Source organism: Mustela lutreola, chromosome 4 (assembly GCF_030435805.1).
Source record: "Mustela lutreola isolate mMusLut2 chromosome 4, mMusLut2.pri, whole genome shotgun sequence".
Taxonomy (NCBI): domain Eukaryota; kingdom Metazoa; phylum Chordata; class Mammalia; order Carnivora; family Mustelidae; genus Mustela; species Mustela lutreola.
Genome location: NC_081293.1, coordinates 132,798,530 through 132,870,618, shown reverse-complemented (window position 1 = coordinate 132,870,618; position 72,089 = coordinate 132,798,530). Strand labels below are relative to the sequence as shown.

The 72,089-nt window shown below is 40.9% G+C and overlaps 1 protein-coding gene across 1 annotated transcript; it reads right to left on the bottom strand.

The window, feature by feature from the left end:
• Positions 1-22,820: 22,820 nt before the first annotated feature.
• On the bottom strand, positions 22,821-58,502 carry COL1A2 (collagen type I alpha 2 chain). Its single transcript, XM_059171147.1, has 52 exons — positions 58,065-58,502; positions 55,536-55,546; positions 54,928-54,942; positions 54,265-54,300; positions 53,021-53,113; positions 51,465-51,521; positions 48,423-48,467; positions 48,282-48,335; positions 48,133-48,186; positions 47,769-47,822; positions 47,316-47,369; positions 46,760-46,813; positions 44,959-45,003; positions 44,613-44,666; positions 44,470-44,514; positions 44,054-44,107; positions 43,444-43,542; positions 43,280-43,324; positions 43,074-43,172; positions 42,603-42,656; positions 42,337-42,444; positions 41,919-41,972; positions 41,719-41,817; positions 40,701-40,754; positions 40,136-40,234; positions 39,712-39,765; positions 39,197-39,250; positions 38,992-39,045; positions 38,649-38,702; positions 37,620-37,664; positions 36,250-36,348; positions 34,979-35,086; positions 34,235-34,288; positions 33,255-33,308; positions 32,522-32,575; positions 32,369-32,422; positions 32,165-32,272; positions 31,725-31,778; positions 30,801-30,854; positions 29,660-29,821; positions 28,953-29,060; positions 28,183-28,290; positions 27,774-27,827; positions 27,579-27,686; positions 27,367-27,420; positions 26,876-26,983; positions 26,364-26,417; positions 26,133-26,240; positions 25,564-25,822; positions 24,972-25,156; positions 24,034-24,276; positions 22,821-23,308 (listed from the first exon to the last, which is right to left on the bottom strand). The coding sequence occupies exons 1-52, from the start codon at positions 58,132-58,134 to the stop codon at positions 23,162-23,164; spliced, it is 4,104 nt and encodes a 1,367-aa protein (XP_059027130.1). The 5' UTR covers positions 58,135-58,502; the 3' UTR covers positions 22,821-23,161.
• Between the last annotated feature and the right edge of the window lie 13,587 nt (positions 58,503-72,089).

Sequence of the window (72,089 nt, the reverse complement as noted above, 5' to 3'; positions counted from 1 at the left end):
CTCCAAATAGCTTAAGAAGAAGAATGTTATTTGCTCCTGGAACGGAGAATCTTGGGGTTTGATACAGGACTCAAATGATATCATCAGGGCCTAGTTTTGCCATTTCTCTGAAATCTGCTATCTCCTGGGCTTGCTTTTTTAGCTCTAGACCTAACTTCTCCAGCATTCAAGTCCAGAGGAGAAGCGAGAGTATCTCTTCTCTGGCAGTTTCCTCACAAATCCCTGGAACCATTGTAATGGGACCAACTTGGGTCATGGGATCCCCACCCAATTTCCTGGGGGATCTATTGCCCTGATTGGCCAGGGACCAGGTATGCCACCCTAAATATACAGACTGATTGTTGAGAGGTAGATAGTTTGCCACGGAAAACTGTGCAGTTTACTTGAGGAAGTAGGATATGAATATTGGGTAGTAAAGACCAACAACAAAGTATCTTAGAGACATGGGTGGATATGAAGACACAGAGAATAGGCTAAAAGCTCCCAGTTGTAGAGTCTGAAGGTGGCTCTCAGTTTCTGTTTGATAACTGAATTTATCAAGTTATGAAAATTTTTAAAGATCCCTCATTAGTTCTCTATTATCAATCTTACATAACATCCCTCTTCTCATATATACACTAAAGACAGTTTATTTAGGATCAAACTAAAAAAAAAAGGGCAAGGGGGTAGAATATGCAACTCTTGATCTCAGGGTTGTTGGTTTAATCCCCACCCTGTGGGAAGAGATTACTAAATAAGAGATTATTATTTTATTTTAAAATAAAATCTTAAATAAAAGAAAAAAATTATATAGGGATAAAACAGAAAAAAGTGAATGTTTCCTTAATTGATCCAGGAGCACTTATGACTCATTATTTAACACGATGATCTGGAGGACTAACTGTATTGCTCCAGTTGTCTCTGGGGAGTAGGGAAATCATAGCAAAAATTCTGTTGGCTAGCCATCTAGAGGAAAAACCACACTGTGTTTTTTGTTTTTCTCATAAATCCCAAATACAGTATGCTGCTTCTGGTCAGAACGCGATTATTGTTGTTTACTGACCCATTCAGTAGCATAAATATATGTAAAATATGATTGTAATGTGGTATTCCAGCCCCAAAGCTGATCTACTGCACCTTCCTCTTGAGATCTTAATGCAGACAAGCAGAACAGCCAGAAAATAAGCAGCTACTCCCTTTCATAACCAACAACACTCTTGGCCTTTCCTTGTCACTCTGCCTCTCCTGCTGCACACCAGTGGGACCAGATAAACACGTGAAACTGAAATGTTCTCTTCTCCTATCATAAGATCGCAAGTGTGCTGGAGTGGTATCTTTCAGTGTCCTAAGGCTTTGTGCTGATAGGTAGAAGGTGTGTGGTCTCTCTTAAGGGTATTTGCATTATAAAAGGAAATTCTCAAGGACTGTAAAGAAGCCATAGGAGCAGTAACTGGAATTGTGGAAGGAGAGGTTCTTTGGGGGAGATGCTCCAGCCCCACATTTTCAGTGGAGCAACAAACATAGGCCAGGTGTTTTTCATAGAGTTTCTGCCTATAGATTTAACCTCACTGCTTCAAAGTGCATCCACTTCTGGGCCTGTGTGTGTGAATGACCTAAAGATACTAGAGTCCTTCCCTCTTCCAGTTCGTGAGAGAGTGAATAAATAAAGACTTGGCAGCCATTTCACAGAGGCTGCTGACACCTGCTCCGGACAAATCCCAGGGCAGTGTGCTTTCCATCTTCATTGCATGTTGTGCACGAAGAAGTAAACTTTGTTTATCCTCCATCCAGCTAGAGATTATATTTCATGGCCAGCTGGTTCCCTGTGAGGCAGAATTTGGCTCCTTAAATATAGTACTTGTCTAGGTAAATGTTTAAGTTGTTAAAGAACATAAGATCGCTTTTCATTTTCATTACTCTAATAGGGATTATTCATATGTTTATTGACAAATTTGTTTTGTTTTGTTTTGCTCCCTGCCCTCGGAACAGTATAAAAAGTCCAAACATTTTATTACTGTGGAAGGAATTCTTTCTACTTTATCATTATTCACAGCACTGTCCTCCTGAGGCTGAGAATACAATCATAATAGGCCTGGAGTTGTTGGCATTCGACTAATATAAATATTCTCAGTTAATGTTGGGGAAAGGCTTTTTACTTTTTGGTGTATTTCTCCTTGGTGTTATGTAGTATTTTTCATACTCACGTCTGTCGTGATAGCCTTGCATGCTTAGGATTAGAAACTTAAGTCCCAAGGGAAAAAACCTTAAGAAGTGTATCGGCTTCCAGAGATCCATAAACATCTCCCAGAGCCCTGCCGTGAATACCCATAGTATCTCTTGCAACACCTGGCACACATGATGCAGCCTGTCATGCTTGTTATTTGAGTGAAAAAGATGTAAATAGTTTTGAATTATCTACGTTACTATCCCCAAATCAAAAATAGATCATAATATTAGCTCTTCTCATACATCTTCTGTTGTGGGTTATTTTGATGTTTATGCTGCTCATTTTCACGGAGCGCTAACCTGCCAGCGTGGGCCGGATCCTCATGAATGCGGTGGACTCAGATGTGACAAAGCTTCAGACTGTTTCATTATGTCCAGTGTGCCTGGTTTCACATAAAAAAGGGAGCCTAGAAGTGTCAGTCCCTGAAGATCAGAAAGCAGCCACCATGAACTAAGCTAAATGAGACACCTCTGATTTTTCGGGCATGACTGAGAAACCGACGGCGCCGCAGCTGCGGAGGGAGAAGGCGCAGCAGAACGGAGTCAGGCTATCTAGGTTCAAGAACCAGCTCTTCCCAATTATGAATGTGTACTCTTGGATCAATTATTTAACATCTCTAAGGCTCAGTTTCCTTACTTGTGAAATGGAGATAATAATAGTGTCTAACTCACAGGGTTGATGTGAGGATTAAATGAGATCATGCTACTGAGAGAACACGGGACAGAGCCTGGCACCGAGTAGACGCTCAGTGAATGTTAGCTGTTAAGTCCTGTCTGCTGTAACTGCTTCTGGACTCTGAACTACTAAAGCTCTTGGAATCTGCCATGCTCCTTGTGGCACTTGATCTTGCATTAATTCATCTATCACCATCTATTGAGGTGACCTGAATCCCTGCCAGAGTGCTGAATATGCTTCACATAGTGTTTAAGTTAGCAGATTGCCTATTTTAGCTCTGTCCCCATCAAACTGACCTCTGATAAATATTTATTCAGAGCTCTAAGTCAATACGAAAAAAGCTAAAGGAATATTGTGTTTTATTAATGCAGGAAAAGGATCCGGTTTATAGAAGCCCTGCTTTATTCCACATTGGTAGGATATTGGGTTTGATTATGGTAAGCTGTACCCTGAGAGTGACATTGGTAATCAGAAGCAAGTTGGGGGGGGTGGTGCGGGGAGGCATCTGGCAACCTTACATTGTATGCGAAGTGGTGGAAAAGACTGGATAAGGCAGGGAATAAAAATGTCTCTTTTTTGCTGTTTGATACTAGTGGAGAGGTTTGCAGTTTTTAGATTTCTATTTATAGTCACTTTTTAATAGAAATCCCCGAGGCTGGGTTGGGGGTAGTTACCATCAAGAAGTCACCACACTTTAGGGGTGTCTGGGTGGCTCAGTGGGTTAAAGCCTCTGACTTTGGCTCAGGTCATGATCCCAGGATCCTGGGATCGAGTCCCTCATTGGGCTCTCTGTATAGCGGAGAGCCTGCTTCCCCCTTCTTTCTCTGCCTGCCTCTCTGCCTACTTGTGATCTCTGTCTGTCAAATAAATAAATAAAATCTTAAAAAAAAAAAAAAGTCACCACACTTTAGAAGCCCTTACTTTTGGGGCACCTGGGTGGTTCAGTCAGTTAAGCATCTGCCTTCGGCTCAGGTCATGATCCTGCATTCCTGGGATCCAGTGCTGCATCGGGCTCCCTGCTTAGGCAAGAGTCTGCTTCTCCCTTTCTCACTCTCCCTCTGCACGCGCTCTCTCTCTCATAAATAAATAAAAATCTTAAAAAAAAAAAAAAGAAAAAGAAATCCTTACTCTTGCAGCCACTATGGATTTATGTCTAGCTAGGTCTAGGTCAGCTTCATTGTCCTTCCCTTCCCCGCCCCCCAGAGTGCTCCCTAGAGGCTCTTCAGTCTTTGCCCAGGGAGCACCTAACAGGTTTGCCAGAGGGGCCCTCAGCATTGCTGAATCCTGAGTCAGACTCCTGCTGTGCCCTGCTTTTCCCCCCAGCTCAGTAGGTTCTAAAGCACTGGAGTCGAAACTAGAGGGAAATTAGAACTAACAGACTGTAGATAGCCAACGGGCCTGGATTCCTGGTCAGGAAGCCAGAACTGGGTTGGACAGAGTGGATTCAGAGCTCTGTCTTTTTGAGTTTGGAGACACACCCTTCGGCTTTGCCACAGAGCCCTGTCCTCAATCTCAGACTGCCCAGCACCTTGAAGATCACCCCCACCCCCACCCCACCTCAAGTGATTGTGCTATATAGGTCTGTTTGCTGTTTTATTTTTTTAATCATTAATGCAAAAAAGAATATTTTTTTCTACGAAATCAAAAAAATTTGCCATATTTATGCTGTATTTGGCTTGGAGACTAAGTATCTAAATGTGTTGGTCAAAACTATCAATGAAAGTACCAAGAACTGCTTTCTTTTGTGATCTGATGTTTGGGATCATTGAATCTTGCACCTGAAAAACCAAGTACTTTGATTTTTCTGCTCATCTTTGTTTCTGAAATCAGAGGTAAGTGTAGTTTCTGGCTATTACTTCCAAGTCCATCCCCATGTGGATTCTTCTGCCCTTATAAGCCTTCTACCTTCCTGACTACCTCTCATGGTGGCTCAACTGTGTATTTGGATGTTTCGCCAATAACTCAGATTTGCTGTTTTCCCATCACGCTAATATTCTCCATTACTTTTTGTTTTGTTCTGGTTTTTTTCAGCAAGAGTTGTAATTCGTGTAATTGTAGGATGTTTGTTCGATGTAAACTCTTAGTCCTATCTGGGAATATTTAAAACACTGTGTTCTTTGGAAGCGCCTAAGGAATAATATTTTAACACATAGCTTTTATTTTCGCCGAGCCCTCCTTAAGCCAAGGTAATTTTGTTCAATGTTGTGTAATGTTCTCACTTGTGATTATTTCTGCAGGTTTCTTGTTTTCTTTTCTGAATCACAACAACTGAAGGGCAACAACAGCTGCTGGAGTTATGTTTGTCAGACATTTTAGGTTAGTTTTCCCCTTTGCATGAACAGGTTCCATTACCATCACCAAAGCGGGTATATGTTGAGATTGCCACCCACTGGTGAAACACAGAATTTCCATTTTCACCAAATAAGAAAACATACTTGTTTTGTTTTTAAGAGTATGGGCTTATACATATAGATTCTTTAAAAAATGTATTTCATACTCCATTAAAAGAATAAAGAATTTCATTATTATGAAACAATTGAAAGCCTTATGGAAAGAACAAAAAAGCCATTGTTATAAAACCATTTAGAAACCTTTATTTACATCTCTCATAGCCTCTACAAAGTGGTGAAGTGGGTAAAAAAAAAAAAAAAGCTTAGAATTAATTATGTCAAAGTGTTATCCGTGGTTGCTGTTGAATACTAAGATTAAGAGGGATTAAACTAATTTTTTGTTGCTTCTTTATACTTTTGTTTAGTTTTTTTTTTTTCTGCAGAAAGCTTGTATTGATTTAACAGAAAATATAAATCTGAAGAGGAAAAATAACTTTATGTGTGTATATAAATCGAAATGTAAGTCTTCAATAACAGCACTTCATAGAGTGTTAAAAAAAAAAAAGCACCACCCTAAATCAATGCCACATTTAACTAAACAGATACAAAAGGAACAAAAGCTCTGAGATTGAACTGCGGCTTTCATCACTCCACTAGCAGAAATTTTAAATTCAAATGCATACATAAGAATTTATTATGTGATAAAGATGCCATTTCAACTTCATGTGCAAGGATGCTTGGTTACCTCACATCATTTACTAAATATATTCCACATGTGAAAATTAAAAACATGAAATAAATTTTAAAATACAGAAATGAATATTTAAACTAAGCAAAAATCCAAAGGAAAAATTATAAAGGAAAATATTGAAAACTTCTGTATAAGAATATTACCATAAAAACAAAGGAGAAGCTGGGAAAAAATATTTATAGCATATAGAACTGACAAAATAAATATTTTTTTAAAGGCATATGAGCATTTGAAAAAAAATGTAAACTTCATTACTAATCAAAGGATTGTACATTTTTTTGAGATGAAAAATTTAGCTATAAATTGGCCAAGATTTAAAAAATACCAATGATGTCAACTATAGAGCTATTTTCTATTTAAAATTATTCCTTAAAAAGGTATTTAATGACATGAAAAAAAACCCATATCAAATATAGTTTATAAATAATAATTAAATAATAATGCAGTTTATAGCTCTCCAGAAAAACACTATTCCAAAGTTTTAATTTAAGTAATTTTTTGTAATACTTGAGTTACTGGTGATAGTATCTTTCTTTGTGCGTTTCTGTATTTTTTGACCTTTGGCAGCACAAATTACAAATATACAATATGCTCATTAAAATTCACTTGAGTACAAAATAATACAGATAGTTTGATTACTAATTAATAAAAATAAGAGCATATGTATATATATACACACATCTATATTTGTAATTCATCTATGTAGATTAAAATTGTTTTAGAGTTTAATAGTGATTATTTGTATGGTTATTTGTTTATATATGCAGGTTATAGGTGATTATTTCCTTCATCATTCATTTTGTAATTATTTTACTACTGATAAAAATATACATTGTATTACTGAAGATCATCTTTAGGACGATCAGGAAAGACATGGAAAATATTCATGAAAACTTAACAGTTAAACAAGGGAACGTATATGCAGTATAGTGGTTTGGTAGAAGTAGAAGCATATATCTATTTTATTCAAACATATATATGAATAGATTTTTTAAACTTGGAAGGGCAGTGTTTTAAAGGTTTAATGGTGATTGTATTACTATGAATATAGTCGATTGTTTTCTTATCTTTCTGACTTCTTAACTAGAAATAAAATCTCTCCACATATATCAAATATATACATTGAATTTTATACTTTAAGTATGTTCAGTTTATTGTGTTGATGATACTTCAGTAAAGTTGTTAAAATATGTAGTTTAAACTGCTCAGTAACAGAACAGAAACAGCTCTCATCTTTTCTTTCTGAAAAGAAAATTAAATGTTCAAAAAATGTAGCGTTACTTTTAACTAGCCCAATGTTTATTTCATCCCATTTGTAGATATTTGGAATACTCAAGACATTTAGAACTATTTCTTTGCTGGCATTTGGCACAGTAATGAATCAGCATTTTAGAAACCAGTTTACACAAATTTGGATCTGCAGATTCTTTTCTAGGGTAGGGGGTGTGGGGTGGAATATCTCTACTTATCAAGATAATGTTAATCCCTATCATGTGCAAGGAGCCAAGTACCTTGTGGAATCAGTTAGCTGTTTTTCCATTGAAAGAAGGTGATTTCCTATAATTAACAAACTTGCACAAGCAAACAAACATGATTTGACTTTTCAGAAGCAAACAACTTACTCAGATATTAGAGTCTCGTTAACACATCCTGTGATTCAGCAGTAATTTTATTGATTATGTGAACTGTTAAATAGTCCATCTGCAATGCAAATGTAACTTTAAAATTAAAAACCTGACATCAATTTATTTTCCTCCAGCAACTTCAGAGCTAAATTAAATAAAACCCTTGATTTGAGGCAGCCAGCCTTTTCTGATAAAGCTTTCAAATATCCGGCATGTTAAAAGTGTGTTGCTAGGTATGTGAAAGATGATACTAGACAAAGAACGACGCTGTTTCAATCATTTTTTAATAAAGGAAAATATATAACTCTCCTGTGTAGCTGCACACTGCTCGACTGGTGGGCAATACTAATATGTGTCCGGAGATACGATGATGTATCTGCTAGTCTTTCCGAGCTCTGCTGAGACCTCTTGTTCTGACGCTCTTGTGTGACAGCTGGCAGTGTTGTCGTCCATTCCTCCTTACTTGTAAGGCTTGCACTTGAAAACCCAAGCAGCTAATTTTAAAATAGTAATGCATGGCACAGGCATAAAGAATGAATGAAAATACTCATCCCTGAGGCATGTCATGGGTTGATTATAATAAAAATTCCTTAATTATTTATTAGTAGTTGCTTTATAAATCACTCTGGTTTTGCTGAAGGGTATAAACTGTGAGATGGGAGAGCAGAGCTAGAGAGGTGAAATTGTCAGGGGACACCGTAGTGAAGGGTTTCATATACCACACAGATGCCTTTTGACTTTATCCTGTAAGTGATGTGGAAACAGAAATCTCTTAACAGGAGATTGAAAGGTCAGATTTGTGTTTTCTCTGTTTGATAGCAGATGGATTTGAGGGAGACAGAAAGAGAGGCAGGTAGCACTTAAGGTGAAAGACCATGAAAGCCTCAAGTTGCAATATGGGGGGGAAAATGAGAGGTAGCACCAAAATATTTGAAAAGGAAAGCATGTCGGAAAAACATTCAGAAGGATTTGGTAGTTGAGTGAATATGGGGGCCAGAGGTAAAGTCGAGGAAAGAATTGAATTTTCTTCTCTGTATATCTGGGTGATGGTTAACTCCCTTATCTGATATTGAAATCACAGGTGCTGATGGTGATTAGAAGGGGGAAACATAAGTAGCTGGTTGACCTACTTTCCTAATGGAGACATGCAGTCACTCAGAAATTTTACAAGAGCAAATTGTATAGACAGACATACAATAAACAATGACAGTAAAATTACAGACAAAACCCTCCAACTAAATCACAAAAGGCCAGGAAAGCATAAGAACCTTTTTATGAAGCTGATGTCAGAGACATGAACAAAGATGGAACAATCAGGTTGCATTAATTGTATTTGTTATGTTGCAACGGCAATGATTTTACTCCAGCAATAATGAGGTCTGTTATAATGGGCATTCACCTTGTATCCCACCTATTCATTCATTAGAATGAGTTCCCCCCCCCCTTTGACAAAGTAAATACACAATAAGATCAAATAAATTTTGATGATTGCCAACAGATGGTGAGGGGCTCAACCTCAGACCATCTGATCGTTCGCTTTTCAGTTCTTTCCGGCTGTTCTTTCTACTTAATTACCTTCCCCTCACTTCCTAATCCCTTCCATGTAATTCTACACCAAGATTGGGTCTAGCACTCTCTATTAATTTTCCACAGCCTACACTCCTTTCTGATAAGATATTCTTTCTTTATAGCTGTGTTGCTAATGGATCTAAACAGTCTGGTTTTAGCAGAACCTTTCAATCCTACTTGAACCATGTCTTTGCTCAATTTATTAATTCAGTTTAATGCTGAGAATTTAAAACCGACTCTTACAGTTTAATCTCATTTCACATCTGACACAATGGATCAATGACCAGTAATTTTACACAATCAAAGAACTATTTTAACTGACCTGTCTTTTAAATCCTTCTCCTATGAGACATTTATTTTTTCCAATCACTAAAACAGACTTACCAGAGTGATATATGTGTTTCAGTGAGAAATTTCCTTTATTACATGAATGCATCTATGCATTTTTTATGAATGGAGCAGAGAGTATATTGCTATAATAGGTATTTTAATGAAATTTTAGGCAAGTGCATAAAGGATAGGAATTCAGGGGAGCTCAGAAGGCATCTACTAACATAATTTACTATAGACTCTGCATATTTACACAATCCATATCTAGATAGAACCTTCTTTCTTCTTTTGACAAGTACATTTTAATGTCCAGTTCAATATTAGGAGGTTGCTTCTGTGTCCTGTTCAATAGTCCCTAATAACACTGCTTTCCTGAGGTAGACTAGTAGAATTCTGTTGATTGAGACTTCCTGCACTCCACGTATGTTCTCGTGTTTCTGTCATGTTTAGCAGTAGCTTGTTCTTTTGATACAGAGATTGTGCATCAAATGCTATATACTGCTAAGGATTTGTAATAGAATAAGGCTTGGTTTTAAGGATAGCATCTATGTTTTGTGAGTGCCAGTTAAAAACAGTCACTATTATTTTCTGATAATGAAAGCAATAAATGTTCATTTAAATTTTTTTTAAATACAGAAAAATAAGAGAAGAACACTTCGACAATACTCATCATCTCTTTAGAGATGATGGTTATTCAATTTTTGCATATACTCTTTCTGGATCATGTATGCATATCTGTATAAAATGAAAATTCTAAAGCAGTCTTGGACTTGTAGATAGTGATTTTATACAAATAACCATTACACACATTTAATTTACGTGAATTTTACTCTGTGTGCATATGAGAGGACAACAATTTAAATAGATTTTTAAAAATTTCCCCTTCATTTTGTTCACAAGTATATGCCCCAGAATAAGCACGAGATGGGTGATAGGAACTTACTGTTTCCTTAGTCTCTGTGTCTCAATTCCTGTGTATCTTTTATGGTATGTGCATCTTGCTATAGTAACCATGACTCCAGTGGTTAAAAATACATACTTTTTCCTATAACAGGGTCTAACCTCAGACCAGCTGCTTTGATGCTCAATCACAGACACAATGACCTATTCTAATGCTAAAAAGAAAAGCTATGATGCAGTTATGTATTTGCTCTCCAACCTGGAGATTTTCAAGGGTAATGTTAACTATATCAGATTTTTTTTTTTCATCGTGATTTAAAAACCTATCTCCTGCCTGAGAGGCAACTTCACTGTAATCTACTTGTTTATTTTAGTATATAGTTATTAATTCACCCCATATCACTAAGTATTCCTGGAGAACATTCTTCATAACCGTATTGCAATCCATCATCTGGATGTGCCATATCTACTCTAACCAATCCACTATTATTAGACATTTGGTTAATTTCCAATCTTTTGCTATAATAAGGCTATGACAACTGTTGCGCCTAAGATGTGATACAAGAGTCGATCATTATTTTTGTGCAAGTACTTATGCTGCTGTAGTGTCTTTCCCTTAGGCCCTTCTATTATGTTCATGCGGATAGGATATAGGAGGCAGAGAATGTGATTTCACCGTAGCCAACTGGGGATCAACTTCAGTGGAAGAGGAGGTAGTCAGACATACATTTATGAGTACAACCTTTTGGTGTTTCTTGGAGACTCCTTACCAGGACACCTTCTGTTCAGATGACTGGATTGGCACTTAGGCATGCGAGCCAGTTCAAAGAGTGGATTTGCTGTGGCTTTTTTGAGAGCTCCCGGGTTCTGGTTCCTTCTGTCAGCTTCATGCTGCAAATAGCCATGGCATTTCTCAAAGTTTGAAGACTTCTGTGATTCATGGGCTTGTCTCTCACACGAGTATAGTGCTCCCTCTCCAAGCTTAGGTTGCTCTGGGCAGCTGCATGAGAGGACAGCTATGTGCTTAGATTTGGACAAGGGAAGAAAACTAGAGTCTCACTCTTCATACAAACTCTGCTTGCTCAAAAGTCTTTAGAAAAATTAAGGATTCATTTCCTAGGATACATTCCAGGGTATGGAATAATAACTGCTCAAAAGTATAAAAATATTTTTAAGGCTTTTGGTACATACTGATAAATTGCTCCCCAGAAATTTTGTACTGATTTATACTCATGCCAGCTGTACATAAGACTGATATTTTGGCTAAAGCACTATTATTTTTAAAAGAAGGATAGTCATTGACCAGTTAAGATTGTACTTTTTGTTTCTTTATTAGACAAGTTGAACATTTGTTTTGTATATTTAATGACATTTTGTTTTTGTTTTTGTTTTTCAGAATTCATGTTCTTTGCCCCCACCACCCAAGTTTTTTTGGTATAGGTATGTGTTTTTTTAATGTCTAAGAACTTTTTGTGTTTTACATTCTTATCTGAAGACAAAGTACTCAAACCACATGAAATAAGGTACATATTTTTCAGGAGGAAGAAGTGACAGGGAAAGAGTGAGAGGATAGAGAGGCTGCATACCTCCAAATAGAGATGTTGTTTATGGCCTTTCATACCCTTGGCCTCTTGAAAAATCACCCCACCTATGGCTTCTGATGCCTAGGTGGCCAGGTGGTATACCACATGACATTAATGATCACCGTTGATGGGATGTCTACTCAAAGGTCATCAGTTAGTAGGCTGCCAGGGGATTTATGAACTGCACTGAAATCTCTTCCTAAGGAATTAGGACAGCAAGGGGAAAAAAAAAGCTGCTAATTAATAGTAGATCTAAAAAGACAAACATGTGGAATATGAATGAACCAGATTAGTGGGAGAGCTGCAGAGAAAAGAGTCACAAATTCCTGCTCCTGAGATCTCTAAAACCCCCTTAAAAAAAGAGGCACTTTCCAGCTCCAGTTTCAGCAAAGCTGTTTGCCTTTCCCACTCTATGTCCCTGCTGCATGAGCTTCCCTGAGTCATCTCTATTATTCACAATTAAGTGAACTTGAAGAAACAGAATGATTCCGAGGCAAAGTACCTGTGCTACAGATTTAATACTATCTCAGTTAGAATTCCATACATATCTCAGCAGAGTCATTTTTTAGTTAATTCTTTGATTTAATAATTTGTTCAGCATAAAATCATTGAGCATACAGTCTATATTAGATTTTGGGCTAGGTGATAAAGGAGATATGGAGACGAATCAAACAATCTCTGTGATCTTGAAGTATACGGTTCCATCATACTTTTCTACATAGTGTGGTCTTTCATTACTGCAGAGTGTCAGATCAATGGTGGCCAACTAGTTGCTAGGCAACTTGAAAGATAGGAATACAGATCTGAGGCAGCTCCATTCTGATATGTATTTTTCTTCAAAATGTTTGTCAAGAACTGTGGAGGGTCTGAAATTTTCTCTGCTTTAAAGATGAGATGTTAGCCAGCTACAGTTTAACAAATGCTGGCAGAAGACATGCAACTTCTAGGTCAGAGACAAAGGAGATGTTACTCACAGCAAGGCAAGCAGCAGAAGCTTTATGTTTGCTTCCAGTTCCCTTGCCCCCAGGGCCTGTGGGGGCAGTGCAGAGCAACCCAGCTGGACCCACTTCAACAGAGGAACACAAAACATAGGGAACCCGAATGTTTTACAGTGGACTGCAAGCAAACCTGCCAGACATTTGCCCTGTAGGGAGACATTATCTTTATTACATTGACAGTAACCTGTTCTCCACTCTGGAAGGAGACACTGAATCCTTCTTTCAGGGCTGTTCATTATCACTCTATGAACATCCTTGAGAAGATAGTCCAGAACAAATGTTATCAGTACCTTTGTCTGCAAGATATTTTGTGGCATTGTCTCCCTACAATATTTTTTCTCTGGTGAATGTTTTCGGGCCATTTAAATTTCTGGTTCTTGTTTCTACTAACTCTAAGTATCTCTTTACTCTAAGATAGCCTTACAGTCCTCTGTTTTTGCTGTTCACTCTATATCTGTTTACTAGGTGCATGAGTTAAAGGTTTTTGTTTTATGTAATAGAAATCAATTTTCCTCTAACTTAAGTGAAATAGATAGTGAAAGGATACTGGGTTATTTCATAATTCAAAGCACAACCCAAAACCTGCTATGGTTCTATGATCTCATCAGCAGAAGTTTATGGCCACCCCTAGAGTGCTGTCATTAGCATGCCTCAACTTCAAGGGCTCCCAATCTCTGTCATTCTCCACTCCAAGTTTTACATTCTCAGGGAAAAGGAGTCAAATGGCCCAGGTGGCTACGTATCTGCCTCTTCTATTTTTTCAGTTATGGAAGAGGAAAGGGCCATAAAATCATAGGCCTACTAAATCTTAGCTGTTCCCAAATTAGGAGAGATCATTTTTCTGGGAGCTTTGGAAGCCTTCCCAATTGCTTTCTGCTCTGTCTGGATTTGTTTTGATTGTTATTCCATTGCTTGTAAGAGAAATATGGTTATTGTATGCAACTTCTTTTTTTAAAATCAATTAAATACAGTTTTGCTTTGCCTATTATTTTCTTGGCCATCTCCTGCCATTTCTCAAAAAAAAATTTTTTTTTGAGTCATTTTCTAATATGATCTAAACCATTTTAGTGATTCAGGAGTTTTAGACAAATATAGGTAGCTTCTAGTGGTTGGAGACCAATTGGACTATCTGTCTTTTCTTGTCAATCTTATTATTAAGTGGCAGGCTGCTAGTAGAGCAAGGCTTAGCTCAAATTTTGTTAATATTAAATATTAAGTAGTCATTTATCTTAACAACCATTATTTCAACAGTAAAAATTTACTTTTCACATCTTTTATGCTAATTAATATATCCCCGATGTAGCTTTCAGCGATGCCCATTTGAAATGGCACAGCAGCCGCCTCTAAAGCTTGGGTTTTCCTAAGTAGGGTATCTCCAAGTTCACTCATCAGCCCTGGAGTGTGAACTAATATTACCTTATGCCCACACACACATACATACATGAGTTGTCCTGTGGAAGTATTTTTTATTTTTATTTTTTATTTTTTTAAAAGATTTTATTTATTTATTTGACAGAGAGAAATCACAAGTAGATGGAGAGGCAGGCAGAGAGAGAGAGAGGGAAGCAGGCTCCCTGCTGAGCAGAGAGCCCGATGCGGGACTCGATCCCAGGAACCTGAGATCATGACCTGAGCCGAAGGCAGCGGCTTAACCCACTGAGCCACCCAGGCGCCCCGGAAGTATTTTTTAAAGTAAGTTACCAGACCACAATATAATAGGTCAGAATTTAGGCATTTAGTCATGCACTCATGCTAATTTCCATACTCCTTTGTAATTAACATTCCTCCTGACTGGATTAATTGGGTTTGCAATAAGTAATCACATTTATAATACTGCAACTGTTCCCAAATTAATTGCTCACGAGTTCAATGAGCCATTACATGTTCTCATTTAAAGCAGCTTAGAGCCCATGATTTTAGAGCTGTGGCCCTAAACATTTCGGGGAAAGGGTCACAGAATCATCTTAGAATATGTCAGTAATACAGTGACACAACTAAACCAGTGGTTCCCAAACTTTGAGAATACATGGGAATCACCTCAGTGATAGTCATTAAAAATGAAGATCCCTTGATTCCCCCCAGCAATTCTGGTTAGGTAGATACTGTACGGGCTCTGGAAAACCTTTAAATTGCATACCATCTTCCTAGAAAGAGGCACATTTGCACCCACTTCCAACTTCACCAGTGATCTTAAGGGAGCATTTCAGAACCCTGTGGCATTAGTCAAGTACAGTTTTCCTTACCGCGCTGGCTGCATATTACAATCACAAAGGGAGTTTTAAAACAATATTTCAGACCAATTAAATTATAATATGAGTGGTGTAGAGTGACTAAACTGTCTTCATGGTTTTCTCCCCCAACCCAGAATGGAGATTAGAGGTTTTCCCCAATGGATCAATCTATTTTACTGAATTAGATTCACTTGACAGATACCTAGCAAAAGTGATAATAAAAAGAAGCCCACCTACCCTGTAAATCTTACAAAATACACAGTTTAATTTGTGTATTGGTGAGAAGGCCCATCATTTTTGGCATTGATTTGTCTTTCTCTCTTCAAAGGTTCAAAGGATTTAGTGGACTTTGTACTCTGTTTGATAGATAGCCCTCCCAAGCTTGGGAGAAGAAAAGCAAGACTCTTTTTATAATTTATGGTGACAAGGTGAGTGTTTATTGTGACATTTTAGTTGAGGATAATCTAAGAATACATACGGAGCTTCACATTAGCCAATGTGAATATACTATATTGTAATATTTAACGAGAAATAAATATTCATTATGAATAAACCCAGAGAAAGGGTTATATAGACAATTTTCTAGATGTTATCTGAGTAAAGTCTTTTTTTACTCTTTTGATTAGGAGCATATTTTATGATGAGCAAAGTAGTTGATGGAAACTTTAATTTAGTGACATTGATAAGGCTTAAATTTTTTTAGACTTTTGTGTTATAAGGAAGAGGAGACCTATAATCAGGGATAGAAAAACCATGTTGGAAATGACTATAATCCAACTTCTTTGAAGGATCCACTTATAATAATACTCATATAGACATTCAAAGCACTGGCTATAATAGGTGATTTAATGATGTTTAAAGCCCTTGAGTAAATTCATATAGGCCAAGAAATTTCCCCAAGGGCATGGATTTAGTAATTACGATCATCGCTTGTGCTGATAACTCTTGAGTTAGAATTTCTGCTGCCAGAGACAAAGTTTTAGAAACTCGAATTGTGAAAATTAAGTGTCAGGAGTTTGGCTAATTCAACATGTATGTATGAGTTGTAGTCCATTGGTGTACAAGAACGGGCTTCCAAGCAAGCAAAGTGCCGTTGTCTCTGCTCAGAAAGCTTTGTCTCCCAAATCGGAGGAACCTATTAGCATACAGCAGAGCCTAGTTGAATTAGAAAAAAAAATTTTTTCCAGAAGTTTTACTTTGTGTTTTTACTGTTGAGGTGGGATTGTTTTTTCTTCATAAAAAATTGAGAAGATTTTCAGGCTTCTAATAAAAGCTCAGTACTTTTTTTTTATTATGTTATGTTAGTCACAATACAGTACATCATTAGTTTTTGATGTAGTGTTCCATGATTCATTGTTTGCTTTTTTATTGGATTGTGGAGATGGATTCACCAGAACTGTGAGGGATTGGAAGTTTGCTGGAATCCATTTGTCGTGGGAGAAATGGAAGTGTCACCGAACTGTAGATGTGCTCGCGGTTTAGGCCACTGTCCTCAGAGAAGCGGGCGCTTCTGGAAGGGTGAGGGTGGTGCTCCAGGCTGCAGGGAAGATGCAGTCTTGCGGGGACTGGGGCTGAGGCCACAGTGGTGCTGCCTGCTCACTGCCCACCCACCCCCCACGCCGCTGTGCCTTCCTGTTTCCAATCCCAGCCATCCGGTGGGCAGTTAGTTCATCGTTATCCCCATCTTACAGAAGAGGAGATGGTGGAGACAGGGCTCATAGGCAGAAAGCCCTGCCACCCAAGCCCCTGTTCTTTCCATCACATCCTGTAGTGTCCATTCTGTGTAATCCCCAGACTCCTTGCTTCACTCCCGGAGTTACGCACTGCCTTGTGGGGCAACGTTAGTAGCACTGGACAGCTCTACTCACACAGAAGGCTATTCTCCCGTTCTCCCCTTGAGCTTACATTTGCCTACTTGTGACTTCCATTTTACCAGCTCCATGGGAGAGAGATTAAGGATGGATTTAAAAGGGTAAAAAAGGCGGGAGCATTGAGGACATGAAGGTAGGCTGCTACAGAAGCTGGAGGGAAGGCTGTGTGTCTGGGCAGACAGGAAATAAGCACAGGAGGCCATTCTATTTTCAACTCTGAAATCTGAGTTTTCTTTCTTGGATGGTGTGCATGTGGCTGCAGTCGAAGACTGGGGTGTTCTATTATCCAGTCAGCAGGGGGAGCAGTGAACTCAAAGTGACATCCTGTAGGGAGAGAAAGGCCATCTACTCAGCTCGGTGGTGTATGAGTAGGTGTTCTTATTCTGCCTAGCATTAATAGAGTCCATGAGAAAAATTGTTTCTGCTTCTCCCCAACCCCCATGCTGTTGATGATTAATTAAGTCATTGGGCACCAAGAGCAGTGCTACACTAGAAAAATTTTATTTTAGTGGCATTTTGTATTTGTGAATTTCTTTAAATATGTAATGAATTACAATTTTAAGGATGCCTTCTAGAGTCCATGAGGATTGTTAATTCTGGCAAAAATTCTTATAGCTTGGGGAAATAATAGCTCTGTTTAGAAAGAGCCAGATGAGGAGACATTTGGTTCTGGGGGGATTTGAAGGTCCCTGAAGAACATGTTCTAGTTGTCCTTACAGTCTTTTATCGTACCAGGAATTACAGTTTCTTTGTGGTTAAACTTCGTTTAAAAAAATTAACATATGCATATTTTACCTAAAAAGAATAACTCATTAATTAGTCTCCATTATTGAATTTGTTTGTTCTTATTTGTTTGTGGACAGGTGCACTTTGATATTGGAAAGTCCAACTCTGGGTCGTAAAACATCTGTCAGGCCTGTTAAAACGTGGGAGAGAGGGCCCATGGCAGGGAAGTGGGAGAATGAAAGACAAACCTCAATTTTAGTTTTTTAAATTTTTTTCAAAGATTATTTATTTATTTGACAGAGAGACACAGAGAGAGAGGGAACACAAGCACGGGGAGTGGGAGAGGTAGAAGCAGGCTTCCCGCCGTCCAGTAGGGAGCCCAATGTGGGGCTCAACCCCAGGACTCTGGGATCATGACCTGAGCTGAAGGCAGACGCTTAACAACTGACCCACCCAGGCGCCCAAACCTCGATTTTAATGTGGGTCGGGGCTGGTTGGTTCTCCCAGGCCTTAGAACAGGAGAAGCAGCATTTTCCAGGTGTGAGATCCAAAATGAGATATGAAAGTCATAGTTCAGGAAAGCCCAGGGTTTATTAAATAAGTAATCTGCCTTTGTGCGGTAGTTCATAAATGATTTTTGGTTATGAACCCTTTTGAGGCATCTGAAAAAAGTTGAGGATCCTTCCCCAAGAAAAATACACATACACAAAATTTAACACCCTATTTCAGGACTTCACTGATGTTCTGCTTCCCCCGAATCCCATCGTGAATCCTTGTTTAGGGCACTAGTCTCTCTAATAGAGGGTAGGGATAGGCATGCCAGTGGTGTGTAAAATGATCTATTAGAGTATGGAATTTCCTGTTTGTATTTATTTTCTCTCTTTTAAAGGCTTTTTTACCCCATATAGGTTTTACACTGCACATCGTATATTAGCACTGTAGTACCTAGTATGTGCATAACATTTATATATAAATAGAGTAACAAAATTAATTATAAGGGCTCACATTTTTTACTGATGGGGAGGCATGCTCAAAATTGATTGATTACCAATTTGAAGAGTGGTGCTAATTGAATTTAAATTTTCGACTCTGTTCTCCCTACATTGGAGGGCCAAGGATAGGAGATTAACTCAAGAGGTGACTGGAAATTCTGGACCTAATGATGGTACGTAACATTTGCCCCCACTTCACGAAGCACAATCGCATCTGCCCTGTTCAGTCCTCCCGGTGGTTCCGTGGGCTAGAGGTAGAGCAGACGCGCTACTGGAAATCTCTGAGAGCAGGCATGTTCACCAAATTCTTACAGAACTTAAGAGACTTTCCCACGTGCCCTCGGCCAGTCGGTGGTAGAGGTGGTGCACATAAACTCAGCTGCTGACCACAAATTATGTGCTTATTTGGCCCAACAGCAGGGATAAGTCAATCGTTATGGGCTGTCGATGGCCTCAAAGCTACTGTTACCACCGCTCCCTGTGGACACCGAGTTGTTGAGTCCCTGGCTGATCCAGGCACGGGGACAGAAAGCACATTTTAGCTACTTGATCAGAGGGCCAGGAAGCCGAGCTAACAATTCAGCATTAGCTCTCTCCTGTTGGTACTGTAATACCAACATATTTCAAAACAGATAGAGGGCTCTGGAAGGGTTTAGATACATCAATGTACAAAAAAGATTTACAATGGGTTATTAAATGGGAGTTTTGAGGCTGGTTTCTCAGGAAGTGCCAACCACTCTTTCTCCCAAATTTCCCTTGGTGCCACTGTCAAAGGCGAAGTACTCATCCAGATGAACTGTTGTTCTGACCCAAAGTGACATTTCCAACTTTTCTTATATATAATCCAATTTCTGAACTTCTTTTTCAGTGATATTAAGTGGAATAGCAGAAAACAGTATTTTGGCATTAAAGATAATAAATGGGTTCTGCATTGGTCAGGTGTCCTTGCTCTTTGCCAATGCATTAGCTGTATTGATTTTAGAATTTTAAATGACCCTTTTTACCAGACTTGATTAATGTCTCATCCTCCAGTCTTGGCTACCTGCTCCTTCCTTCTCTCATACGCAAGCTTCTTTCCTCTCAGACTGGCACAAGTTAGAGGTGGCCGACCTTCATGGGACCAGGGGTCAGGAAATGTCGTGAGCAGGGTCCCTCGGGCCTGGTGATTAGCCTCTACAGACAGGGGGCTGGTCGTGCAAGGGTCAAGCCTTCAGTGCTCAGCCCAGGTCCCGGGAACACTCACAGTGGACCTCCTGGCTTGGTAAGTACCAGATGGTTCTAATATGTGGCTTCCAGAGAAGAAACCTCTGGCCAGATAGAGGCTTTGGAAGTAAAATGAGCTCTCTGGCAAAAGCTACCCAGCAAAACCCAAATGTTACTGTTGCTGTATGAAGCTAGGTTCATTTTCTGTGATTCCTTCTCATTAATTGTGTCCTCTGCTATCCTCAGAGGACACTTTGTTTAATACTGTGTTCACACATTATTTTATTCTCTCCCTACAGCCGCACTATGGAACCCCCTTAGGGTACTGCCGCCTGGAATGTATAGCTTTGTGCACCCCTCCCTGGGGCCCCACATGTGGCCGGGTCACAGTAAGTGATGACTCAGGGGCTGGGTTTTTCCTTCTCTTACAGAAGGAAAGTGGGTGGGAGTTGGACCACACTTGCCCTGGAGATGTCCACTCCTCAGCCACGGTTGTTTTCACTTATTTGCTGCTTATTTCTTTTCATTATATCTTAAGGGTTAATTTGTTGTAAATGATGGTGATATTAGAGCATTAGAGCAAATTTGGAAAATTTGGGCATAAAAGTCGTTCCTATCATTCCTCCATGAATGCACCTACTCTTAGCATTTTGATCTGCATGTTTGATAGATTTCTAATGACAGTGTACTTGAATGTGATATTTTAAAGATTATAACATTCCATTCTAAGCGTGTTTTTTGTTTAATCATCCTCATAAATTTTATTGAGATATCAAGATAGATTTCACTCTTTTCCTATTGCTGTCTATTGGACATACCATTATTTATTCCTTTTTAATATTGATTGGATATACCATCATTTATTTCCTCATTGTTATTTATCAGATATGCAGGTATATACTTATCAGATATACAATATATATTGTTTTTTGAACTATTTTCCTGTAATCCCACACTCAGGATTAAGTGATTATTAATGCATGTTGGCTTAAGAAGTCTGCCTGTTTGGATTCAGTTGGCAAAGCATTATTAACATCTAGTGTAGTGTTTGGCTCTCAGCTTGTACTCAGGAAATTATTTCTTCCTTCTTCACTTTAGCCTTCTTTAAGCTAGCTTTCTTGGACTGTGGACCTGAGGGCATAACAGACTGAAGAAACCCAGAGATTTCTAACTGGTTATCATATAAGTTTGCTCTGGCCATTTCAGTTCTTTTGTTGGGAGCACTCATATTCTGATTATTTGTGTCATTTGGTCAGGAATATTGCTTAATTCTTGCCAGATACAAACTGTTAGAACTTTGAAGGGCTGTGGAAATCATTGTGTCTAGTGGTTTCCCAGTGGATGGATGTACAACACAATTTTGCAAGGTGCATAAGAATATGGATTCCTTACTAAATCGTAATGTGTTGGTTGAGAACTGGGAATCTGCATGTTTAAAAGCATCCCTGTGTTCCGATTCACAGACCATAATCTGAAGTTACCATTTGGTTAGTAGACCTTGCTGGCTTTTTAGAGCTGATGTTAGGTTTTCACTATGTTCAGTCTTTTGCTTTTGAAATTAATTGAATCTTGAGATGACTTACTTCAGGAGGCAAATATTATAATCACAATTATGTTCTGCAACAGGAAATAAGCTCTAAATGAATCTTAACATTTTACTTGACACATTACTATGTTTAAGTGTATTAAAGATGTCATTGAAAGGTGCAGGGGAGGAAAATGAACTTGATTTGGCAGGTAGGTGTTCATGGTACTATTATCCACAGCTGTCTCTGCTGATTGACGGCACACACATTACCTCCTCACAGGCATTGTACTCACTTGCATCAGATTTAAGTGTATGGCATTGTTACTGAATATTTGAAACTGTTTTAGTTAATAGTATTAATTGTACATAGACCAACTTTCAGCCACTGTTTCAAAGGGCTTAACAGATAACAAACCAGAAGGTTCTGTGGATCTCCACATGAAATAAACTTAGGTCTGCAATACCATTTGCTTAAGTCTTAGTATTTTGAGTAAGGCAAATGTTTTATAGTTCAGAGAGGGAATCTCCCCCCATTTTATAGGTAGGGAACTGAGACACAGAAAGGTGAAGTGGTTGAAGTCACTCAGCCACAATTGTAGTCACAACTGAAGTTCAGATCTCCTGGGTCCGTCTTCTCTGCTCTTTCTACTGTACCAAATTGCCTTTTTTGCATAGTTTCTACCTAATGAGAAATAGTCTAATGGCTGGTAGAGATGCTATAATCCATTATTTATATTACAAAGAGCATTGAAGCAAGGAATTCTACTCAGTATTTTCTTTTGGAAAACCAAACATGCTTTATTTCATTTTTTTCACAATTTATTTAAACATCTCACATATACAAAATAGTGTGTACAATTTAATTTTTCTGCTTGTCTGAGAAACAAGGCTTCTTTTTGGTACCACGGGAGAGGATGAAAATGAGACTGGCAAAGAACAAATGCTGAATTTAAAGAAGAGGACAAGGTTGGGCAAGTAATCTGCATACTTTTATTTGGGAGCAAGATGTAAAATACTGATGCTAAATCAGATGAAAAAAGAATACACAATACAACTCATTACAGAGGATTATTTCTTCTCAAATTCTTCTAGCACCATCAACGGTCTTCAAGTATCTGAAATACTATTAGCACCTTTGTATTCTGAACAAAACAAAACAAGTACCTCAGCTCATCTCCGTCTAGGTCAGCACCTAATGATGTGGATCACACTCACAGGACAGTGTTTTGAGGTAGTTTCAAACCTTTGGAAGTTTGGGTTTTTAACTTCCCTCTGTGGAAGATATTCAAAAGCCACAAGTGGTGCAAATGTTCATGGTTTTTATTTTTCAGTTTTTATTTTGGTTTTCTTACAAAGGTTGACATTTTCCACAACAGGTTGTAAGAGTGTTGAAAAAAAAATTCCAAATCTTTTTTTTGGGGTGGGGTGGGGTGGGGTGGGGTGGGGGAGGGAATGAATGAAATCATATTGCACTATGCTCTGATCGATCCTCCTCCTTCTCTTTTGCCCACAATTTAAGCAAGTAGATGTGCAGAGGAAATGGAAGGACTCAGTTCTCAGTTAAGAAAAGAAGAAAAAGAAATGGCAAAGAGAGAAAGTTTTTTCAGATTTCTTTTCTTTTTTTTAATTTAGGTTGAGTTCATTTATTTGAAACAGACTGGGCCAACGTCCACCCTGAATTCTTGGTCGGCATCACCGATGTCCAAAGGTGCAATATCAAGGATAGGCAGACGGGATGGCTTATTTGTTTTGTATTCAAAGATTGTCTTTCCCCATTCATTCGTCTTTTTCTGTTTGAAAAGGAAAAAAACATGTGTATGAATATATAAAAAAATATGTATATATATGTAGATGTGTTTATGTAACATATATTTTTATATATACACATGTGTATATATATAAATATGTGTGTGTGTATTTATATAAATAATGTAGCACTACAGAGATAGTTAAAAACCACTTTGGGGCGTGTTCATTATGAAGTGTGTCCCAGATCACCATGTTCATCTTTGAAACAGAAGCATCAGGGGTGTCTTTACATATTCCAAGTAGGTTTATTGCTACAGTATCATTTTTGAGGGGTGTGTGTCTCGGTAGGGAGAGCTGGGTGGGTGTGTTGTGAGTAAATTTTCATTTTTCTTCAATGTATAGCATAGTATAGAAACAAATTATATGCAGACAATACTATTAACTCAAATAACGTGCATATCACTATAAATTATACCTTGGGACCTTTTAACCTCAAGTAATTTTAAGTTCCAGGAAGCCCTCATCATTTAACCAACTCATGTTTAAAGAAAAACTGCTAATGCACAGCCATGGTATGTAGTTCAGCTTTTCAGAGAATTTCCGAAGGCAAGATCCGATAAGAATTCCCCTGGAATTGCCATCTGAATTTAAATAAATACACTTATGAAAATGGATTGAATAAGGTAGGTCTCTCATTCACCTGTTCATGCAGTGGTCTGAGCTAGAACTGCAGCCCCCCCTTTCCCCAGATGTTGCTATGACTTACAGAGCAGCCGTCCACAAGCACAGTGTAGGTGAACCTGCTGTTGCCCTGGGCAACCAGTTCAACGTCATTGGAGCCTTGCAGAACAACAGCCTTTTTCAGGTCGCCAGTCTCCGCATCCATGTAGGCAATGCTGTTCTTGCAGTGGTAGGTGATGTTCTGAGAGGCATGGTTGGCCAGGAGGCGCATGAAGGCGAGTTGAGTGGCCATTTCCTTGGTGGTTACTCCTTCAGTGTTATACTCAAACTACAGATAATAAGAAATGCTAGTTAAGTGGAGAGGGACTCAGCTACTAAGAGTCAAAAAAGAGATGGGGGAGAAAAAGGCTGCTGTAGGGAGAAATGATGGACTCAGATCTGAACCTTGGGGAAAGGATGCTTCTACAAAGGAAACTCAATTCCCTTGTCTGTGCAATATTAGTTCCCTAGAAGGCACACAGCAACTACCAGGCTGAGGCAAGATGATCTCAAAAAGGCACCTGTTTTAGATAAGCCTTTAGCCTTTATGTGTATGTTTCTTCTTTAGAATAAGGGAGCAAGGAGATAGAGTCAGACCTCTTTCTTTTTCTGATTCCCACCAGTAGGCATTCAATAAAGTTAGTGAAGACATTTGACTAAAAATTCAGAAGAGCACATGTCCTGAGACTACACAGGCATGGGCATATGTAGTGTGCGGGCTGGCACTGCCTCATGCTGAATGGCATTAGTTTCTCCAGTGTTTATCAGGTAAGTCCAATTTAAATAATAACTCTAGATTGTCTGGGATATGTCCAGTCACTCCATCTTTAGTGTGCAGTCCAGCACAGAACCAAAACCCAAGAAGAGAGCAGGTTCTTTTTAATAACCCCATTTTAGTAAAGGATTAAAGTGCAGATCATTAAACAATGAACAACTTTAATATTCTTTAGTTAGGAGAGAAGGAGTGTTTGTAAGTTTCCTCACCTGGGTACCACCATTGATAGTTTCTCCTAACCAGGTATGCTTCCTGACCTTGGAATTTCTGTACCAGTTCTTGACTGGGATGTTTTCAGGTTGAGCCTGGATGCAGGTTTCACCAGTAGAGAAATCACAGTATACTTTGATAGCATCCATAGTGCATCCTTGGTTAGGGTCAATCCAGTAGTAACCTTTAAAAAAAAAAAAAACCAAAAACCCAGCTCAGAAAGCCTCTCCTTGACTAGAGCATAGGTTCTAATGATTAGTAGAGAAAGATTTTAATTCCCATAAGTAACACTGTGTACCCCACATTTAAGAGGAAGAGAATGGCTATTTTTAGGATTAGATAGTTCCTCCTCTCCTCTCCTCCATGAAAAATCAAATCAGAGTGTATTATCACAAAAAAGGCAAAAATATATATGAAGAGGAGCCTGGGACTAGATGCTGGCTGGGAGAGGAAAAGGCCTTATTAATTAGGTATGATTCCAGATAATGCAATTTTTACCCCCAAATTTTTCACTGTAAATGTCCATGGGAATGGACTTCGCAAAGCCCAGCTTGTGAGAAGGGCTGGTCCGGCTTGGACATCCTGACTTACCGCTGCTCCACTCTGGGTGGCTGAGTCTCAAGTCACGGCATGTGCGAGCTGGGTTCTTCCTTGAGCCTTCAGGGGTAAGAAGGGTCTCGATCTGGTTGTTGAGGGATTTCAGAGTAGCATCAACTTCATAATCCTTGGGTCTGAGAGAAGGTGGTGAGCGAGGCTGGTCAGCCCTGTAGAAGTCCCCTTCGTAACCAAAGTCATAGCCACCACCGCTTGGGCCGGGAGGGCCAGGAGGACCGGGGGGACCAGGAGGGCCCTGCAAAGGTGAGAGCAAGAAAGAGGAGGTTTCATATTTGGTCACAATGAGAGATATCAGTGACAGCAAATTTTCAGCTGAGTATTACACACAAGCACATTCTAATAAGTAAAAAAGAGTAACTTGATCCCAGGCATACTTGCAGGGACTGTACAGCTCCTTCTGTATGATCTTTACACAGTTTAGAACTAAACATATGGAAGAGGGGGGGAATTACTTCAATGTGTGGTCACAGCCGTCTTGGGCTAGTCTGAAGAGAATATTTCTCAGGCCCGTGATGCTCTTTATTATTTCATGGAACAGTACTTACAGCAGGACCTTGGCTCCCCTGAGAGCCACGGATGCCAGCAGGTCCGACTGTACCAGGATGTCCAGTGCGGCCGTCTTTGCCAGCGGGGCCGGAAGGACCAGCAGGGCCCTAGGGAAGAAGGACACCAAGTCTGAGTGAGTCAGTAAAAACCCCACAAGGAAGGAGAAGCCTGGGCCTCCCTCCCTGCCATAAGCTCCTTTTCAGAGACCAAGGTCTTTTAGGTTGACCTACCCTAGGACCGGCAGGACCCACAGAACCAGGTGCACCTTGATCGCCATGTTGACCCTTGAAAGAGAGGACAGGAAAAATCACACTTTCAGAACACTTGCCGACAAACAGATTTTTTTTTTTTTAATTGAATGGAAAACTTTAGTTTCAATGGACTCTGAATTGAGAAAATTGAAAATGTAAAATGGGGCTCTTTTCTCCCATTATGTCTATTATATTCAATTATATTTTTTCTACAAGCTATTTCAGCTGTGCCATATTAGTCATTCCTCTAATTATATTTATTTTAAGTGGGGTTGAAGGACATTGTTGCCAGGAGATTTTAATATATGTATATTTCAATCTCCCTTAACCCGCACCTTTCTGTGTTGGGATGAAATAGCATTATCTCTGTGAGATGAAGTCAGCCAGAGAATGGGAAGTGAATAGGAGTTCATTTCAGAGCAAGAGCAGTGAAAATTTGAGGAAGATCATCTAAGACCCGTATACATGCAGGAAGGGCGCACTTTACTTACAGCAAGACCAGGAAGACCTTGCAGTCCATTGTGTCCCTTTAAGCCAGGAAGACCTCTGGGCCCCTTGTCACCAGGCTCTCCCTTATCACCTCGAACGCCTTGTGGGCCCTGCAAAGAAAAAGGCGCACAGAGACAATTTACCTTCCTTTGAAAATGACACTTTCCCACAAACATTGCTTAATCTGTTTACAGAGCGAACTCAAAACATGCGGAGGGTTGAGAACCACATGGGTGTTTAGAGCCATCCATTCCCCTGATCTGCTTTAGTTGAGCCCTCCCTTAAGTGGCTGGATTTTTGTGATTATTTAATACAAACAGGCAGAGGAGATCTGGAATAGAAGAGACTTAGAAGCTAGTTGTAGCAATTCTCTACATGGACTGAATTTTTTGAAAAATATGAAGTCTAGCCTATACATTATTTTTTTCATGGACAGTCTGGACTGAGTTTCCTTAAATGTTAATCTGTGAAGAAATCTTCACCATGTACTTACACTAGGACCTCTTGGACCAGCAGCACCGACAGGACCCACAGAACCAGCAGGACCCTGCAAATTGGAGAAGCAAAACCAAACGGGTCAGCCAAGCCCAATCCCACCCACCACCCTCCTCCCCCGGCTAAAGCCCCACAGTTCCCGAGTGTGGGGAGGTCAGAGTGAAGCCTCCAAGGAGGAGAGCACAAAGGGACTGGTATTTACAAACTTACAGGTTCACCACGGTTTCCATGTTTGCCAGTGGGACCCACAGGGCCATGAGGACCAGGTGCGCCCACAGCGCCAACGGGACCAATGTTGCCAGGGTAACCGCGCTCTCCCTACCAGAGGCAAAGTGAAGTTTAGTATCCAGCTGGCCTGGATTCTAGTCACTTTTAAATTGGAGAAAGACAAAGAGGTGTGCTGACCTTGTGTCCAGGTTGACCGTCGCGGCCTGGGGGACCATCGTTCCCAGGGTTGCCCTGTGAAGATACCACACCAGTTAAGGTGCTCAGAGAGGCTCTTTACCTCACCAGCCCCTAGAGTTCAGCTCCCCTGTCTTCATCCCTCCCAGCCTGTCAGACCGACAGTTGGGACTGCCAGTTAGAACTTGCCAGGCTCGTTTTCTGAGACGTGTTTTAAAGAGCCATCCCCCACCCCCCGGCCCAAGTAATTTTTCATATTTTCAATAGCAGGAATGGTCAGGACACAGATATCATGGAGAAACAGACCGTCTTGTTCAGAGACTTGGAACAAGAGGAACTCAGCTGAGGACATGAAGCTGTGCACAGTGGAACACAGCTGGGTTTGATTGTCCAGACCACGTGTTAGACTCACATCACGACCAGCTTCACCAGGAGCGCCGTTGACTCCAGGTGCGCCCACAGCCCCAGGGGGACCACGAGCCCCAGGTGGACCAGCGATGCCGAGAGGTCCAGGTTCACCCTAGAGGCAAAGAAGACGAAACATTCCTCTTGTTGGACTGAGTGCAAATCTCACCCTCCCAGCACAATCCCGGCTAGGAGATACCAGCCGGAAAAGAGAAAGTGCAGTGAGGGAATGGGCCACAGAATGGCAAGAAGCATCATTCGTGTTCTCCTCGCCCTCCACACTCAGATGGCCAGCTTTGTGTAATTTTGGAATGTTGTCCCATACTAGGTGAGCCTGGTTGCATCTGATATCGCCAAAGAAATGAATTCACAAAGTTGAGAGAGTTTATGGAGATGAGAGGATTCCTAGTTGCTGTCATGTATCAGATTTAATGGAATGATTCAGAACTTCAGAGTTTCAGTCTTCCTACAGGATAAATGATGCCAGCATTTCATGCTGCAGAGGAGTAAATGCAATTAGAGCTTATATAGTTCTTAAGCATGTAAAAAGAAGAAAAATCATTCTGCATAATGTTAAGCTGTATCTTTATAGTGTGTGTCGAAGGAAGGTGGTATTAAAGCTTCTCAGATAAGTGACATGTGATCTGTATAAAGAAAATGCCATGAATAAAAAATCTTAAGTGGAGTTATTCAGTGATCAATCTGTCACATCTGAAGTGGCAGCTTTTAAAATCTTTTATTATGTTAATGAGAAGAAGAATGGTGTCAAACACTCACCACAGATCCAGAAACACCTGGTAGACCACGTTCACCTCGAGAGCCTGGGAGACCCAGAATGCCAGGAGCACCAAGGAGCCCTTGAGGACCTGGGGTGCCAGGAGGGCCCTGAAAAAGAGGAAAGATACTATCACTGGGGAGCCATGAGGTGGTAATACAGTTTGGCTTGGCAAGTATATTTCTTTGTACCTGGTTCCTCCCTGAGACCAATGGGACAAGAGTGAAAAATGTGACCGAGATTAACGAAGCCACCCGGGGTAGAGCAATGGACTTTTTACAGAATCTATGCCAAGAAGCAAGTTTTGACCTTGGCCTCTAACTGAACCCAGTCTCGTAAAGGCACATTTCCGAGTAACGATAATACCAGACGTGGCGTGTTTAAGACATCAGTAGCTTACGGAGATTGATTCGTTTACAATAGGATGGCCATGGCAGTGGGATTCTGCTCTAATCCCAGGACCAGTGAGGTGCCATTCTGATCAAACAGTGAGTTCCTTCATTTATCGTCATCCCCGTCTAGTGCCTTCTAAGCAACTGCCAGAGCTCTGACAGCTCAGTATGTGCTGGACAGATTTCCTGGCTCGACTGAGCTCTCCATGAAAGCCTACCGTACTCATCAACAGATATACGCCACCTGAAGATCTGTGTAAAGGCTTTACTGCAATTCAGTACGAGGTATTACCAGAGAAGAGCTTAAAATCACTTACAGCGGTACCAGGCTCTCCAGAGGGACCCTTCTCGCCGGCAAAGCCGGGGGGACCATGTGCACCGGTTTCTCCCGTTCGGCCTACTGGACCTTGGTCACCCCGAGGCCCACGGAGTCCTTCTTTACCAGCAGCACCAGGGGGACCAGGAGGGCCAGTGATACCCTGTGAGCAAATGACTGAGTCATTTATTCTGTTAATGGTTGCCGACCCAGGAGAGAGATGCTGAGGTTCTAGAGAGGAAGATGCAAATAGATGAAAGCAACAAAATGATATCCTGGCCATTCCGGGGCCCTGCTGAGGCTCTGTCACATTCCCTCTAATGGAGAGAGGCAACTCCCTGTCCTCCTCCTCCCAAGGCTGTGAGAAGGTGACTAATTGCGTTCGAGGCTGCGGTAGATGTCTGTGAGGAGAAGAAATGCTGTGCTACCAGGCCCCTGGCACCTTGGAATGAGAACTCTGGAGAGTGAGATGAGTGGGTCCTAAATGAATGGGACTTTGGGTTTGGGAGGACTCTGCTCATTTCTTTTTGAAGAAAACCAATACTGGCATTTTGTTCATAATTGAGGAATCAGATATGCTCTCAACTAGGTTTAATTAAATGCCTACAGGGAATGAAGATTTTTCTGTTATGAACCTGTAAAAGGATTCCAAGAAATCAACATCTTTGCTATTTTTTTTCCCTGAAACCTTAACCGGAAGACTTAATCCTTGGTAATTAATTAAATTCTCTTGAGTCCTGACAGGAGAGTCTGAATCAGAATTAAATTAGAGGCCAAACCACCTTTAAATTCAGGAACAATTATACCTTAACAACGGAGGCAGAATGTTGGCCATAAAGGGTAATTAGATATAGAAATATCTGATATGTGACTAAAACTGTTCTGTTTTTTTAATTTTTAACGAAGAGACCATGCCCCTAAAAGGGGACTTGTGTTCACATGAATAAAAGCCTCTTAAGCTAATCTTATAAAATATAATCTGTGATGGTTTTGCCTTAATGTTTCAGGAAAATTGATTTCAGACCAGAAAAGTAATAGCAAAATATTAGTAGCAGGTTTCCAGAGAGTTTCTTGTCAGTTTCTTACTAGAAACAAGGCCTTTTGGCTAGAGTATATGACATATTTTGAAGTGATTTACTTACAGAGGGCCCAGGAGGACCAGTCCGTCCAGCAGCACCAGGGAAGCCAGTAGCGCCCTAAGAAGCAAGCACATTCAAGTTCTACAATCAACACCAACTCTAGGGATCTGGGTAAGATGGAAATCTCTCCTCTGGCCAAGCCTTAATACATGTGACCGAGGACGGACCAAGGAGCACGTAGGGCAGCCTCATACAGGGTATTATTTAACAAGGACTCCGAAGACATCCATGTCTGCACCTCCCTCCAGCAACACGCCCCTGTCGCAACACCCATATTTTGCATTAAGGCTCTGATGGTCCTTTTTGAAATGCTACCATATAACCTGACGCTTCTAAGAACAAGAAGACAAGACACCATGCCATTATTACACATTGATGTGTAATGTCTGATACCACGCTATCTTAACCACCTGGCTGGGTACGAAAGAAATGAACACTGGAGAAGTACTTTTGTTTCCAGAGGAAGGTACAAGAACAGACCCAAGAGTATTAACTATGGTCCAGTGAGAGCAGGAAAGAGTGAGTGCGGCTCATTCCTAGGGAGGTTCGGGTCCTGAAGGAGTCAGTGTAACAGCACTGGGCAGGTCAGAGAAAGGGCATGGTCAGGCAGGAGAAGGGGGGGCATCAGCAAAAGGACAGGGGGTACCAGAGAAATTATTTTTAACCATTTCACAATTCAACAACCTGGGGTTAACTTTGGTTATCACCTTAGGTGAGGCGGTAGCAACATGCACTACATGAGTTCCAGTTGGGATTAGTAACCCACGATCTAACTTCAGTATCAGAATTCCTCTGAAAAAAAGTGAACCTGGATTTCAAGAGTCTCCTGAGTATAGTTCAGAATTAACCAAAAATCTCCAAACTTTCAAGTTGTTTTTAATAGATTCTAAAGAAAGACATGTTATCAGAGTCCCTTGAAATACTCACAGGGGGACCACCATCACCACGACTTCCAGCAGGACCAGGGGGACCATTTGGACCCTAAATGGAAACAAACCAGAAAGACATGGGGTGTGGTCACAAGACATTTCCTATAAATGTTGCTTTTTTTCTTCAAAGGTAATAATTCCCATGTCTATTAGAGACCAATTCAGAAATTAAAAATGATGATCATCTGTGTCATGAAATAAATGTCCTTGCTTCAGTTCGACCACCCTCATGGGTTATACTAAAGAAGTAAGAGGAGATGATGTTTATGAAACTTCACAAAGTATAAAGTGGAATGCCAACATTAGTTCTTATTTTTTAAATCATCTTCTATCCAGTATGTCCCTGGTACACAGCAGGGACTTGATTGACCTATGCTGAATTGTAAGAGTTCACGGGTAATGACACAGGCCATGTCGACTACAGTGAACTCAACTTACAGAGGGGCCAGCGGATCCGACAGGGCCTGTGGGACCAACAGGACCGTTTTCACCCTTGGGCCCTTTGGTTCCTCGCTCTCCTTTAGCTCCAGGTTGACCAGCAGCACCCTGTGAGAGAGGAAGAGTTGTGTCCAGGCGTCCCAGCTCACTCTACTCGCCAGCTTGAGGAGGTTTTCAGATTAAGTTGCGTCCTAGCATACTCACAGCAGGACCGGCAAATCCATTGGGGCCAGCGGGACCGACCTCACCACGTTCACCCTGGGTGGGGGGAAGGGAGATTAAGAATGGTGCAGCAGTCTTAGGTTCATTAGGGTCGAAAAGTTATGAGTGTCCCGGATGACCCAGGTTTCCACTTACAGGGCTGCCTCGGGGACCAGCAGGACCAGCAGGACCAGCAGGACCGGCTTCACCCTATAATGGGACCAAAGAGGAGTTTGTCACATCTGTGCTCCCAGAGGCGGTAAGGAGAGGGACCGGTGGTGGAGAGCAGAACTTGCAGTTGTGTCCGAAGAGAAAACCAATGCGCATCTCAGGGAGTAAAATAAAATGGATTCTTACTGTGCTTCATATTGTATTCATTTTGGGGGGGAAGTGGTATTGGTCATAAAAACACTATAAATCAGTGCCCACAATATGAGGAGGAGGACATTTTAATTTTTAGATGGACACAGAGCTGATCTATTTGCTGCAATCTGTGCAGTACAATAAATAAGGTCTATTTTAAGTGGACCGTTCGATGTGAAATGGGCACACTATGTATTTTATTGATTTTTTACAATTGAAGGCTTTGAGGAGGCTCAGCGCATTAGGATATTGTTAATAGGCAATGGGGAAAGTCTTTAAAACAAATGATAGGGATTAAAGTATAGATCAGATAGCTGGCACATGTAGAGGAAGGGAAAGAGAACTTTAAACACACAGCATTTGTTTCCTGCGGCCCCATCACAACAGATAGGTTTTTAAATAAGTAGGCTCTACACCAAGCCTTAAAAATGAGTTGCGGGGGCTCTCTAGGGTGGGGGCAGGCAGCAAACCTGCCGAAGCTGCTAGTGGCTCCCAGAGCCGTGACTCCATGAGAATGCATGCTTACCCGGTCACCAGTGGCTCCCGCGGGACCAGGGGCACCTACAGCACCAGGAGCACCCTAGCACCGAAAAGAAACATATCTTATTAATTACACCCCTAGGCCATCAAAGGTGACCCCTGCCATTTCCCCTCGCTGTGCTCAGACCGTGACCGAATGCTGTCACTGCACACTCGGGATGGACATGGAGAAAGCTTTTGATGCACTTCAGTTCTAATTATCAAAACCATTAGAAGCAGCTCTCGGGAGGAAAGCACCCCAGTGATCAAGGTGACAGGAATGTGGAAGTCAAGGGCATGTTAGGAATTGGAGAGATCTGAACTCGCTGCTCTTGGCAGGCTTCCTGGAGAGCAGCCAATGAGCAGCCTTGTTTGAAACCACCAGGGCTAGGGGATTCAGAGAAAGGACGACTTTCAGTGTGCCAGAGGGAGGTGTCAGCTCTGAGGGAGTGAGGTGAAGAACCACAGCCAGTGGCCTGGAAGAGCCACGTTGCCAACTCTCCAGGGAGGGTTATTATCCCTCCATGGCATGATCTTTGGCCTCTCCATGGCATTAACAGCTAATCACGGGGGCTGCTCTTGGAGGGATAAATTCTTAGGACACATATTTGAATAAACGGCACCTTGGGTGAGGTTCTGGCTTCTTAAAATGCAGGTGTTACTGGTCTTTTTCCAAAGTCCTATAATAATCACTTAACGTTCTATTAAACCTAGAGCTTCTGGTGTATAGTTTGTACTCAGTAGAGTTAACACTGAGGAAGGTAGAAAGTTATTCAGGTTATGCTTTTCAAAGGGATAACTTCTGTTCAGTCTTTCTTTTGGAATATGTTAAATGATCCTACTGTACATAGACCCAGGAAGGAAAGGAAGATTCTAACTAAACCCGGATCCTCCTTTTGTAAGTTCTGGCTTGGAAAGCTGCTCAACTCAAACCGAATGAAGTGGAAACACAACAACAGTCTGAGTACAAACAACAACACTACTCACACGGGCACCATCTCGGCCTGGGTTACCAACTTCACCTCTGAGACCAGTTTCACCCTGAAAGTATAAAGCAAGAGCAACTTTTGGTTTTCCGGCCCAATTTTTGGATCAAAACGAATCCGCAGTGCTTTTACAGAAAATCCCACACACCTCTAGTCCTGTAACATTTAGTCACGTCTTGAGACCCTACCCTTCTTTAGGTTGTGGAATGAGGGGGAAAAAAAAAGTAAGGGAAAAATAATTCAGGGCCCTCTCCAGATTATCGTGAAATATATTCTTTTCTAATTTCCATACTCTCCCCTGCAGCATAATCAAGCAAGGTACACATTCACGTGGACAGAATTCTAAGGCGACATCACAATGGGCCTCGGTGCCCGATCGCTCTTACGGCGTAACTAATGCAGCAGCACGGCTGACAGCTGTTCAATATAGCGTCTTCCCATTAATTAGGGCAGGATGAGGCATTATTGTTAGTGGCATTAAAATGAGCCTCATGTATTACTCAACACCATCTGTTTGCGTGAAATTCCATGGTAGCAAGGAATTTTGCCAGATTAGTGAGTTTAGAAATGCGTAGGTGCTAGGTGGCAGAGGGAAATGTGTAGAGAGAGGTCTCAAAACTCTAGCAGACCACCTCCCAGGAACTGTTTAAAAAAAAAAACTAACAAAATACCAGGCAGCCCTGGGCGGCCTGCTTGGCTCGAGTTCCTCAACAGCACGAGTTAAGGTGCAACAGAGAGAGGGTACCTTTTCTCCCTTGCCTCCGGGGACGCCGGCAGCGCCCCTCTCTCCTGGGAGCCCGCCAGGACCAGACGGACCCGCCGTGCCCGGAGCACCCAGCACACCAGGCTCGCCCTGGAATCAAACACACGTGAAATCAATTATGTCAGCGGCAAGAAAAGAAAATGAAACTCGAACTCTTGAAGGATTCCAATTTCAACATTTAATAGGTCGCATTCTTGCCTGCTTAGAGACACAAAGGAGGGCCATTGAAAAGCAGGGAGGCTGTAACCGCGGGAGACGCGATTAATGACGGGGTGGCTGAAGAGAAGTGGGAGTGGGTGGCCGTGAGCTTTCTGTAACCTGCTCCCGGTCCTCTTCAGGCAGGCAGGCAGCCATGGAAAAGGGGAGGCCCGGACAATAGGACGCGCAGAGTGAAAAATGTTGGCCCACAAACCTTTCTCAAGGATAAGTCGCTCAGCCCACGCAGGCGATATGGAGAGAAACCTCGTCAGCTGGGGAGATGTTTACATTTCAATCTCCTTAAGAGCGGGGAGTACAAGCTCCCACTTTATATAAAGACCCTACAATTCCATGTACTTCAGACCTATTGACTAACTTCTAAGAGAAAACCAAGAGTACTGTCCTCTGGACCAGGTTTTCTTTCCCGTTTCCTCTCTCCCTCTTAGCTTTTTTTCTAATATCCTTCCACCTCTCCAAATAGCTTTTTTAATAATCTTTGCCCCCCCCCCCCCATAAGTGTCACTCCATCAGGAGTCACAGGAATTGCCTTCTCTTTACTGTGGTCAAAGTAATCCATTTTTTAGAAACGTGTCATTCCACCTATTTTAAAATGCAAACCAGATTCCGGTTTGAAACCCAGCTTGTCAAGCTTCTGTCTGGGAGATGAACGTATTGTCCAATACGTTCCTCATGAAAACTTAGACTACCTCTGGAAATTTTTCTCTCTGAAGTAGGAGAAGGTGAAACTTTGTTCTTAAAAATAGGGTCCAATTGTTTGCGATGTTTCTAGATTAAAATCCAAGTGTTCGGAGCACAATGATGTGAGAGTAAGAACCATACTAACTCATTCATGGCTGTAGAAGACTGGGACTTCCCTTCCTCTACACTAATTCAGGTCCACTGGAATCAGATTGTCATTTACTGAGATGGAAATCCTTACGGAGTAGGAAATTAGAAAAAAAAAAACTGAAAAACAATTCATTTCCTGTTGTAAATGATCTCGTTACTCTAGAGCATACTGGGCCAAAGCAGCAATAGAGAACAGAAAATTTTACCTTATTTCCATCGGGCCCAGGAGGTCCAGAAGGACCTCGGCTTCCAATAGGACCAGAAGGACCAGCAGCACCACTTTCTCCAGGGGGACCACGCTCCCCCTGCGAGAGAGAAAGAGAGAAAGAGAGAGAGAGAGAGAGAAATTAAACTGTTGCACTCTTCATCGCTTTCAGAGATTCCATTTTACACATCAGAGTTCTTACTTTTTAAGCCGTTGAATCCTGTTTCTGCCATTATAAAATTATAACTACTTTTCCTTAATTTCTCTACTAGCAAAATGAATGGATCTGAGGGTTGTGAAGGGGTGGGGGGGGGTGGTGGGAGGTTGGGGTACCAGGTGGTGGGTATTGGAGAGGGCACAGATTGCATGGAGCACTGGGTGTGGTGCAAAAATAATGAATACTGTTATGCTGAAAATAAAAAATAAATAAAAAAAAATGAATGGAGGGGATGAGATAATCTCTAAAGTTTCATTCAGCTTTAATATTCGGGGGCTACAACTCCTAAATGTTTTTCTTCTAGAATATTCAAACTTGGAACTCTTTTTTTTGTTTGTTTTTTTGTTTTGTTTTTTTGTAATAGATCCATAGGTAAAAATAAATGCCAGTTATGCATGGTAGTCATAGGGAAAGACTGTGTCATTTTAGAAGAGCAATGCTAGGTGTAGATAGGATTAGATATACTCATACCCACCCTCCCTTTTGTAATCTTATGCATTAGCAGTGTAACAAAATATTTAACAGGATATACATGTGTATGTGTGTCTGCATGTGTATATCAATCTCTCTACCTGTCAATCTACATTTGTCCCAATTGCATGTCAGCCTCACCATGACAGGGTACTCCACGGGCCAGAATATTTAACATGTATGTAGTCCACATTGCAACTGTTTCAAAGGCCCTTGTTATAATTATGGTTGGGGCAGACTCATCATTCCAGTTATTCTAATGACCACACACAAATTAAATCTATTTTTTAAAAATAAGAGCTGATTCATGATTTCTGCTTTAGACTTTGAACATCAATGCACATTGCAAAAGTGACTTAAAATCTTAGTAAGATATTACTTTTCCTTGGCTCAGTTTGAGCCACTTTCATAAATATAACTTATCTATATAAATTACTGAATAGAATACATATATTAGCTCATTTATGTTTCTTAGAACTGTGTGGTTTGGGGCTGCAAAATAGGAGTAATTAAATTAAAAAATCTACTTTTAATTTAGAAATCAAATGTTCTCTACAGATTATGTTGGAGTACAGAAGAGTGTCAGGAACTCGTTGCAAGATCAGTAGCTTTTAAGAGAAAGCACTACTTATTTTAAAAATACCTTGACTGAAGTTTATGAAAGTAAATTAAATAATACTTACTCTTGGGCCAGCAGGACCAGGGAGACCAAATTCACCAGGGAGACCCTAGGCAGAATATGATATAGAAATAAATCATGAAATGTATCTATGTTCTTGAAATCCATTTAGGATTAAGATATTTAGATAGCTTTTGAAATAGCTAAACAAAGCCAGCTAGGCTCTAGCTCCCTGAGTGTGTAAAAGTACAGCGCTATTAGGAACAAGAGAATTTTCAGTTGTATACGGACAGATACAAAAAGTGAGAATTCCACTGATATCAAGGATATTTCTATGCAAGAACCTGGTATCAGAAAATTTAAGTTTCCATTACTTAGCTTATTACTTTAAAACAATTTATCTCATTTTATAATATGATAAATAATGATGAACAATATCAGACATTGCCTATTTTTAGTTATATAACAGACTGCTTTCTTAATAGAAATGATCATATTCTGCACATTACCTAGTTAATCGTATACCCAAGTGTATCTCCTTTATTACTGACCAGCTGTCTCCTTAATGTGCCCCACTGTTGACAAAGGAGACCAGGCCACAGAATGTAACTGAATTGAGGCACATTCATCACAATTACCAGAGAAAATGACTCAGAACTCCTGCCCTGATTGTGGCTAGAAGTGTCATGTCTGAATGCCAAGAAAAACATTAAATGCAATTTTTCAGGGTCTAGTTTGGTGGAAAAGCAGTGCATTTACTTTTTCACTATGGGAAAGGAAATAATTTGCATGTTAACATTACCAAGAACAAGACAAAAAGTAAGGCTATTAAGCGGAATATTCATTGATATATTTTCCTTTCATAATGCAGTGTTTCATTCAGTCTTTAAAACAAAGGAGTTGTTATTCCAAGACAGTGCAAGTAACCGGGTTTATTCTCTCCAAAGTACCAATGTAAGTAGAACACTATCATTAACATATGAAATACGAAGTTTCTTTTTGCATATTATAATTGCAGTGCAGTCCTAGGTTCCCTGGGGTGGGGGTGGGGGGGGAAGTCCCAAATTTCCGTGAGCCTGCTTGTTCTACTCACCCTTTCTCCTGGTTTGCCAACTTCACCAGCTGTACCTGCGGGGCCAGGCAGACCCTAGATGAAAAAGACCACAAATCTCAATCTTGTGCCTCTATTCAGAGGATTTGCGAATAATTGTTTTTTTTTTTTTTTCTGGACGCTATCTGATATCGACACGATCACGAACTATTCTAGGTTATTAAGGAGTTACACAAAAGTTTGCCTTGAAAAGGTGGACCCTTCCTTACTTCAGTTCTGAAATCGTGCTCTGTGCTGGAGGTGGGGGGCGCAGAGGAGTGCTCTGGGGATTTACAACCAGCTAGTATGAGCAAAGGCAATATTCTGTTTGTCTCTGTTGACTTACCTGGAAGCCTGGAGGACCAGCGGGACCTTGTTCACCTTTTCCACCTTGGACACCCTGAAAGTAATAGTAAAGAGGGCCTAAGTAGAGATGTACGCCACCATTGCTGTCTGGCCAGACAACTTTTGCACAGGAAAAAGGAGACGGTCATTTGGGAGGACAAGCTTCGTTTGGGGCAGCAAAGGACGAGAATGGGAGAAATACTCACTTGTGGCCCAGGAGGCCCCTGAGCACCATTGTTTCCATCAGGACCTGGAGCCCCCTACAACAGGTCACAGAGAGGTACAGCATTACCTGTGAGTTTAAGAAGACTCGAAACCTCATGCATTACTTTCTCAACACGTCCCATCTTAGCATGACTCACTGTGGGTCCCCTGCCCAAATGCCAACTTTTGGTATGGCTTGTGGGAAGTTCACGGATGGAGGGCAATTTATGAAGGCCAGAGAATGCTACTAGCATCTGCATAGCTTTTTAATCATAGATTAAATAAAAATTAAATGCGCCCATAAATAATTTTTACCTACTATACATTCTGATTTGTTGGCGCTCCACTGCCTTATAAGTGTGGTCGAAAAAGAAAAAAGATATTCTGGGACTATAAAAGGGTCTTTGGGGATGCCATTTTGCAAAGACAAGGACAGAATTCTATCAGATGGCCTCAGAGGACAGGTGTTTCCAGAGGGAAAGCTACGTGTGGGCAGATATGCAAAGTCAGCACCTACCCGTGCACCAGCAAGGCCAGCGTGACCTTTCTCACCGGGTTTGCCAGGATCACCCTAGAATAAACATTTAAAAAAAAGGACACAATGTCAATTTCACCACGACAATTCTGAAAGGTCAATTTCTTGCTTGCTTTGCTTTTCTTAAGGTCCTACTCTTTGAATTCTGTCCACTAGGGCACGTCCCACCATCTCACAACTCCAAGTGCAATGAGGCGCACCTACGTCCCCAGGGGCGCAAGCTCCGGAGGCAGATCCCCATCAGGTGTGCAGTGGTAGCCTGGAGAGCGGCTGCCACTGCGCTAAGGGGCTTGCAGTGTTCTTGTGCTGAAAGGGATGCCCCGCCCTTGAGGTGGAGTGGACTGACGGCAGCCGGGAACCCAGGATTTGGTGAACGTGCGGAGGAAAGAGGGTGTGGTGTGCTTACGGTGGGGCCTTTGGGTCCAGGGAATCCGATGTTGCCAGGCTCTCCTCTTGCTCCAGCTGGGCCGATCGGTCCCGGCCTGCCATCAATACCAGGGAGGCCCTGAAAGCAGAGTTTATTTAAAGTTCACTCAGCATCGACTGGAGTCTCCCGACCTCAAGCCGGGGATGCTCCCGTAGGAAGAAACAGAATCATCCTCGGAACACACAGAGCTTCCTGGTATAAAGTGTCAATGAATTATGAATCCATTTTCCTTTTCTAAATAGGATGTCAGTACACACACAGCCAAGTCAATCTCAGATGTACCCAATTCCCTCCTTCCCTCCCTTTCCAGACCCTCGTCACCCTCTTCAATTTTCCCTGCCATGTTTTTTTCTTTCCCTTCCCTCCTTCCCGTCCGGCGTTCATCTGGACTCCATAATTACAATCTATTACTTTGCGTTCCCAGATGATGTATGTGGCTGATATTTATTTTCAGTGTGTTCATGTATAAATAAGCCGCAGAATAGACTTGATAAGAGTGCAAGAAGTGTCCTTGAAAATATAATGGAAAATGAGCAGTTCTTACCATGGGACCTTCTTTACCAGCTGGGCCAATATTTCCAGGGGCACCAGGAAAACCCTATAAAGTAAATGAGGATGCTTTCATGTCGGCACTTCAACTTACATACTCGAGGCTCCAATTTATGAAAAGCTCACAAAAGCGCTTCCCCTCACCCCACCCCCGACTTTTCGTTTGTTGCCTAGGGTAAACCATTAGGGGTATTAGCCACTAGCTGGGAGGTATGAAAAGAGCTCTGAATCTTTCTTCTCTCTGTTTTTTTTTTTTTTTTTTATATATATATATATATATACCTTTCCTTTCATTGGAGTTTAGTGCAACGGATTCATTTATGGAGATCTCAAGAAACTGGGAAGCAACATACTATACAGGCAAAGTGTATCATGTTCTTTACCCCATAGTAGAAAAACAAATACTTTCAGCAAGCAATTTTCAAAGTGGATTTTTTTATTGCTACATTTGGTGTCTTTATTACTTGTTTATGGTACCATTACAGATGATATTCATCCATAAGAGATAATGGAGGCAAAAAAAAAAATCACTCTATTGCTATGGATTAGAGTGTCTACGAATCTAAAGGTCATTTCTCCATGGCTAGTGTGATGCTGAATACATTAAAGCATTTTGTGATTGCTGGAAAAATGATTTCACTTATGAATCTAATACACTGATAATGTATAGTCCTAATACGTTTCATGGACACCTTATATAAAACTCACAAATTGAGATAAAAGATTCATGCTGATAGGAGAACCAACCTAATTTGGGTATATTAAAATAAATCTATTCTTCAAAAAACCTCACAACCATTGGATCAAGTAATAAATAAGAAATTGATGAACTAACCAAATTCGTAAAAATATCTCTGGGCTTTGATAAAGTTAAATTAAAAAGGCAACCATCAGCAAATCTACTAACAGATTTACTTTGGATGATTCTTTTTTTTGTCTTCTAATATTAATCATTCCTTTCAAAAAGGAAACAGTGCCAGGTATGACTTGCTCCAAATCAATCTGAAACTTACTCGGGGTCCCATGAGGCCAGGCTCTCCAGGGCGACCAGAATCTCCATTGGGACCTCGGACACCAGCAGGGCCAGTTGCACCACGAGGGCCGGGAGGACCCTATTCAACAGAAGGGAGAGGGGAGGATGCTAAATCGAATGACAGCCCCACCAAAAGAAGCATCGGATTCCTTTCCCGGGAGTGAGTAATGGACAGCTTACCATGACACCAGCTCTGCCATCAGCTCCAGGAAGACCACGGGAACCAGGACTTCCCTGTAAGAAAGTATATTAAACAGGAAGGATTGGGAAAAACCCCTGAATCCCATAGGGCAGCGTTTACTGAGACATGGCTTGCATGCAAGAAATCTTGATGCCCTGAAGGGAGAGATACAAACAAAAAAACCAAGCCAGAAAACTTCACCCAAACCTCAAAGGAATGCGTAGAGGAGGCATTCTACAAAAGTAGGTCAGCATTGTTTCCAGACCAAACTGAGAGTCACTGATTTAATAAAGGAGATGGAAAGCAGATGCTCCCCTTGTCTAGAAAATGCATTCAGTGGTTCTGACCAATTCCCAATGAAAGGGTGTCCTCAGATCCCTCTGGTATGTCAGGGTGTCAAGAGCATCTGGAACCTACTCTCAGCCCAGGGGGTCCAGAGGGGCCAGCGGATCCAGCTTCACCATTGGGGCCTCTCTTTCCTTCTTCACCACTGGGACCAGGGGGACCTTGGGGCCCAGCAGAACCCTGTTTCATGAGAAAAGCAAAAGAGGAGAGAATAGGAAAAATCAATTTTATGTCATATCTAGCCAGAGAAAAAGTAATCATTTTTTTTAAAGTAAAAGTAGGACTTTTTAGATCAAACAAGTAATAAATCCATAAAATTCGATCATAGAACTACTTACAGGTTCACCCTTGTTGCCACTCTCTCCTTTGGAACCAGCTGGACCAGGTTCACCCTAGAGTTCAATACAAAATGGCAGTCAAAGGAAAAACAGGTGTCACAGCTCTCTCACAGACAAACATCTTGGAATATTTATGGATCAAGATAAAGAGAAATGTGTGTCCAGGTTCACATTCAAATAGCTGACAGGGGACTGGCTTCACTGAAAAGACAAGAGCAATATAGAAATCTACCTCACTGACCTCTGGGGAGTGTTCCAGGATAGCAGGAGGGGTATGTGTGGGAGAGAGAGACACACAGACACATAGATGGACCAGACATGTACAGGCACTCTCACAGAAGTAATACACACTAAAAATGCTCAGGAAAGAAAAAAACAAAAATGTGAAGACCACAAGAAGTTGAGATGGTGACAAAATGACAGCTGAGTCGGCCTTTCAAGATGATGGGAGCTGCAGCCACGACCACTTACCACTAGTCCCCTGGCTCCAGTAGCACCAGCAGCACCAACAGGGCCGGGAATTCCACGGGGTCCAGGGAGACCGGGAGCGCCAGCAACACCAGGCAGGCCCTGTGGAGACAATGTGGCGTGGTGGGTCCTGAGGTGCTGGGCAGACCAGGGGGTGTGCACCCAAGTGTGCCTAAAAGCATAGTGGCCCAGGGTGGCCAGATACTCACAGCAGCTCCTTTAGCACCAGTCAGGCCATTGGCTCCAGGGTTGCCCTGTGAGGAAGAAGAGAAGAGGAGGTCATCAGTCAATGGGAATGTTTCTGTTCTTTGACCCCACCTTCACTCCTTTCGCCTGCTTCCACTCCATGAGGCTGATGATGGTGGCTACTTACAGGAGGTCCAACGGGGCCGGAGACACCTGGAAGACCCACTTCACCACGGGGACCCGCGGGACCAGCAGGACCAGGGTTACCAACTGGTCCGAGTTCACCCTAAGAGAGGGAATGACACCAAGGCATTGGTCTGCAGATCATTAAACAGCGTATCTCCATTTTTAAGCCCCCAAGTTCCACGAACTTTCTTCAGAACTGCAATCATTTCCCTCATCTCATTTGGTACCATAGATTTGGACTGGGGTTCCTATTTTCCTGGCCTTGTTCTGCCATCTTGGTTACCTACCATCTTCACCTACCTCTGTCTCTCTGTGATAGACACTCTGGTTCTCAGCTAGTCAGTCCTCAGTAGTTTGGGAGTATATCCCAGAGGGGTCCCATAAAATAAAGTTCTTTGTTGGCTTCTGTATCTATGTTCCTGAGCTCAAGTACAGAGACATGATCCACATCAAGCTTTAAGTGAGAAAACGGGTCATTCTACATCCATTCTGAAAGGGGCGCTCATTAAGCTCTCTGTGGTGTAACTTCCTATCTGCAAATATAGGGCCCGTCTTTCACATCACAGTAAGAAATGGATCAAGGTAATGACAATGGTTGGCAGTGTTTTTACCTTGGGGCCAGGAGCACCAGGGAAGCCTGGAGGGCCAGCAGACCCAATAGGACCCTGAAACCGAAGTAGAATATGGTAAGAAACTGCTTCCCAGCAAGTTAACAACACAACAAGACCAGAAAATTAAAGTGGCTTAGAGTGGCTTGATCTTATTTAATACTGGCAAAGAGAAAATGGACAGTATGTTGCCATTAATACCAAAGGGGATACATTCAAGGTATCCAAGGGGAGGTAGATTTTACTTTATGAAGCAATGAAGAGCCCTGGAGACCACAGTACTTATAAATAGAACCTTTGAGAAACCACATAGAACATTTGGTAAGATGTCTAAAATGGTATTATTTTTACAAATTAATAAAGATATTTTCCATCCCAAATTCTCAACCCTTCCCAAATTCTTCAGTGTCAAAACTTACAGCAGGACCCACAGGACCCACACTTCCATCACTTCCACGGGCACCCTATGAAGAAAATAAGGAAGACAAAGTCAGAGGAAAGTTCAGTGGCCGTTATTAGAACAATTTTTAAAAGGATAAGGGACAAAAACGGAAGCACTCACAGCTGGACCAGGGGCACCGACACGTCCTCTCTCACCAGGAAGCCCACGGGCTCCCTAGAAGCAGAAATATTTTCAATGAAATCCACAATGCTAATTTAAAAAATGTCACAGGCATCATTTGCTTTGTCCAATTTCCAACATGCACAAGAATCCACTAGAAATAAATAGGTCTTGTTCTAATTCCAACTAAAAGGTAATGGATTTCAATTAAGTATGCAGAAGGTTATTAGAAACATATCAAAGAGTACAATGCCGAGGGAAATGGTAATTAGCAAAAACATGAAAGAAGTTCCAGCTTACACAGAGGATATATATTTAGATTTACAATCAAGTCATCGATACTTACTGTTTGACCTGGTGTTCCATTTTCACCAGGGGCACCGGGTTCACCCTATGTGGAAAAGAAGGATTGAGGTTTTGTTCATTTCAGGGTATCAGTTTGGTTTTTTTTTTTTTTTTCCCTGATTGGGTCATTTTTACCCTATTATTTTTTTATTATTATTTTTAAAATTTTTAATTTATTTGACAGAGATCACAAGTAGGCAGAGAGAGAGGGGGAAGCAGGCTCCCTGCTAAGCAGAGAGCCCGATGCAGGGCTCAATCCCAGGACCCTGAGATCATGACCTGAGCCAAAGGCAGAGGCTTAACCCACTGAGCCACCCAGGCCCCCCTACCCTATTATTTCAATTTGAACCATTTATATATTTTGTAACATTTCTTACACAGGTAGACTTTCTCAATTACGCCAATCCATAAAATTTTAAATTTCTAAAATATGCGTTTTTAATATAGATAATAGCAGATACCAGAGTACTAGGGAGATGTGGTCATTTGAGGATTATGTAACCCAGCTCTAATATTCCCCCTTAGATTTTGGGTATCATTTTGACTAGGCTTATGTATCAGGAATGATATCATAAAAAGAGATGGCAGAGAATAAATTGCTTTCAAAAGAACCGTATTTACCCTCTTTAAAGTTATTCTTAACAGTCAGTATTTTCATTTTTGTAAAATATGCATGGAAATTTAAAGCTTTGTAATATTTTTCAAAGCTATCTTATTTATTCCCAACCCATATTCTTATCTTGAGTAAAAACCATGGTACCGGCAGGGGAGGGGGAGCAGTCATTTAATAAAATGACACATGTGAAGGAACTTTGTTACTAAGGAATCTGATTCGGGTCTAGAAGAAACAGATTTCACAGACCCTTTCGGAACCATTCATTTCTAGGCTTCTATGTCAAGTGTATTCTTTGGGAATAAGCACAAAGTTGTTCTTTGCGAGTCAGAACTTCTAGTCTCTGTCCTCCTAACTGCTAGATGTGTGACTCTGGACAAGTCACTCATTCTCTCTGTGCCTCAGTTTCCCTCATGTGCAAAATGAGCTCCTTTCGATGCTAACATTTTATGATGCTGGGACTAGTAGGCTGAGCTATTACATTAGGCTCTAGGGAGAATGAGTTTGACCTTATCCATTTGTGTGGCAGCTGGAAAGTTAGAACAGATTCTCCATATTCATGTTCATTTCTAGTCCCGCTAGTATTCGTTACTCATTAATTTGTAATTACGTTGGTATTCACTTTAATATCACATTATCTCCTTAATAGGAGAGAGAACATTTTATAGTTGAAAATGCTGTCAGAGAAGAGCCTAGCCAAGAGATAACACACTTCTGAGACTTTAATTACCTAATTAAAAATTTTTTGAGTGTGCACAGATAAATCACAGGAAAGAGGTTGAAAAGTGTATTGTGACATGAATGTACCTATCTAATTAGTGCATGGCAAAGGAGAATTTACAGTTTAAAATAACATAGCGTTCCAGTATCTGATTATATGTTTATTTACTTTTATTTTGGCTACAGAGATCAGCTGAAATTGGAGGATAGGAAATGAAGGAAGAAACTATTGACATTATTTTTATCTCAACTGTTTAACAGCTATTGAATTAAAGAAATGGTATTAATAATTGGACTTTTGTCACAGAATCCCATAGCCTCACCACTGAGGCTCTGAAGTACTGAAGAGGAAATAAGATATTCTTTGGAATACGAGTAGTCTTCACTAAAAATATCCCTTCTGATGGTCATGGGGAATTTAAGTCAATTTAAAAAAACCACAACAACCATGTTCTGGCTTAGTATTTACCTTCACACCTGGAGCACCGGGCTGTCCCTTCAATCCATCCAGACCATTGTGTCCCTGAAATGCAAATCCCTTATTATTAAAATGCAATTCCATCACAGTGCTTGGTCAAATCCTGCCCTCCCCCAGGGATGACCCCTTCTGTGCAAGGGAGGGTCCAGCCAGCCCCAGGCCAGGCGGCTGCAAGGGGCAGACTTGCTCCACTGCCCCAGGTAAGCTTCCTCTCTGCACTTGGATGGGAAGGAAACAGAATTAGATGTTCTCTCACAGCCTCTCCCTCTTAAATAATTATTACCATTTTCAGATGGTTTTAAGTACTTCTTCAAGTCCTACGTCTTTTAGACAATTTTCTCTGTAGGGATCCTCATTTCTTGGAAGCTGGGAGCACACTGAGAAAAGTGCATCCCACCATACTTTTCAGCCATCTGAACTCTTCTCTAACTCTCTTTTCTCTGGCAAATTCCAGGAATTTGGAAGCAAGTATGTGTCACCCAGGAGTTTAAATATAGTCGAGGCTGTTCCTAAAAGCATGTACTCTCTGGGTAAAGAATGTGCTCACCCGAATGCCCTTGAAGCCAGGAAGTCCAGGGGTCCCAGGGAAACCACGAGCACCCTTAAAAGCAAACACAGAAGAGAACAAGTCATGTTTTCATTCTAAATTAGAAAACAATGATTTCTTCCCTCCAAAGTATTTCTTCCCATTGAAGTTCAAACTTGGACTAGGTTCAAGACTAGAATATTTTAAGCGCATCCACTTGCTCTCACTCGAGTAACACTAGGCTGTTTGAACAAAACAGGGTTTTAGCTTAGGGCAAGCTTGCCATCATTAAAACGACATCCCTCGCACTAACAAACACTGTATGCATTCTTGACTGGGCTCCCTGCTTGGTCAGATGCTTTCAATGAGTGGTACAAGCAATCCAACATCTAGGTGACCGTCCGGTTTTACCATCCACCTGGCACGGGAGACGCCTCTGACGTCTGGCTGGAGACCCCGGGATAAAAAGCTTACCTGTGGTCCAACAACTCCTCTCTCACCAGGTCGTCCAGGTTTTCCAGGGTGACCCTAAAACATGAAAGCATCGTAGGGTCAGCCTTTTCTTGCTAAGCGGTCAGATCAAAGTTGGAACATCTTGGTTTTAAAGATGAGGGGAAAAGGAATTCTACAAAGATGTGGGTCCGAATACATACTTAATGGACAATGAATTTCCCAAAATACAAACAAAGATTTCATTAAAATAACATCTTCCACATGGATGAGTTATGTCGGGCATATCCAGCTTTTGGCAGAATACTTCATTTGAATCCAGAAAGTCTTGTCGAGGAGGGAGTGTTTAAATGGCATTTTGGAAATGCTTATGAGTGAATATACTCACATCCTCCCCAGCCTTGCCAGGAGGCCCAGGTGGACCTCGAGCACCCGCAGGACCCTGAAGAAAACAGGAGACCAATCATTTCGTTGAGGTTGTATTAATAAACATCTTGAAGAAACATAATCTACCACAACGGGCGAAAATGTACTCACAGTTTGACCAGGTTCACCGGGCTCACCAGCAGGTCCTTGGAAACCTTGGGGGCCCTAAAAGAAACCAGTACGTCATACTCCACACATCTCTTTAATTCTGGCTTTTTCCATAAGAAAGGTTACCAGCTGTGGGTTACTTACAGGAGCGCCAGATGCACCAGGTGGCCCTCGAGGTCCCATCAAGCCCTAGAAAGAGGACAAGTCTTAGCACTGAGAAGTTATGGAGGCTTTGGTTTGAGTTGGAGAGCACTGGCATAGTAGTGCCACCGACGTTTTGTGATAGACAAACAGGACTGTCCTGGTTTTATTTCAGTTTTTGTTTCTGCCAGGGAGGCTCTTACAGACCAACATTTCCTCTACTATTTCTCTGTCTTTGCTTCTGCCTTTTCTCCTACCCAAATCAGCAGAACCCAATTGGGTGGGTGGATACAGGTTCCTTAAATTTGCAGACAACTGGGCTGATTGAGATTGTTCTAAAGCAATGAATTGGAATCATGTGCACAGTATGGAATATACAACCGCCTTCTGGGCCGTGGGTGAAGCATTTCCATTCGGAGGGCCTCGATCATAGGTCATCTCCCCCTGTCATATTTAGCGAAGAAATTGATATTTTTTCTTTCTTGCCGCAAGGGGCATCAATTGAAAAGGATCAACAGTCCTTCTTAATGATTAGAGGGAGGTTTGTTATGTAACCTTATAGCTCCTTTTAGGGCTGCTGGGGACTGATGAAAATGTCAGACCAAAGCTGAGGTAGTGAGGGGTGAAGGAAAAAATGAAACATTATTGAAATATCCTCCTAGAAGGTTCTAATGTTATTACTGAAAATGTGGCCCACACCCACAGCAGATGCTCCTTCCTTTTGTTTTTCCTTCTGTCACAGGCAAGTAGAGCAAGACAGTGTTACTAGTTTGTGAGTTAAATCCACATTCTTGACTCCCCTTTGCAGTAAGCAGGTCTGTGCAAGATCTCTTGTAGGGGCCAGCTCCTTCATGCTGAAAATATTGCATAGGCAAGTCTAGGGTAATTTGTTCATGACACATCAACCATGGGGACTCTGCAGGCAAGTCTGCCCCATGGTATTAATGCCTAGAGTGAAATAATATGGATTTTATTAAAAAGCAGCTCATCTTAATTATAAGAATTATTTGTTTGGTTTTAGAAATTGCTTCCACATTAAAAGAAACTGTCACTTTTCAATCAAAATAATTTTTTAGGTATACATTAAAAATAATTTTCTTTGACACCATGAATTTTTAATTATATTTATTCATTTTTCCGCATATTTGCAACAATTTCATTTACATAAAAGGTAGTTTATTTTGTGGAGGCTGTGAGACGGACTATGATTACTCATTAATTCAGAGAAGAACCCTGTGGGGTTTTAGAGTTATTGATTTTCCAACATGGAAAATTATTTTAATACTTTATTGCTGCCTATCTTTCTTATTTGTGAACCACATATCTGTTGATTACATATATCTGTGACTGTGTGGGGATGGTGCAAGCTTAAATTATATTTCATTGATATTTAAAAGTAAAACACTCTGTTTTGTGCCCCCCAGAAAATGTTCCAAAGTCAGGGGAATCTGAAATCCATATTAATTTTCTGGGCTTATGTAGGCTATTTAATTTATTTTTTTTCCCCTTTAGCTTCTTCCTGAGACATAGGTACTGCTTTAAAGCTGACTAATGTTCAACATTAGCTGAAATGGCTAATTTCAAATACCCAATACAAACAAAGCCAAAGAAAATCTCTACTTCTTCATTTTAGATATGGATGTTTGAAAATTACCAGAAAAATCAGGAAATTGGAAATCATCAATTAAAGGCACATTACTTCTCAAATGAGAGTTTTAATTTACACAAAATATTATCTTGCCCTTACAGTGGATTAGCTTACTGTGGACCATTAGGTCCAGCCGACATCTTCTTTTGAAGACAGAGCACTGAATGCACTGTCCAGGTGAAATTTATACTTTACAGACCATGTTAATGTTACATTGCAGTGTTTAATTAACTGAATATTCTTAGTTCCAGCCATTTTTGCCTTTATTTTATACATACTAGTATATATTGTGCATGCTCATATTATTTTTTTTCTAACACATCTTATTAATGCTTATTGGTCGCTTGTTAAAGATACACCATCATCATCGTAATCATGCAGGGAGCTTTTCTATCTATTACTCAAATTATAGGATATGTTGCTTACTATTTGTGCTGAGTGATATGAATGCTAAATTACACTCTTATTCTCTTCTGTATGGATTTATAATAGACTAAAAAGGTATTAATCAAAAGGTATTAAAAGAAACATTTCCAGTACTGTTAACTCCTTGAGGGAGGGTGAGATTCTGCCATATTCATGGCTACATCCCAACGCGCTAGTACAAGTGCTATTCTGAAGAGCTCACTGAAGGTGTCTAATAAATAGTTGCTGAATAAGTTGATATTTTATTCAAGTACTAGATACGTGAAACACGATGTCGTTGATTATCAGATATCCTGCCTGAAGACAAGTCCCAGTTTTGTCATTAACCACTTCTATGGCCCTAGAAAAGTTTAAACTCTCTCGTATAGGACAAATGGGCGGGGGCATCTGGCTGGTTCAGTCGGTTAAGCATCCGACTCTTGGTTTCAGTTCAGGTCAAGACCTCAAGGTCCTGGGACTGAGCCCCGCATTGGGCTCCATACTCAGCACAGAATCTGCTTGTCCCTCTCCCTCTGCTCTTCTGTTACCCACTCAAATACATATATAAAGAAAGAAATCAATATTTTTTTAAAAAATGGGCTGGACTAGAACTTGCTATTCCTTTCCAGCAAGTTTATAGAACTTAATAGCTCTGCATCTCTACAGGTTGCTTAAGATTCTGAGCAATGTTAAAGGATATAAAAAAATTAATCAGAGTGATCACTCTTTCAAATTAAATTGATTTATCTAAGTTATAGTTACTATGTCCAGAGATTATTTACACACTGGACACATGTTTGTAGAGAAAATTCAACCCCCAGATCTAGAGTCTTGTAGATCTGAATACAAAAGGACTTGTTGCCTTTATCTGATCTAAGTATTGAGTGTTAACCTAAGGTAGTTAAGGAAATGGCAATGTGAAATTTTTTACAAAGAAACAAATTCTCTATTCAGTAATTTTTTTAGCTGAGATTAAAAAGAGGGAAGCATACCATTGGTCCAGGTCCAAGGCCAACTCCTTTTCCAGGATCATACTGAGCCGCAAAGATCTAGAGAGGGAAAAACACATTATATAAAAATTACCAGCTCTGTAGTTCATTTTCTCATCTTACTTGTACAGATTTTTATGTTGTTATTTTAAAAAGGGAGTGATATTTTTATAAACTTATTAGTTTATAATTCCATATTGAGCTAACTTCCTAAAAAGTCAGGAGAGAATGTAAGTTTAAAATGGAGTCCCCAGGGGCGCCTGGGTGGCTCAGTGGGTTAAAGCCTCTACCTTCGGCTCAGGTCATGATCCCAGGGTCCTGAGATCGAGCCCCTCATCGGGCTCTCTGCTCAGCGGGGAGACTGCTTCCTCCTCTCTCTCTCTCTGCCTGTCTCTCTGCCTACTTGTGAACTCTCTGTGAAATAAATAAAAATCTTAAAAAAAAAATAAAATAAATAAAAAAATGGAGTCCCCACCTGGTTTGAAGTGGGAAGCTTCCTCACCTCATTTTTTCAAACCCTTTCCGCTCTGCCAGTCACCTCTCCCCTCATGCACCCTCTAGTTCTACACTGAGAAAGGGGAGCTTTCTAAACTTTAAGTCCTTGGAGACTCCTGAGAAATTGAGCAGAGAACGAGAGGTCACCTTTGCATTTCCACCTGTTGTCCTGCTCCTCCAGAACTACACAAAAGTGACTGAGAGGCCTTTTTCTTGCTGGAGTTTCAAAAAAAAGGATATAAAGAGTTTTCAAGTTTGGAGGAAAATTAAATTAAAATGCCCCTTGGAAGATTAAACTTTTAAAAAATAGTTCACAGTAATAACTTTACTGTTAAAGATCTCTCTTATAGTAGTAGATCTATTAAAGGAGGTGCTTTTTAATGCACTCAGTAGATAAGCAATCATAATAAGATCTTCTGGGGGAGAAAGGTCTTATTTTACTGGCATACAGTTGGATATTAGAATCAGGCTCCTGATTCATAGTGCTAACCAATTAAGCAAATATGTTTTCCTTCCTGCAGTGAGGCCATTTGGCACTCATACCATTGTTAAAGACATAAAGCTAAAAGAAGATATTAATGAAAAAGGGAAATGTACTTTTCTCAAATTAGTTTCAAGCAAATTAAACCTAAAACTACTTTGAATGTTGGTTCAGCAGACTTCAAGCCAAGGAGAATAAAAAGAGTAGGATGTTTGTGAAATTGCTGAAGACCAGGGATTTCACTTATAATTCAATCTAATCAAACTCTTTAATAATGCAACACCTCTTATTTGTGCCCTACTGATGAAAGATATTAAATCCCCAAATTAAATAATAGTCGTGAGGGCTGCAGTTACCTTCAGTGAACACAAAGACCAGTTCTGTAACTGACAAGGGCTCACAAAGAAACCAGGCAAAGCAAAATCTTGAATGAAGAAACCAAAGAAATGAATAAAATGTACTAATATCCAAATAGCAGATTCTCCCTTAACTGTTAAAAATAAGCTCCACAATGAGCCTTCTTTCAATAGAGGTAGAAGACACTGAAGTGAGCTAAAAGTTAGCAGTACTTAAGACGCCTTACCCCGCCAAGACCAGGGGGCCCAGGAGGTCCAGGTGGACCAGGAGGGCCTGGGATACCATCGTCACCATCTCTGCCTGGTGGGCCTGGTGGACCCTGTTTTGTAAAAAGCAAATTCGGTCATGGTTAGACAGACCCCCATAGAAACCTATACATATAAAAGGAGACCTAATATATGTGGTAAGATCAGTGGTTCAGACCTTTCAATGTGCAAGGGGTAAGGAAATTTAATATGCCATATTTGTCATCGATTGAACTTCACTTATGACATGGGTCTTTCTTAGAAGGAGGTTTAGTTACTGATACACAAAGACGACACTGGGCAGACTAGTTCCGCTGGAAGAGGGACAGCTCAGCCTTTGAATATTAATTCAAAATGGAGCTCCAGAATTCAAATAAAGATAGAAATTATAGCTACCATTTATAATTCTATAAATTTCACATGGAGATCAGTACACAGTGGTGTTCTCTGTATACTGATTGTCAGTTTCAGACTGATGAACTTACTCAACAGTTTTGGTATACTATGTATGAATGGTAGATTAATTGATAGGATAATAAAGTCACTTTATCACAAGGTAGAAAATCCTGCAGACTTCCTACCGTTAACACTATTCATGTCGTTACAATAATTTACTGACATAATGCGACCTCTACTAGACTGTTGGGAGTAGAATACATTTTAGACTGCGCTTCCCAATAGATATTAGATATAGGTATTTATATATTGGCAAAAGTGTCATATAATGTAGCTGTACATGCCAAATAAGCAGAGCAGAGAGATCTAAGAATACCATGAATAAACCGCAAACCTAACTTGCACATTTACGAATTTAGGCAGAAGCATGTTGTTGACTGCTGTTTTACTACTATTCCCGCGCTTTGTAAGAGATCTTGCTTGAAAAGCAAACAAAACGTGCAAAGAGAGGACTGTGGGGATAGGTAGATGCATGTCCATCTACCTACTTATGCATAATGATATGTGTAAGTTGGACAAGTCTACTGAAAACGAAGACAAACTAATGCAAAGAACATGGCTGCTTTTAACATCTTGGCTTTCTAAAAAGATAATCTTGATCTAGAAAAATAGTGATTATATATGATAATTCTAATTCTACTCTTCTGCAGGGCATTATCTGCTTAAAAGTTGGTGCAAATATCTCAACACATAATAATCCTATGAACCGTCTAACCAGTAGTTATTCAAATATGCTCCAAAGCTTTTTAACAGTTCAAAAATCACGCACCCTTTCTCCACGTGGTCCTCTATCTCCAACTGGGCCCTGTGAGGAAGATACAAACAGCAGAATAATAAATGTCTAAGTGATTTCCAATGAACGAGAAAGCAGTCTTGATAATAATTAGTTGGTAAGACTGATCTAAACACTGTATTATTAGAAAGTAGCTGTAAAAATGGCATAATACAATAGAAAATATACATTGTTTTTATTATAATTACATGTAATGTTTTCAACCTGGGAGACTAGAGGCTGCAGTCTCCAGTCATTAGGCCAATATATAACTACTATTTTTAGAAATATGATTTCTGTGGATAAAGTTATCATTTTGTTACACTGTTAACAGTATATTTAAAAAGGCCTTTAAAATAAACGTTCATTTACTACCTATAATTAACGTAATACTCCTTCCATCTCCAGAATTAAGTCTTTTTTTTTCTTTAGTATGTAAATCACCAGTTTGTATAATATAATTAGAGATAATTCTGAAAGATAATGAAACTTGGTTATCTTAAAAATCAAAGCTGCTTTATTTTATGGTTTACTTAATGCATATCCATGTGAGCAAAATCTTGACAAAATATTTTCCTTCTGTAGTTTACTATAAATTTAGTTAAATTAGAAGATATTTCTGATCATTTCAGATATTATGGAAAAGTATTAGACTCTTACCTTTCTTGCAGTTACCTAGAAAAGAATCAGAAATAATTATGAGAAAAATTATGTATTTTTTTAAATGGCTCCCATTTCTGTATAGTGTACAAATAGGTCTATGGAGTACATACATCATGCATACCATTATTCTAAAATGTCAAAGTATGATTTTAAATTTTACCCACAAATTAAATAACATGTTCAGAACCAAAATGCATCCTTATCTCTAAATATGCCTCAAATTCAATTCATGAGCTAAGAATTTGTTCCTAATACTCTTGCAAATGATTCCAAGGGAGTAACAAGATTCTCTAGCTCTGTGAAGTCTCCTGCTTCGTGGTAGTGGATGCTTAAAACCCAAACTTCCACTGGATTATTTATTCTGTTTCTTATGAGCATTCTTGTAAGGGTGGTCTCATTCAATAGCACCGCCCATTTTGGAAATTGGGGTGGGTACTTTCTAGGCAGCCAGCAAAATTTGACTACCATAACTCTTGAGGATTTTCTTGGAAATCCAAATTGTTCCACACCACTGTAACCTTCTCTTCCTTGCCTAGAGAAGGCATAAATGCGGCCAAAAACATTCCCAGTATAAAAAAACAAATTCTAAAAGTAATTTTACTCACCTCTTGTAAAGCTGTAGAGGAAAGGGAAAAGAGGTAAATAATCATTAGCATCATTTCATTGATTCGTAGCAGCAATTAACAAATAGACATATTAGCCTATAAAGTTGACTTAGCTAATTAAAGGATCAAGTGTATTTTTTATTAAGAATATTCTAATGACTTGGAAATTATGCAGGTCAAAAGTATGGCAGGGATCAGCAGGCTGATTTGTTTGCAATATTAATATGTAAATATATTTGGAATTAAATTGTTAATTATTTACTATTTTATAAATGCTGTGAAATATTAATGTGTCCAAAGGATATTTCCAATGCATAGTAATTAAGTTGATAAACTGAATGGGTGAGTCGCTGAATGTAAGACCAGGACGCTGATGAGGAAATAATTTATGGTGTAGATAGTTTTTGATACCTAAAAATCTAAAAAAGGGAAAACTTCGGGAACTTTGTTACCTAAATATTTTATTTTTTATAAAAGTTACCTAGTGCTTCATTGAGTTTATACCATTCTTAAAGTCCTTTTTCAAAAGGTCTAATTTGCGAATTAGTCACTATGAAAATGGAGCCATTTAGACATCCGAAATTTTGCTTTACATTGGTTCACTTAAATTAGGTAAGGTCATTTTACCAATATATATCTCTTTTGTCCCTGAGAAGGAATTGCTCTGTATAAATGGAAAAACGAAAGATCTTGAGAAGTAATGGGAAAAACACACTGAAGTAATATCCCCCTCTTTGCCATAATTGCTCTAAGACCTTAAAGACTGAATTCCTCTCCTACGGTAGAAAAATTATAGGTTAACACAGGATATGAGGGTGGCCAAGCTGGCAACGAGATGAATCACCCCTAAAAATTGCTTTAATTAGGTGGCCAAGGTGTCATTTGGAGTGAGAACATCTGTTGCAAGAGTCACAATTCAGGAGGGTGGACCACATCCAGCACTGATATTTAAGGGCAATTTATGAGAATTACTTTTAAATAAGGAAAATGATATGTTTACTTCATTGTGTCCATCAGTAGGAAGAATAATTATGCCCAGGCCTGATTAACGGAACTCCTTATGATTTTGGAAATTTGCCTTTTCATTACTCAGACTGAGCCATTTTGAAGAAACGTGTGTTTGGTAACTTTTATTCCAGACTGACGTTGGCTGTTGGTCAACCCAAATTGCCCAGAGGAGCAAAGGTGAGTTGCCTTTTTGTACCTTTAGACTTCCCTAGGTCTGTTTTCATCTTTTCTTTAGGAGCCAACTTTCCCCCCCATCCTCAGATCTCATAAAAACAAAATTGGTAATGTGAATTTGTTCCTTACAATCACTCATTAATATCCACAGTGTGAACACTGAAAGTGGACAAAGGGAGAAACACACACACACACACATAAATGCATGGACAATGATGCAATGGTAGACACCGTGGCATGTGGGTGGAGCAAATTTTTTGGAGTGCTGGGTGTGGCCAGACACCCCTCCGACCCTATCAAGTCAGTATCTTTGGTAATTAGGCAGCCATTTTCAAGAAGGACCGATTTTCTTCTATCTTGACACAGAAGCCTGGTCATGAAACCTTTGTCTGAAAGTAGCCTCCGCGTCCATCTAATCTGCATTCTGCATTTTAGAAAAGGCTCAGTAGGACTTGCCCGAGGTCACATGGTAAATTAGTGGCCAAGTCATTGGAAAACCCCGGGTCTCTTGAGTTTCAGATCCGTGTTGATATTTTCCAACTTGCTGTGTTCAGAATGTCTGATTGTCATTAAGAACATGATAAAAAGGTAACTTGCAGGCTCAACAAAAGGCAAAACAGATTTTAATTAAATAATGTCACCATGTCCATGACCAGATAATAAATGGAGAAGCTAATTCTACTCTTCAGATTGTATCCATTCCAAGTAACATCATTTTCCTTCCCAGGACACACTCACTAGCCACCGGGAATGGCTTTCATCAGAAACGCAGGTCACCTCCCTTTGTAAACCTGTAGGGGTCTCTCTCATGGGGATTCCATCCGCGTAAGGCCTGGTCCCTGTGCTTTCACTGTCCTCCCTCCAGAGGGCGCCTCGTAGTTATCATCATCATCCAGGCAAGCCCAAACCGCCCAAAGAAGCAAAGCCCTTAGGGGGTGAGTTCTACATGACTAAATTCAAGGGCTTTCTAAAGCAGGCCTCAAGTTTCCAAGGTGGGCATCGGTGCAGCCATGGGCCCGATAGTTGTCAATATCTCACCCTTAGGAAAAAGACTTTCTGTTCTCTTTTGAGCCTCACGGATCAGAGGATCCAGATAAAATTAAGACTCACTTTGAGTTGAGAGAAAAGTTCCCTAACTTCGGGGGAGGGTTGAGTCTTTTCTGTTTTCATTTCTAAAATAATTTCCACGTTTCTCATACATGCCTGTCTTTCTCCACATGCCAGGGAGCCTTCCCTCCAAGCTAGACCTAGATGTGACTGTAGGATTTCATTTCTCAGACCAGGGTGCCCACCCATCTAAACTTTCTCCCCCCCCTCGGGCAGCCCAAACAAGCTCAAGGCACTTACATTGGCATGTTGCTAGGCACGACGTTACTGCAAGCAGCAACAAAGTCCGCGTATCCACAAAGCTGAGCATGTCTACCACTTAGACATGCAGACTCCTTGTGTCGCAGAGCCCCTGGGTCACCGGCGGAGGTATCACCTGGCGGGCGCAGGCATGCAGTCGTGGCCGGTACCTCCAACTTAGCCGAAACCTCCTGCCGCCTTGGTGCTAAAATAATAAAGCCCGGATCTGTCCTATTTATACGGCCAAAGTTTCTCTGGCCGGAGGGTGCCTCCAAAAGCGCCTCCACCAATCGGAAGGCTGGGGCTGGGGGCCCGGGCAGCCACAGCTGGGAGGAGACTGCGGGGGCGCAGAGGAGGGAGTGAAGGGGGGAGGGACGTGGCCACGGGGCCGGCTTCTTAAATTGGTTCCATTCTTTTTGAGGACGTGGACACTTTTGAGGCTTTCAAGGGGAAACTCTGACTCGCTGTCTGCATACCTCCGCCCTCCCCATCCCCCCGCCCTTCCCCGCCCTTTCCAAGTTTGGAAACACTTTTGGACACGTCGGAGCGCTCTGCAGACACCAACGTGGGCACACTTTGCAGATCTCTGGGCTGCCAGGCAGCTGTAGAAAGGACAGGACACCGGAGATCAAAGCAGGAGCTGTCCAGCCCTGTCTCACCTTGTGCCCTGCAGGCCACCCGCAGGGTGGAGGGCGCGCAGCGGGCGCAGAGGAAGCAAGGGAGGAGGAGTGGGGGCTCGACAGCGTGGCGCAGCTGGAGGCCGCCTTCCCTCCGCCCCCCCTCCCGCGCCTGTCCCCTCCCCCACCCGCGCCCAGCTTTTTCCAGCTTTGGGGCTGTGTGTGCCCCCACTTTTTCAGCTGTAACGCTCCCTCCTGGCTCCGGGAGAGGGTGAGAGGGGGGTTCTGTCTGTGCAGGGTTGGGTTGGCGTCCGAGGGTGCCTGCCATTGGGGAGGAGGGGGGAACACGTGAAGGGTAGCGTGGCACTGAGCACTGGGGAGGATATGCTTTGCGCACACCAGACTGGCCCCAGCCATTCGGGAAGTCCTTCGTTCGACCTATACTGAGGCCACTCTCGGCTTCGGCTTTGGAGATTATCGCGCCCTGCAAAAAGACTGCAAGTGACCACCTGGACGCCTCTCTTACGGGATCTCTCCTTTCTGAGATTGCAGTGGAGAATCCATCCTCTACCCCTTCAGGTTTCCACTCTCCACCCTCTCTTCTCCACTGATGCCTTGTCCAGATTCATCAGCTTCATGAGGAGCCTGGACTCAGATAACTCTCCAACAAGACCCCCAGTGCCCCGAGCTCCCCGTGTATTCACTGACCCCACTCTTACAGGTAACGCCCAAGCAAGTTCTTGGCTTCCTCATGGCTCCCCTCTGCACCTTGGGGAAAACACCCAGCCCACCTGGAGGGGCTTCCAATTCCATTCTGAGATGGGGCAATCTTCTCTGGTCACACCCCAAGCAGTGTCCTCATCAGTGTGGATATTAACTCCCTCCCCAACACCCAACTTCCTTCTCCCCTTTCAGCCCCATCCCATTCTTAGCTCCCCACCATGCAGAGGAGAAACTGAGATCTTCACCCTGAGCTCAGGACTGAGGGTGAAAGCCCTCAGTGAGAGCTCCTGAGAATTGTGAAATACTGGGTGCAGTCAACTTCAGTGGACGGCCCTTTTTCCAACTCTCTTGAGATGTCATTCCAGGCCCATAAGGCTGGGGCTGCATTTCTGCCTGCTCTGCATCCCCAGTGAGGCAGTCATGTGCTACTCAGAATGCCAAGGGCTCCTAGAAGTCAACATAAAAGGGACATCTTTAGGTCAATTCCCTCTGTGCCAAACAGAAGTGAGTGGGCTGCAATTCTTCCTTTCCCCAACCCCCTTCTCTTTTTTCCCCATCTCTCCCTTCCTTGTTGTTGTTTTTTTTTTTTTTTTTTTTTTTGGCTGTGCTTTAAGGAAAAATTTCTGCCTAAGTTAACTCCATCAGCAGCTGCTATAAACCAAAGGGATTGAATAGTCTTAAAGTGGTTGCTTTCTCTAAACTTAAAAACAGGTAAATGGAAATAAAAGGGAAAAAACAGAACTATAATAAACCCTTCTTTTATTCTACTTAAGGACATTGACTTTTTGACAAAGACTTTTTGAAGTAACGGGGAGGGAAGGAATTTGAAAGGGTATCTGGTCAGTTCTAGGAGGCTTTTTACAAGGAGGAATCCACAGTCAAATCTGATCTTTTACACGGGAGAGCATTTTGTGGAAGCATGACTGTCATTTCTTTTTTACTATAAAAAATGCTCAGCTAGTTTTTGAAAACTAGTGAAATATCAGTTCAAGCACACATTTATAAACTTAAAGGAAAAACAACTCTGCAGAGTAAACTGATAACTTGAAACACATTCCTGGAAACTGATGCAAATACCAAATGCTGCCAGGCTCCTTCCCTGCTGATGTGGCAGGGTTTGAAGCAGGCAGTCATCAGCGTTTGGTGGGAGGCCCTGGGACTAGACAGAATAATGGAGATGGTGAAAACCAAAGGGGGATTTTTCTTTTTTAAGCAGAAGACTGATTGCCATCCCAGTCATTTTTATACATGATTTTGACTCCTCCTTCCTCACCACTCATTGGGGAAGTGAGTGTTTACAGTTAGATCTCTGTTAAATATTTTGGGTCTCAGAGAGAAGCTTTTTGTGTGGATAGGGGAGGGACTGGGAAGGGAGCTGATCCCAAAGCATGGAGGATGGTCCTGGTGATGGATGTCTGGTGTGTGAGTGTAGGGGGCCTGGTGTGGTGGCTGGTGGTTGAGCAGGAGGAGAAAGGAGTGAAGGAGTAGAAGGGGGAGCCACTGAGGGCTGAGGCGGTGAGGGGTGGAGGAAGGGAGGCAGAGATCAGTTAACACCTGCACTCCTATTCCTAAAGTATTCTCTGTTGAAAACAGATGGTCTCTTCAGCTCCCTACACCCCACAGATTTGAAAAGGGGCCACACCTTAAAGGAGGACACGAGAGTCTGCCTGCTAAAGGGATGTGAACAGTCTGATAAAGCCTTGTTGTCTTACACTTTTATTCCTTTCTTTTCTTGGATCAAAGCAAGCATTGGAATGATGTCTCCTTTTGGACATTTGTTGAGGCTCCACCCTCTGGAAAGCCCAATACCATCCTCTCTCATTCTAGTTTGAGTTTGAGTTGAGTTGCTGTCAAAGAATTGCCACGAAGGGATGAGCTCATAATTAAGACCGTAGCTGGAAAGTTTTGAGGGCTGCCTTCTCGCTGTGATATTTGGAAGGCATGGAGCTTCCTGCCCTACATCCTCTCAGTTGGGTTGCTCAGTTCCCACTGGCCATTTCAATGTATAATCATTTAAATAATATTGAGTGTTGTGCCAGCCACTGTACTAGTTGGGGGGTTTATAACTGGGAAACAGAATGACCGAGTCATTGCCCTAAGGAGGTTGGCTGATAGTCTGTTGCAGGATAGAGAAGAGTGTGGAGAGGACTGCCATGGCAGAGGACAGGATGTTTTTGTGTTTATGAGGGGATTTAAGATGGACACCTTATCTAGACTTAGGTGGGTAGAGTCAAAGAAGTCTTCCTGGAGGCTGCAGCAAGCTCAAGCCTTAGATATGAATATGATTTAGAAGAGATGGGGGTGGGGAGAGACCCAGGTAAAGAGGCATTAGAAAATGTGCCAGTTCTGAGGAATGGAAGCATTTGGCATGGGGGGGATGGTGGGGTTGGGTAACCAGGGAGGAACCGTGAATAGAGAAAGGAGCTGGAGATGAGATTGGTGGATTTGGCAGGAACCAGATCAAAAAGCAAAAGCATGTTTAAACTGTATTCTGGTGTTTGTGTTTTCTAAACTGTGCTCTGGGGAGTGTTTGTATAATTTTAAGGATAGAAATTATGCAATGAGAGCATGCATCTAAAAAGATGGTTTTGGCTGCAGAGGAGCCAATGAGGAGGCTGCGGCAGTAATTCTGCCCAAAAGCAATGGTGGTCAGGACCAAGGTAGTGCTGTTGGACTTGGAAGTCATCCGATAGTTGACTGTGGGCACTGAGGGAGAGGGAGGACTGGAGGAACGTCACCAGGTTTCTGTCTCAGGAACTGGCTGCCTGGAGGCCTAGTCCATTGAGCCGGGAAACATTTGAGGGGAAGAGATGAGGTGAAGAGAGATGAAGAGGCCAAATCTGGGCAAGTTCAGTGTTGAGTGACTGTGCTCCCCCCCCAAGCTGGATAGGTTCCACAGACAAGAAGTCCAGAACTTACACTTGGTCTAGGTTTACAGATAAAGGAGTTAAAGACATTATGTTACTGATGTCATAGAAATGGGTGAAATCCCCCAGGCTGTATGTGTGCGTGGAAGTGGACAATAGGAAAAACCCAGGACAAAACCCTGAGGAGGCCCAGAATATTAAGCCATGGACAGAAGAAGGGGAAAATGCATCCAGGTGACTGAGAAGGAACAGCCATATGGGATGGGGGTAAACCATACTGTCTCCAATCACAGAAGGCAAGTAAACAGGTTGTTTGGGGGAGGAGAGAGCAGTTTTTTGGGTGTCGAAGTTTCATGTGTTTCTGAGAGGTCAAGGAAAAGTTAGAAAGACTACTTAAATTAGCAATCCGGAGGTCACTTGTGATCTTGGTGAGGTGGTTTCAATGGAATGGAATCCAGCTAGGAGAAGGTGGAAGGGTGAGGTCACAGACACATCTAGGGTGGAACTGAAGTTATACTGGGAGTATAACAGGAATCAGGAAAGAGGGGGATATAGTGTAAGGATGATGTTGGGATTCATATGGCAGAGAATTATGTGTGTTAGAAAGAGACCATCTGAAGCAGATTAACCTTAACACAAACCCCATTCTAAAGATTTCCATTGAAATGCTCTTCTCCTTCTTTAGGAGGAGAAGACATTATGTTCACCCTCATTTGCTTTTTAGCATTGAAGCAAGGAGCAATTAAGTGCTTACAGATTTTTTTTTTTTTTACTTGATAGTGAATGATCATTCTTTTTTCAGGAGTTCTCTTTATGATACATAGACACAGTCAATTTATCTCATAGTTTATGAATCCCAGCTTAATCTGGGATTCAGTGCCCCATTTTTCAAGTTTAGAAATATGAAATAAACAATCACTATTTCTGCAGGACTCCCAGGATTCTTGTGTACAGATTGTATGGATATATTTGTGGTCTCTTGTGATTGTCTATTCTAAGCCTGATAATTCCAAAGGAATATATTAGGGCACACAAATTTCAGCTTTCAATCAAGTCCACCTCTTTCTTTGAGAAGATGCTGATTATATTTCTTCAGCTAGTTCCAAATCTATCCTTAAATTGAAGAGCACCAGAATGCTGATGCCTTCCAAAAGTCCACTCTGGCTTATTAGAACTTTGGTTGGCTTGGTTTCCAGGTTCATATTTTTCAATTCGTTTCAAGTAGCTGGAAAAAATAAAAAGACTTTCACTTTAGTTGCAAGAAAGATCTGGATGGTGGTGATTGATTTACCCATTAAGTTGAATCGAGATACATCCTCTTTGGTTCCTGCACGGCATACAGAATAACAATTATAAAGACTTAATTATATATGATACCATATTTAGAATTTGTATAATTTATATTTCATCTTTTAAAAGTAACTAGCAAATTAAGTTAGCAGTATTATTGACGAACTCTTTAGAGTTTAAAATTCGATCTTGACCTTTGGGATTCTTAATTTGCATGGATAATCTTTCAGTTAGTTAATGAGCAATCATAACTACCTATTATATTGTGTGTTAAGTATTTTGCTAGGAATTTGACATAAATTATCTCAAACCTCTAATAATCATTATCTAAATCTCGGGGAGAGATATGTTTTATTATTCCCGATTTTATAAGTGAAAAACCTAACGCTTAGAGAAGTGAAGTGACTTGTCTAAGGCTTCCTGGATACCTCAGGATGAGTCAAGTCTCCATTGTATGTTTTCTTTTGTTGTTGTTGTTGTTTTTTAAATTTCCAGTGTAGTTAACATACAGTGTTATTTAGTTTCAGGTGTACATAAAGTAATTCAACAATTTTATACATTATTCAGTGTTCATTAATAGAAATGTCTCTTAATCCCCTTCATCTATTTCACCTGTCCCCCCCCAATCTACTTCCCCTCTGGTATCCATCAGTTTATTCTCTTATAGTTAAGAGTCTTTTTTGGTTTGTCTTTTTCCCCCCTTTGTTCATTTGTTTTGTTTCTTAAATTCTATGCATTTGTTTTTCTTTGCCTGACTTATTTCACTCAGCATTATACTCTCTAGATCCATCCATGTTGTGGCAAATCCCAAAATTTCATCTTTTTTATGGCTGAGTAATATTCCTGTGTGTGTGTGTGTGTGTGTGTGTGTGTGTGTGTGTGTATACACGGGACGTCTTCTTTATCCACTGATCTATCAATAGACCTTTGGGCTACTTCCATAATTTAGCTATCATAAATGTGCTTCAATAACTGTAGGGGTACATATATCTTATCAAATTAGTGCTTTTGTATCCTTTGGGTAAATACCCAGTAGTAGAATTACTGGATCATATGGTTAATCTATTTTTAATTTTTTGAGGAACCTCCATACCATTTTCCAGAGTATGCACCAGTTTGCATCCCCACCACAAGTGCACAAGGGTTCCTTTTTCTCCACATCCTTGCCAAAACCTGTTGTTTCTTTTTCGATTTTAGCCATTCTAACAAGTGTGAGGTGCTATCTCGTTGTGGTTTTGATTTGCATTTCTCTGATGATAACATCTTCCTGTTGTACATTTTCTAATGCCTTGTATTTCTAATATCTAGTAGCTCTCACTATGACAATTGATTAATTAATGAAAGGAGTTAATTTTCCATTGACTAACCCCCTTAAATATGAGGTCATTTTTTTAAAAGATTTTATTAATTTATTTGACACAGAGAGAGAGATCACAAGTAGGCAGAGAGAGAGGGAGAAACAGGCTCCCTGCCAAGCAGAGAGCCTGATGCGGGGCTCAATACCAGGATCCTGAGACCATGACCTGAGTCGAAGGCAGAGGCTTAACCCACTGAACCACCCAGATGCTCCAAATGTGAGGTACATTAGCATAGCAGAGACAATGCCCATTTTATTCACACTTCCAACCCTTTATCCTAGCATAGCACCCACTAAATATTAGATGCTCAACAACTGTTTGCTCAGTTAATGAAGACAGATTTGGCATGATGTCACTGGAAAACAAGGACCTTAAATATCAGTTGTGGTTATTTTCTTCATTGTTGGTTTACCATCTAATCCACACACTTAAAATTTTCTTTTTATTCATAGGCAAGAGTGGCAGTCAACACATGAAATTTATTTGAATAATACATAAATGTGTTTTAGCCTATTCACCCAATAGTAGCACCTAAGTTTTCCTTGATATTAACATGTTGAGTTTAATTACTAAAGAACAAAGTGATCAAAAAACAGGAAAAGGCTAACTTTTCTCATTATGAAGTCAAAAAATTTTAGAGTTGAAAAACAACTAAGGGTTCATCCAAAACATAACCATAATTCTAAATGTGTATTGTTTTCTACCATACTTTTAATGTCTGGCTAATGTTAGACACATTAGGTATTCAGTAAATTTTAGTTGCATGAATTAATACATTTTATAAATGCACAAACAGGCCTGAAGAGGTTATAAGACCAGCTGCCGTACTATAGACTATGACCAGAGGGTTTCCTGATTCCCAGTATCTTGATTTTTCCTTTAAATAAAATAACAACTAGCATTTCCCTGGAATATTTTGCAGCATTTAGCCTTTACAATTATCTGAAAATTAATTATTTTAGGGAGGATAAAATTGAGACTTAACAAAGTTAAAGGTCTTCAGGTCAAGGTTCTCAAAATATGGTCCCTATACCGGTAGTAATATTAGCATCACCCCAGAATTTGTTAGAGATACAAATCATACTCCCTGTCCCAGACCTACTATATCAGAAACTCTGGACATGGGTTAGCAGTAGTCTGTGTTTGAACAGCCCTCCAGGTGATTTAGTATTGAGGAATATAACTTATGGTTAAGCTTGAATTAGATCTAAATCTAACATCATGGAGAATAGAGGTGAACATGACAAGATAGAAAAGTGGGAGAGTCCAGTTAAGAAAATCATAACTCCTTTTCTCTATTCTCCTTCACTATAGAAAGCCCCCCTCACATCTGCTTTTGCTCTCTTTCCAATATATCCATGACTTGCTGCTTCTTTTCTTAATTCTTCTTGGTTAAAGGGAATGGGTAGCTGAACATTCTGAAAGGCAATTATTTTTTTTTATTTATTTAAAGTATTTGTAACATCAAAGGAAGACCGTACTTCAATCCTGTTTTGCTGATCCAAACTCTATTTATTTGGATAAATAGCATTTATAGTGGAAAATGTGTGAGGAAGGGTAGATGTGAACTCTTGGGGAAAGCTGAGTGTGGCTGACCTCATAGTTGGAACTTGGTGCTAATAACGTCTGGGCTGTAGCCACAGTCCCTCTGTGGACCAATTAACTTCTTCCTGTTTCACTACCTTGGAATTCACCACTCTGTGGTCCTGGATGTAATTCCCTGGATAATTAGTTCAGGTGAGGCAGGAAAGATTCATGGTTTACTGCAAATCCATGACTCATTCTGGACAATGTGTGCCCCCTCAAAGGCCCAGATGATGTTTTGAAACATTTTATTTATATATTGACATCACAGACATATGCTTCTATTCCCTATGGTCCCCAAGTCATGTTTTGATACTTGAATTAGAATGACACTTCAGAGCCTTAAAAAATAGACTTTCCTTCTGAAGCACCCAAGAGAGTAAGTAAGCAAATAAATCTTCCTATTCAGAGCTCCAGAATGTGCATGATGCTAGACTAAAGCCGACGCAGAAGTCATTGTTCCTGCCTGGAAGTCCCCGCTGGATTTCCTGACAGGGTCCCGATTTTATAACTGTGGCCACTTATGCACATCTTCAGATCTCATCCTACCCAGACTCTGTCCTTGGATAAGATGAAATTAAGAAGCTCCAGTTCTAGCATTTTCTGTCAGTCTTTGGATTTGACTCTCTACATTGTTCCTTTTGTCTGGGCTTAATATAGCTAAAGCCCAGTCTAAATGTATGACCAGTCTTACAACATAGATTCTGTCTCTTCTTGTACCCAAGTTCCTCTTTTGATAATATGCTTATCTCCTCAATGACTGGTTTTATTCACTCCATTCATTCGTCACTCGGTGGATCTGTTACTCTCCATGTAGGACAGAGTGCTGGGAGCTGGCTGTGAGACATGCTCCCGGCAACCCTCCCCTGACTGCCCTTTCCTGACACCCTAAAGACCAGAGTCCTGCCCCTAACTTCAGCACGGGGTCTCTACCTTCCTGTCTGATATTGTTGCAGACCTGCCTGCTTGGATCTGCAATAGTGATTCCCCAGGGCTCTATCTTCCAACATCTGTGGCAACACCTGCATTTCTTCTTGCAGGACCTCACTGACGGCAGTCCTGGCTGGGCCTGGCACATCCTCATTATCTCTGTGCTTTCCCTGCTTCTGACTTCCAGCTACTGCCTGCAGCTGAGTCCATTCCTGCCACGCCTGCTCCCAATCGCCACTTTTCTCTGAGTCTCCATCTGAGAGAAGAGAATGGGTTTTGCCGGTTCCTCTAGCCGCATCTTGTTTTGGATTGTATGCTCAACAGTGCTGGAGTTCCAGTTACGTGCCAGGTGCAGATGTGGGGATAGACAGAGGGATAAGGTATAGTTTCCAGTCTCAGGAGATGTCACAAATACAGCAGATTCTCCCCAGTTGTGAGGATAAGGAGATGTATCGGCTCAAGGTACTTAAGATGTAGGGGCAAAAATAAGGTTTTGGAAGGACTAAATGCAAAACCTTATAAATCTTTGCATCATTCTCAAGTAGAACCATCAAGACAGCATGCTAAATAAAGAGAGTATCGGTAACATTTTTCACGTCTTAAATTACTAATAATGGTTATGGTACAATTGCTTTCCATTTACCATCTCTTGCTCAATAGAAATTTCTCAGGGTCTCTCTCCCCTGCCATTTCAATGAAATGCCCATAAATTTGCTTTGCTTTGCTGAAGATAATATGCATATGAAAGGCATATTTTCTCCCTGTATCTAGTTCTCCATCCAAATGTGCAATGCCTTTCTGATTTCATGATTTGGAATTGTTGACTCCCGAATCCTCAGTCCCAGAGATAACTCCCCAAAGCACATACCATCAGGCCCCTCTTACACAAATATCACTTCCCTGCTTCCTTGCAGCTGCGGGAGTGCCATTTTAAGGTCCTGGTTGATGTCTCCTCAGATTCCCTTATTTCCTAAAGCCTCAAGGCAAAAACCTCTGTTACTGCTATGCCATCTGCTTTACTTTACTTTTTTATTCTTGACACCCAATTTCTTTCTTTCTTTCTTTTTTTCTAATTATCCTCAACAGGAGTGACTTACAATTCTTATATATGGTAACTAAAATTTTGTGCTTGGGAAAAAGTATACGAAACCAAATCTGCATACACTGAAATCCCTTGTTTACTAAAATTTGAAATAGGGGCAATTTACGCATGGGGAGAAAATGCCTTACATAGCTGGAGAAAACTACACATTCGCTCATTAAAATAAAGATATTTTGTGTTTATTCAGTGAACAATGTATTAAGATCTCAGGAAGTCTCTAGGAGGATCAAAGAAGAAGTAACTGCTTCTGCTGGGGATGGCTGACTAGGAGAAGGAAGCACTAAAACTGACTCTTAGAGGAATTCATCAGGCCAAAAGGAAAGGCAAACCTTTCCCAGGGAGGTGGTACAACATGTGCAGAGACAGATGACATTTACCATAATCCCTATTTAAAAAATAATTAATACTATAAAAATTTCCCTCTTGAATACTGGGTCTCAACCTGGACAATTCTGGCCCCAGGAGATTTGGAAGATCTGGAGACATTTTTTTACCATCACAGGGGTTGCGGGGGGCACTACTGGCATCTCATGGATAGAGGCCAGAGATGCTGCTAAATACCCTCCAATAAACAGGACAGTCTCCATAACACATATTATCCACTTCAGATGTCAATACTGCCTAGCTTGTCTTATTCACCCCAGTGTCAACGGACAGGTAATACTGACTTAACATTTGTTGAATGAATGGAGGGGTGAAAGAGAAGGGGACATACTGGGGGAGGGGAAATACATGTGCAGAGTTAGAAGTTAGGGTATAATTAAAGACCAGTGAAAAAACAAGACCATTGTACGTTAAAGAAAAACTATAGGGGCGCCTGGGTGGCTCAGTCTGTTAAGCAACAGACTCTTGATTTCAGCGTAGGTCATGATGTCAGGGCCATGGGATCGAGCCCTGCATCACGCTTTGCCCTCAGCTCAGTCTGCTTGTCCCTCTCCCTCCACTCCTCCTTCCTCTCTTATTCTTTCTCTCTCTCTCTCCCAAATAAATAAACTCTCAAAAAAAAAAAAAGAAGAAGAAGAAAAACTATAAAGAGCATCTTGTGCCATATTAAGGAGGCCTCCGCTAATATATAGTGTGCGGAGAATCACTGGAGGGTGTTCAGCAGCAATTCGATACCATCCGATTTGTGCCCTATCAAGGAGCAGTAGAAAGAGCCAGGAGTCCGGGCAGTCATTTAGATAGGCATTGTAATGTACAAGGATGATAAAGGCCTAAACTAAGGCTGAAGCAGTAAAGATAGAGAAAAGAGGGCAGATCTGAGAGATATTCAAGACTTAAAATTAATTAAAATTAAAATTAATAGGACTTGATAATCAGTTAAATATGGAAAATGGAGAAGTTTCTGCCGTGGGCTACTAAGTGGAAATTGGTATCACTACTGGAGATGAGGAAGACAGGAAGAGAAGCATGGGATGTGTGTGTGTGTGTGTGGGGGGGGGGTGTTTATGAGCTTGTCTTTGTATATTCTTTAAAAACTTTAACTTACATCATTGTACTCAACAGATTTTTGATTAATCAATTATCCAGGCACTGAGGATATCAAAATAAATAATTCCAGTCCTTAAGAAGTTGACATGTTCATAGCAGCTCTGTTCACACTAGCTAAAAGATGGAAACAACCCAAATATCCACTAATGGGTGAATGGATACGCAAAATGTGGTATATCCATACAACAGAATTTTAGTCATCTGCAGAAAGGAATAAAGTATTGATACATGCTGCTACACGGATGAACCTCCAAAGTATTATGCCAAGTGAAGGAAACCAGACACAAAGGGGTTACATAATGTATGATTCCACTTATTTGAATTACCCAGAATAGAGAAGTCCACAGAGGCAATTTGGTGGTGGCCAAAGGGCTAGGGTAAAAGGTCAACAGCGAATGAGTACTCAGTAGGTGTGGGTCTCCGTTTATGATGATGAGAATGTTCTGGAACTATACAGTTGTATGGTCTCACAACACTGCAGAGATACTAAATGCCACTGGATTTTACACTTTAAGGTGATTAATTTTATTTTATGCGAATTTTACCTCAAGCAATTTTTTTAAAGTAAGTTCACAATCTCATGAGAAAGAAAGACAAATAAAAAATATGGCAAATCAATGTGAACCATCTATTATTGTCTCAAATAATACAAAATGTTCTTCAAGCTGAGGAAACTTTCCAGATAAAGCTTCAGCAGGTATGAAAGCCCATGTCAGAAGCAAGGAGCAAAAAGGGATTTAAGAGACCATTTGCTCTATTTTTACAGGCCTGATTACCACACTTCATGTGAAGCATAATGGAGTTATTCCAGAGACATAAAGTGGTTCCATCAATGTCTTGTGACCAGACAACGACAAAGGTCTGAAATAGTATAGTTCACTGATTCTTGGAACTCAGATCTCTTGCAGACTTCGTCTCCAAAATATTTGTAGAAGGTGAAGTCAGAGAATGACAGTGGTAATTCAAAGAATTACAAATAGAAAAATAATTCTTTAAGAAAGAATAGTGGAAATTTACAACACAACTTAAAATGGAATGACCTCTAATGTTTCAGATGGATTATTTTCCCCGAAGAGTATTAAGGAACCTCCACTGCTTCAGTTGTTTTTAAGAATAAAGAAAGGGTTAAAAGATGTACTGTAGTGAACAACAAGGAATTGGTGGAAGAGTCTCACAATTAACTGAAGGTATATTCATAATATAAAGTGACTATATTAACACTTTTATTGTCCATATCTTTAAATACCTTAAAAAATAGACTATTGCTCCTTTTATGTTTATGATGCCTTTCAAAGATGGTAATGAGGAACTGGAATCACTGAATAGTTAGGATAGCTCCATCCCTCCATATTGGAAGAAATATTACTTAACCTACTTCTTTCTCAAGTGAATCATTTATCCATTTATTCAGCAAACATGTTTTGAATCATAATCCTGAGGAGAAATGGATGCTTAAGATGATAATTGCCTTCGAGCTGCTCATAATTTAGTGGGGATGTGTGAGACAAAAACAATACAATTTGACAGAGGTCTTTCTATAGGGAAACAAATGAGGTATCTAACTTTGTTGGAGAATATTAAGGTGGAGCTCCAAGAGGAAAAGATGATTATTGATGGGTGAGGGTTTAAACAAGAATATGTAATAAATAAGAATATGTAAAAGCATAGGAGTATGGTGCAATCAAGTTATTTATCCATTTACTTATTAAATACTTTATGTCTACTATACCTCACTCAGTATTTTATGTCGACTACGTCTCAGGCACCGTGGCAGGCACTGATAATCTAAGGCAAGAGGGTTCCTGCTCTCATGATCTATAGTCCAACAGAAAAGACAGAAATTAAACAATTCTGCACCATAAACTGTGACGAATCTGACAGGAAATATGTGGGGTGCTATGGGAGTACATGGCAGGGGCCCTGATCTAGCCATGGGACATAGGGGAGGACTCTGGGGAAATAACAAACTCAGAAAGTCAATGGTGACTTAGCCTAGGCTACCGTTAACAACATACAATAGACTGAATGGCTAAAACAACAGACATTTATTTCCCACTGCTCTG

Excerpts from the sequence above, each read along its gene's own strand:
- COL1A2 (XM_059171147.1), bottom strand. The coding sequence starts at position 58,134 with ATGCTCAGCTTTGTGGATACGCGGACTTTGTTGCTGCTTGCAGTAACG. Across the intron at positions 41,973-42,336 it reads CTGGACCCCCTGGGCTGAGA|GGAAGTCCTGGTTCCCGTGG; the intron begins GTAGGTTCCAGA and ends ACTTTCTTACAG. Across the intron at positions 24,277-24,971 it reads CTATCAATGGTGGTACCCAG|TTTGAGTATAACACTGAAGG; the intron begins GTGAGGAAACTT and ends TATTATCTGTAG.